Below are 62,901 nucleotides of genomic sequence, written 5' to 3' on the forward strand. Positions count from 1 at the left end.
ATATAAAGTAAGCACTGTACACTTTTGTCAGGGATCCCTCCCCACTCTGAACTTTGGATACAGATGTGGGGACCCGCATGAAAGAACGCCTAAGCTTATTTCTACCAGCTTAGGTTAAAACTTCCCGAAGGCACAAATTCTCCCTTGTACCTTGGATTAGGTAAACGCTGCCACCACCAAGTGATTTAACAAAGAATCAGGAAAAGGACCACTTGGAGTCCTATTTCCCCAAAATATCCCCCCAAGCCCTACACCCCCTTTCCTGAGGAGGCTTGAGAATAAACAAGATGAGCACAGACCAGCCTTGGTTTTTTTTAGGACACTAAAAAAACCAGTCAGATTCTTAAAAAAAACAGAACTTTTTTTAGAAAGAAAAAAGGTAAAAGAAGCACCTCTGTGAAATTAGAATGGGAGATAATCTCACAGGACAGTTAGATTCAAAACACAGAGAATTTCCCTCTAGGCAAAACCTTAAAGTTACAAAAAGAAAAACTAGGAATACACCTTCCTCTCAGCACAGAGAAAATCACAAGCCAAAACAAAAGATAATCTAATGCATTTCCTTGCTAAATACTTACTAAGGAGTTGGAGTGTTTACTTTCTTGTTCTGTCTCCGGCAAAAGCCACATGGAACAGACAAAACCTCTTCCTCCCCCACCCCCCGGATTTGAAAGTATCTTGTCCCCTTATTGGTCCTTTTGGTCAGGTGCCAGCCAGGTTACTTGAGCTTCTTAACCCTTTACAGGTAAGAGGTTTTTGTGCCTCTGGCCAGGAGGAATTTTATAGTACTGTATACAGACAGGTGGTTACCCTTCCCTTTATTTTTATGACAACTTTGTATTCTGTGTTGTAATAAAAATCAATATATTTGAAAATGTAGAAAAAAAGCCAAAAATGTTTAATAAATATCAATTGGTATTCTATTGTTTAACAGTGTGATTAATCACAATGAATTTTTTTAATCGCGGTTAATTTTTTTGAGTTACTCGCGTGAGTTAACTGCAGTTAACCAACAGCCCTAATATAAACACAATATCAGCAGAATCTTGTGGGGATAGATAACTGACTTTGTGTACATTACAAACAATGGAAAAATTAAACCCTGCTTTAACTCCATTGAACTACACCAGGGATAAATTTGGACCACTATATTGTAAACATCACAGGCTAAATATTGCTCTCAGTCAATGGAGTTGCACAGATGTAATTGAGGGCAGAATTTGGGTCCTGTAGTCACTGTAGGATAGCTGTTTCACACAGAAGGCTATTTAATCTATCAACTTTGCTAAGTGATACCGTTCCTATTCCTAAAGGTTTTCCATTTAATAAAACAGAATAAACCAATATCAGATTAGTAACAGTCTTGACAAAGATCATCAATGGGTGTCCTAGCTAGCACAATTTGTTTCCAAATTTCCGTTTTATGTCCTAGTCATACTCCTGTAACACATCTAAACTACTCTTAATGCTTCCCCTTTAAAATGCATAATACTGGCCAAGCTGTTGGCCTAGTGGCATTATCACTCTGGCAGGAAAGCTCTGTTTGATTTCTGACCTCTTCTTTCCTTGTGCCTAGGACTGAGGCAGAAGAAGCAGTGAGGTCAACCCGGAGGAGGAGTGCCTTGTATCATACAAAAGCGACTCTTGACTCATTGTGGAGTAGCATTGATGTAATTCAGAGTATGTTTCTTTGTTTCAGAATCCTCCTCTGCTGAGATATAGTGCTAAAGGGATGTGACCAAGAGAAGTTAACATTTAAGAAAGGGGAGTGGAAGTTCCCCAAGGCTCCATGACAGGTCTGAAGGATTCCGCCAGGAGAAAAACAACAGATCTGATCTCTACTTAAATCAATGCAGGAATAGGAATCAAAAAAGACTCAAAGGAGAAAATAAACTAAGCCCTTGGTAATAGACCAGCAGGAATAACTGGCCAGGTGATAGTACTGCTGAAAAGGATCTGGGGGTTATAGTAGATCACAAATTGAACCTGAATCATAGTGATGCAGTTCCAAAGAAGGCTAATATCATTTTGGGGTATATTAACAGGAGTGTTGTATGTAAGACACAGGAGATAAGTGTCCCACTTTACATGGCACTGGTGTGAGGCCTCAACTGGAGAACCATGTCCAGTTCTGGGTTACACACTTTAGGAAAGATGTGGCCAAATTGGAGAGAGAACAACAAAAATGATAAAAGGTTTAGAAAACCTGGTCTATGAGGAAAGATTTAAAAAAAACTAGGCATGTTTAGTCTTGAGAAAGAAGATTGAGGGGGACCTGATAACAAATATATTAAAGGCTGTTATAAAGGGGACTGTGATCAATTGTTTTCCATGTGCACTGAAGGTAGGACAAATAGTAATGGGCTTAATCCGCAGCAAGGGAGATTTAAATTAGGTATTAGGAAAAACCTTCTAACTATAAGTGTAGTTAAGCTTCCCAAGGGAGATTGTGGAATCCCCATCATTGGAGATTTTTAAGAACAGGCTGGACAAATAGGGATGATCTGATTTACTGGGTCCTGCCTCAGCATAGGGGGATGGACTTGATGACTTCTCAAGGTCCCTTCCAGCCCTTCATTTCTAGGATTCTGTGATTGTTCGGATTTACAGTCAATCTAACATAGACTGCAGTTCAGAAATTAGATCAGAATGGCCTAAAATAAAAGCAGCTTGCTAAATTTAAGTGCTTTGGAATCTGAACCTGAACACTAGCCTTACCCTCAATTTCACATTGAGCCTAAACCTGTGCCTAAATCTAGTTTGAGTCTGAACAGCACTTCCTCAAACTATGGCTAAGCACTAATTCAATATATAGATCTTGAATGTGTTAGCTGCCTTGTTTCAAAAGTTACATAGTTATAAGTTATAATACAAATAACTGACAGTGATATAAGAGATCAGGTTGGACAGAAAGGGAAGAAAAATTTGTCTCCCTTTCTTTAATTTAATTTAATGCATCACTAATTTATGCAATGGGTCCCCTGATACTACAGTGATGGGTGCTTTACTAATGCATGACATTAAACAGAAGTTATTGTAATGTCATCAACTAAGTTTATCCAGACATTGTACAAATGAGTAGGGTACAAAATACTTAACAGATTTTTAAATGGTTTTGTGATGTTGAAGGGGACTGCTATTGATTAAAATGGATCAAAACCAAGTATTGCAAGTCTTACTTATTAGAACAGTTTCCTTAAAATCCCAGATAATAAGGGTATTTGTTTTTATTACCTTCCTGTCTAGAGATAAGGATGGATTAAACAATTTGGGCACACTGCCCATTGCAACCAGTTATAACCACCCTTTTTCACTGTACTCTTAGTCACAAAGATTTTCATTAACTTTAATAGCTTTTGGTTCAGTCCCAATTGCAGAAAATAAGAGTGAAATTACACAGCTATTCAAGTATTTTGTTTTAAATGCTGTCTATTGATAACAAAATAAGTAGTAAAAGCAGCACAAGTCCAAACTCATCAGTATACACATCATTTCCAGTTAACATCTTGTGCTGATTACATTGGAGTTTACAAAATTAAAAACAAGAAGGTTGAAGTTATGTTCAGTTTGAAATAAAGAAATGGAATAGGAAAACAGAAGCTAACATTTGTAACATTTTTAACACTGGTCTGAGTGTTGAACAATGCACTCCAACCAACAATGCACTCCAATGCACTCCATTTTTAAATGCAATGATCCATTGGTAATTATGTCCTGCTAGGTCTGTATCTAAGTAAATGCATTCCCCTGAATGTTAAACCTGCTGGAACAACCAAGTACAGTAAATGTCATTGAGGTACATGGAAATTGCGTTAAAGCTAGAGATGGCCTGAGAAGGTGTTTGAGCCAGATAGAAGCAGAGATGAGCGTGAAAATTACAGATGCAGGCATAAATATACTGACACATGAAGAGAAGGGAGTTACCTTACAAGTGGCGAACCAGTGTTAACAAGGCCAATTCAGTCAGGGTGGATGTGGTCCGCTCCCAATAATTGATGAGTAGGTGTCAATACTCAGAAGTCACCTACTACAGGACAGGCCCAACAAGGAAAATAAGAGAACTCCACTGGCCATCACGTACAGCCCCCAGCTAAAACCTCTCCAGCACATCATCAATGATCTACAATCTATCCTGGAAAACAATCCCTCACTCTCATAGACCTTGGGAGGCAGGCCAGTCCTCGCTTACAGACAGCCCCCCAATCTGAAACAAATACTCACCAGCAACTTCACATGACACCAAAGAAACACTAACCCGGGAACCAATCGTGTAACAAACCCCATTGCCTACTCTGTTCCCATATGTACATTGGCCAAACCGGACAGTCTCTATGTCAAAGAATAAATGGGCACAAATCAGACAAATCAGATAGTAACATACAAAAGCCAGTAGGAGAACACTTCAATCTCCCTGGACATTCAATAACAGATTTAAAAGTAGCCATCCTTCAACAAAAAACCTTCAAAAACAGACTTCAAAGAGAAACTGCAGAGCTACAATTCATTTGCAAATTTAACACCATTAATTTGGGCTTGAATAGGGACTGGGAGTGGCTGGCTGGAAGGGCAGAAGGACAGTTTGGTTTGCTTTATTTTGAATCTTGGTTTATAAATTAATAAAGAAAAAGCCCTAAGCAAAGGAACTAGAACCGTGCACTTGTTTGGAGCATCATTTCACCTTCCCAGCTGGTGGATCAGCCCATCATTTTACATGTTAGAGCACATACACAGTGATCAGGGAGATGACAGGTAAAGGTCTTTGTAATTCCAGGTTTGTTTGTTTCTCTATATAAACTGTTCCCAGCCTAGTATTTATTAGTTCTATTATTTTTTAAGTGAAATTTAGTCAAGTGTTGTATGTGATGAATCACAAGAGGCCTTTCAGGAGTGAGATGAACAAGGTGGGGAAGATGGCTAATTAGTACTTCAAAAGGTCAATTCAAGCTTCAGGGGTGCATTAAAGAATGAGCACAGACAGCTCTGAAAGGACAGCTCTGCATCTAATATTTGGATCAAGAGATAATGCCAAAGGCACATACAAACACAAATGGGATTTAAATTTGGACGCTCAATTAAGCCTCACTGATTAGACAAAGACCATTAAAACACATCCTCTTGTGCTGTAATTTAGTAGAACCAATGGATTATTATTGACGTTTTGATGCAGCTTTAACATATCTCTCAGAAGGAGTACAGATACAATGCAGGATCTGCTTCCATTTAAAAGTGTTCCTGTGAGTGAAACAGAAAACGTGCTGGGTATGATAAAGCTCTTACTATCAGCTGATATAATAGTGCAGCCTTTCAACAAATGAAAAACGTTGCAAAAGTTCCTAACCATGTGGCACTTGTCATCCATAGATGACAAATGCCTTCATAAAGGTTGGCAAGTGTCATTAATCCTGGTTTACAAAAGGAAAAACTGAGAGAAAACATGAGTGGCTTTTCCAAGGTCACACAATGTGTGTAGAGTGAGGTCTAGAGCCCTGGTCTCCTGATGGCATGCTCTAACTGCCTCCCCATTTACCTTTTTCCTCTCAAAACTGTCTCTTTTCAGTTACTTGAATATAAATCTGTTCTCAAAAACCAGAACAAAAGAAAAGGCAAATTGTATGATATCCCTGTCCCATTCACCACTTCCCCACCCTCAACAAATGGAGATATGACATACCCACCAATACATTCAACCATTGTTATAAACACTATCTGTAGCTGGAGATGTGCCCAAACCAGAACATGTGATTAAAATTCCCTTAAAATTTTGGGGCAAGTTCAGATGCAGACCTTGACTTCACAACTTGGCCCTATTTTTATCTAAATCATCTCAATTCATCCAGTTTTATTATTCATTTGTATTATCATCACACCTAGGAGCCCCAGTCATGGACCAGGAATGCTTTATTTGGGAAGATTAACCATGGCCATGCATCAGCTAATACTGCCAGTTCTTATATCCATCCTTGAAGTTGGTTGTTCTTTAAAAGTCCTTGTGGAGGAACTAAAAAGTTAAAACTGATTGATGTTTTTTGTCACTAGTACATGCCTGAGAGACTTCCAGCCAGTGGTCAAAAGGATCTGCCTGTAAAAAGGACCAATGCTGGACTTGAAGTGAGCATGTGAGAGGAAACCTATTTTAAAGCAGAGGCACAGAACTGTAGTCAGTATTGATATTTTAGTGGGCATCTTCCAGGCATCAGAGCACTTGCTCTCCATACTATGTCGGACTTGACTGAAAGCCATTCTATGTGGTCGAAGAAGGCAGTCTTGCTCCTGCCCTTTAATTCTGGGATCATAATGTGTTCCTATTAGGGCTGTCAAGTGATTAAAAAAATTAATCGTGATTAATCGTGCTGTTAAACAGTAATAGAATACCATTTATTTAAATATTTTGGATGTTTTCTACATTTTCAAATATGTTGATTTCAATTACAACACAAAGTACAGTGCTCACTTTATATTTATTTTTTATTACAAATATTTGCACTGTAAAAAACAAAAGAAATGGTATTTTTCAATTCATCTAATACAAGTACTGTATTGTAATCTCTTTATTATGGAAGTTGAACTTACAAATGTAGAATTATGTACAAAAAAATAACTGCATTCAAAATAAAACAATGTAAAACTGCAGAGCCTCCAAGTCCACTCTGTCCTTCTTGTTCAGCCAATCACTTAGACCAACAAGTTTGTTTACATTTGTAGGAAATAATGCTGCCTACTTCTTGTTTACAATGTCACATGAAAGTGAGAACAGGCATTCACATGCCACTGTTGTAGCTGGCGTCACAAGATATTTACATGCCAGATGTGCTAAAGAATCATATGTCCCTTCATGCTTCAACCACCATTCCAGGGGACACATGTCCATGCTAATGATGGGTTCTGCTCAATAATGATCCAAAGCAGTGCAGACCGATGCATGTTCACTTTCACCATCTGAGTCAGATGCCACCAGAAGAAAGGCTGATTTTCTTTTTTGGTGGTTCAGGTTTTGTAGTTTCCTCATTAGCGTGTTGCTCTTTTAAGACTTCTGAAAACATGCTCCACACTTCATCCCTCTCAGATTTTGGAAGGCACTTCAGATCCTTAACTCTTGGGTCAAGTGCTGTAGCTATCTTTAGAAATCTCACATTGGTACCTTCTTTGCGTTTTATGAAATCTGCAGTGAAAGTGTTCTTAAAATGAACAACATGTGCTGGGTCATCATCTGAGCCTGCTATAACACAAAATATATGGCAGAATGCAGGTAAAACAGAGCAGGAGGGATATAATTCTTCCCCAAGGAGTTTAGTAAAAAATTTAATTAACACATTTTTTTAACAAGCGTCATCAGCACGGAAGCATGTCCTCTGGAATGGTGGCCAAAGCATGAAGGGGCATATGAATGTTTAGCATATCTGGCACATAAATACCAGCTACAAAAGTGCCATGCAAATGCCTGTTCTCACTTTCTGGTGACATTGTAAATAAGAAGAGAGCAGTATTATTTTCCGTAAATGTAAACAAACTCATTTATCTTACCGATTGGCTGAACAAGAAGTAGGACTAAGTGCATTTGTAGGCTCTAAAGTTTTACATTGTTTCATTTTTAAGTGCAGTTAGGTAACCAAAAAAGGTCTACTTTTGTAAGTTGCACTTTCACTATGAAGAGATTGCACTACGATACTTGTATGAGGTGAATTAAAAATATTATTTCTTTTGTTTATATTATTATTTTTATTACAAATATTTGCATTGTAAAAATGATAAAGAAGGTCTTGTCTATTTGCTGGATCAGAAAGAAGGCCCTGAGTAAGTTTAAACACAGGCTTTTATCCCAAAACCTTTGTTTGTCTGTTGGTATCTCTGGAATAACAGCCTGAACAAGTATATGCATGCCTCATCAGAAGAAGAAAGGCAAGCAGCAGGATACGGACCCTGGACTTCAGGAAAGCAGACTTCGACTCCCTCAGGGAACGGATGGCCAGGATCCTCTGGGGGACTAACTTGAAGGGGAAAGGAGTCCAGGAGAGCTGGCTGTATTTCAAGGAATCCCTGTTGAGGTTACAGGGACAAACCATCCCAATGAGTCGAAAGAATAGTAAATATGGCAGGCGACCAGCTTGGCTTAATAGTGAAATCCTAGCGGATCTTAAACATAAAAAAGAAGCTTACAAGAAGTGTAAGGTTGGACATATGACCAGGGAAGAGAATAAAAATATTGCTCGGGCACGTAGGAATGAAATCAGGAGGGCCAAATCGCACCTGGAGCTGCAGCTAGCGAGAGATGTCAAGAGTAACAAGAAGGGTTTCTTCAGGTATGTTGGCAACAAGAAGAAAGCCAAGGAAAGTGTGGCCCCTTACTGAATGAGGGAGGCAACCTAGTGACAGAGGATGTGGAAAAAGCTAATTTACTCAATGCTTTTTTTGCCTCTGTCTTCACTAACAAGGTCAGCTCCCAGACTGCTGCGCTGGGCATCACAAAATGGGGAAGAGATGGCCAGCCCTCTGTGGAGATAGAGGTGGTTAGGGACTATTTAGAAAAGCTGGACGTGCACAAGTCCATGGGGCTGGACGAGTTGCATCCGAGAGTGCTGAAGGAATTGGCAGTTGTGATTGCAGAGCCATTGGCCATTATCTTTGAAAACTCGTGGCGAACCGGGGAAGTCCCGGATGACTGGAAAAAGGCTAATGTAGTGCCAATCTTTAAAAAAGGGAAGAAGGAGGATCCTGGGAACTACAGGCCAGTCAGCCTCACCTCAGTCCCTGGAAAAATCATGGAGCAGGTCCTCAAAGAATCAATCCTGAAGCACTTGCATGAGAGGAAGGTGATCAGGAACAGCCAGCATGGATTCACCAAGGGAAGGTCATGCCTGACTAATCTAATCGTCTTTTATGATGAGATTACTGGTTCTGTGGATGAAGGGAAAGCAGTGGATGTATTGTTTCTTGACTTTAGCAAAGCTTTTGACACGGTCTCCCACAGTATTCTTGTCAGCAAGTTAAGGAAGTATGGGCTGGATGAATGCACTATAAGGTGGGTAGAAAGCTGGCTAGATTGTCGGGCTCAACGGGTAGTGATCAATGGCTTCATGTCAAGTTGGCAGCCGGTATCAAGTGGAGTGCCCCAAGGGTCGGTCCTGGGGCCGGTTTTGTTCAATATCTTCATAAATGATCTGGAGGATGGTGTGGATTGCACTCTCAGCAAATTTGCGGATGATACTAAACTGGGAGGAGTGGTAGATACGCTGGAGGGGAGGGATAGGATACAGAAGGACCTAGACAAATTGGAGGATTGGGCCAAAAGAAATCTGATGAGGTTCAATAAGGATAAGTGCAGGGTCCTGCACTTAGGATGGAAGAATCCAATGCACCGCTACAGACTAGGGACTGAATGGCTAGGCAGCAGTTCTGCGGAAAAGGACCTAGGGGTGACAGTGAATGAGAAGCTGGATATGAGTCAGCAGTGTGCCCTTGTTGCCAAGAAGGCCAATGGCATTTTGGGATGTATAAGTAGGGGCATAGCGAGCAGATCGAGGGACGTGATCGTTCCCCTCTATTCGACATTGGTGAGGCCTCATCTGGAGTACTGTGTCCAGTTTTGGGCCCCACACTACAAGAAGGATGTGGATAAATTGGAGAGAGTCCAGCGAAGGGCAACAAAAATGATTAGGGGTCTAGAACACATGACTTATGAGGAGAGGCTGAGGGAGCTGGGATTGTTTAGCCTGCACAAGAGAAGAATGAGGGGGGATTTGATAGCTGCTTTCAACTACCTGAAAGGGGGTTCCAAAGAGGATGGCTCTAGACTGTTCTCAATGGTAGCAGATGACAGAACGAGGAGTAATGGTCTCAAGTTGCAGTGGGGGAGGTTTAGATTGGATATTAGGAAAAACTTTTTCACTAAGAGGGTGGTGAAACACTGGAATGCGTTACCTAGGGAGGTGGTAGAATCTCCTTCCTTAGAGGTTTTTAAGGTCAAGCTTGACAAAGCCCTGGCTGGGATGGTTTAACTGGGAATTGGTCCTGCTTCGAGCAGGGGGTTGGACTAGATGACCTTCTGGGGTCCCTTCCAACCCTGATATTCTATGATTCTATGATTCTAAGTGTTCAAAATCTAAGTGATTCACCTTAATCACCTCCCACTGTTTTTTGGGTCCTGGAGGAGCTGTGATAACTGACCTCCTGGAATTGTTAGCAATCCACAGTGACAGAAATTTAATACAATATGATCCCCTGAGACATTGCCTTTGATTGCAATAACTGTCACAGCACTAAGCCACAAAATTCAGATCTGGATTATGTACCTCCTCCAAAAACACTGTAGAGGGTGTGATGTTGCACTCCATATGTTTTATGGAAATATGCTTATGAGTGAGAATATGATGTAACTGGAATATGCTTTATGCAAAAGGTCTCTTGTAAGGTATCATAACAAAGGTTATAACCTACAGAATATATTCCTCCTATTGGTATGCATGTATCATTCTTGTATCTGAAGCTAGAAATACGAAGTATAACTCTGAGGTCCTATTGTAATTCTGCAAGGTGTGGGCCATTAATGGTGGTTTAGAATCTTGATGGCTCCCATTGAGTAGGACAATTGGTTGTAAATTGTTTATTTACCTGAAAACATTCCTACGTATGTGTGGGCCAACCCAGGAAGAATGGAGACTAGGGGTCTTATAGTGACCTGTGACCATGTCACATGATACTGGAATCCATCTTAATCCTTGTACTTTTCCATTGATGAGGCAGGGGTGGGGACAAGCACAGACAAAAGATTCCTGCCTTGTGCAAAAGCTATAAAAGGGGGTGTAGCAGGACAAAAGAGGCTGCCAGTCATGAGAAAACCCCTGCTTACTACCCGAGATGTCTGCTCGAACTAACAAGGACCATACCGGGGAAAGGATTGGGTCCAGATTAGGAAGGAGTCTAGTCTGTGAAAGAAGCTTATTGGAACATCTCTGAGGGTGAGCCCCCACCCAGTAACCTAGGAAAATTAAATGCTCCTCTGAGAGGCAATACTTCCCCACTCACAAGCACAGAGTCTGAGTGTAGAAAGGTTTCAGAGTAACAGCCGTCTTAGTCTGTATTTGCAAAAAGAAAAGGAGTACTTGTGGCACCTTAGAGACTAACCAATTTATTTGAACATAAGCTTTCGTGAGCTACAGCTCACTTCGTCGGATGCATACTGTGGAAAATACCTTTTGGTACGATGTCCATCTGTTTGCATTTGGAAAGGAAGATGATGTCTGTCTGTATCTGCACAAGTTTTTTCATGCAGTTGATAGATTTCCACTCCATACGGCTAAATTTCCACAGTATGCATCTGATGAAGTGAGCTGTAGCTCACAAAAGCTTATGTTCAAATAAATTGGTTAGTCTCTAAGGTGCCACAAGTACTCCTTTTCTTTTTGCAAATACAGACTAACACAGCTGTTACTCTGAAATAAAACTCTTGTGTTGCTAACCTGTCAGTGTCTTGTTCACTATAATAAAAGGAACTGAATTCACTTACATCTTTCAGATGCTGCAGATAGTAAACAATGAAATAACTCTGTGAAGTATCAAAATTATTTTGGTACTGTTTTTCAGCATATTCCAGGCTTTATACTGTGGGAATGCCTGTTATATTTGTGTTCTTTGTCTTGATTCTGAGGACCAGAATCTGCTGTCTGTTATATCAGTGTAAATCCAGAGTAATTCTAGTGGTAAATTAAATTACTCTGGATTTACACCCATGTAATTGGTCAGAATTTGGCCCCATTTTTATTCTTTTAACAGTGTGGCTGGCTCATCAGAAAGTAACTTAGTGCTATTACTACTAAGGTATTATCCATATCTAAATGTGAGTCAAGCTATAGAGTCAGCATGAGCTATAATAAGAGAGAAAAAAACAAGGGCCTGTTTTTTCTCCCACACTGCTGTAAATCAGAAGTAACTCCATTGAAATTAATGGGATTACACCAATGTAAAATGTAAGTGAGAGAAGAATCAGGCCCCCAAGTCTATAAGAAGATCCGAGGCTTGGAGATGCAGGTGGAAACAATGGTTGAGTTTCTAAGGGGATTGGGGCAGATGATGGAGTGAAGGCCAAAGGAGGCTGAAGGGAAAAGTTAAGACTTGCAGATGCAAGCTGGACTGAAGAACTCTGAGGGGAAACTGTTGGATAAGGAAAGTGGCCAGTGGAAGCATGTGACTACGAGAACCAGGCAGAGGAAAAGACCAGCTAGTAAAGGAGAAATAGAGCTCAGGAACAGGTTTGCTGAGTTGGAAAATGAAGAATGGACACAGCAGGCAGTAACTGAAGGTGGGAGGGCAAGGAAAAAGAAAAGAGCAGCTAGTCTTATAAGAAGAGAAGAGCCAATGGAGATACCCAGAGTTCAGAACCCCAGGAGAATACAGGATGACTCAGAAGATTGCAAGAGAGAACAAAAGCCAAGAGGACTTGCAGGCAGATAAAACAGGAGGAAGGCAAGAGAATAACACCTTCACCAGGAAAAACAGGTCTATGTGATTAGTGACTCCCTACTAAGAAAAACAGACAGGCTTGTCACCAGAGCTGATCCAGAGAACAGAAAGGTGTGTGTGCTGTCTTCCACGAGCTAAGATACAGAATGTGGACCTGAGGCTGAAGAGGATCCTAATGGGAGCAGGAAAGAATCCACTGATTGTCCTTCATGTGAGAACAAATGATACAGCTAGATTCTCATTAGAACATATCAAGGGAGACTATGCCAGGCTGAGAACACACTTAAGGAAATGGAGGCTCAGTGGGATTCTCACTAGTGCCTAGAGGAAGAGAACAAAAGCAAGACAAGATGATCATCAACAGATGGCTCAGGCAATGGTGCTATAAGAAAGGCTTTGGGATGTTTGACCACTGGAAGGCATTCATGGACAGTGGACTGTTATCATGGGATGGACTCCACCTGAGAAGAGAAACAGACTTCTGGGCTGGAGGTTAGCACAACTAATTAAAGGAGCTTTAAACAAAGAACTCAGGGGAAACGGGAAATGCTCATGTAATCCATACCTGATTTTAACATTGAGAAGGAGCTAAATCAAGTAAGAAAGGATACAGCAATGGGTAGGATAATGGACATTAAGAGGAAAGATCCTGCCAATAACAGTGAAGATAACGATCAGGTAGGCAATACTGGCAGAATGACTACCCAATTGGGCGAGGAATGTAGGCAAGGCCAAGGAGCAACAATTAAGATGTTTGTACAGGAATGAAAGGAGCCTGGGTAACAAAAAGGAGGAACTAATAGTACTGATGCAAGAAGTGAAACCAGGTATAATAGGGATAACAGAAATAGTAGAGTAATAGTCATGACTGGAGTACAGATATTGAAGGGTATGTGATAGTCAGGAAAGACAGAAATACAGGCAAAGATAGTGGAGTGGTATTGTATATTAACCATGAGGTAGATTGTAAAGAAATTATAACGGGTGGACTGGATAAGACAGTCTGTTTGGGTCAAAATCACTTTGGAAAAGAAAGGTACTAGAGGTTCCTGTGGATAGTCCTTGGAGTATGCTATAGACCCCCAGCATCCAATCTGGGTATGGATAGAGACCTCTTTAATATTTTTAATTAAATAAATTCTACTGGGAATTGTGTGATTATAGGATACTTTAACTTCCCACATACAGATTGGAGGACAAGTGCTACTAATAATAGTAGGGCCCAGATTTTCCGGGATGTGATAGCTGACAGATTTCTTCACCAAATACTTGCTGAACCAACAACAGGTGATGCCATTTTAGATTTGGTATTGATGAGTAGTGAGTGTAATGTTGTACCCCATAATGTTTTATGGAAATATGCTTATTAAAGGTGCTTAGGAAATATGCTTATGAAATATGACATAACTGGAATATATTTTATGCTAGACATGCCATGTAACATATCGCTGCAAAGGTTATGATCTACTGGATATATTCATCCTATTTGTATGCATGTATCATTTTTGTATTCAAAGTTATGAATATGGGCTATGTACTAGTTCAATTTTAAGTAGCCTCACTGAAGCAGTTGGGTCAGCTTCCTGAGAAAAGCAGTTGGTCAGCTTCTCAGTAAGTGCCCAATCAAGAAACACTTAAGCTAACAATGAACTTGGAGACGCCAATCCACATCTGAGCTTTCCCGGGAACGTGGCCTGGCTGGTAAGGAACTCAGTCAAGCATGGACATGTGACTTGCCCATGTGACTCCAAAACTCCATCTTGGAGCTGGATTCTGCATAGGAGACAGGAGGGGGTCTCCACCCACAAGAGAAAGTCTATTTAAGCCCCTAGGAGACCCCTCCATTTTGTTTTCAGCTGGCTCAAGAGGTAGCCTCTCCACCCCCAACGGATACCTGAAAGAAACTGGAACAAAGGACAGTAACCACAGGAGTGTGAATGATTGCTGGACCCAGACTAGAAGGAGACTAGTCTGTAAAAGAAGCTTACTGGAATGTCTCTGAGGGTGAGATTTCATCTGTAATCGCTTTCTTACTGTATTAGACATGGACTTGAGTGTTTTATTTTATTTTGCTTGGTAATTCACTTTGTTCTGTCTGTTATTACTTGGAACCACTTAAGTCCTACTTTTTGTATTTAATAAAACCACTTTTTACTTATTTAACCCACAGTATGCATTAACACCTGGGGGGGAGGGGGCAAACAGTTGTGCATACCTCTCTATCAGTGTTATAGAGGACAGAAAATTTATGAGTTTACCCTGTATAAGCTTTACACAGGGTAAAACGGATTTATTTGGGATTTGGACCCCATTGGGAGCTGGGCATCTGAGTGTTGGAGACAGGCACACTTTTTAAGCTGTTTTCAGTTAAGCATGCAGCTTGTGTGGGATGTGGTTCAGACCTGGGGCTGTGGTTGTAGCAGGCAAGCATGTCTGGCACAACCAGGCAGGGTTCTGAAGTCCCAAGCTGCCAAGGAAAACAGGCTCAGAGGCAGTCTTGGCACATCAGATGGCAGTCCCAAGTGGGTTTCTGTGATCCAACCTGTCACAGTGAGGACCTCATAGAAGAACTGTAAAGGACAACCGTGGTTTGAGTGATCATGAGCTAATTCAGTTTAAACTAAATGGAAGGATAAATAAAAACAGATCTGCATTCTTCCTGTTTATATTGGTATTTGATGTTTCCAGCTCTCATGCCCACACCTCTGAAAATCTCTGCCAATGCAAACCCAGTTTATTTGTTGGCAAAGGCCGTATTTGAATATCTTCCTTTTCCGAAGGCTGTAATGCCTGTCTCTTAGCCAGCAATATGAACCAAGTAAGACTCTCATGATTGCCTCTGACGGTGTAATTCAATTGTCAGATGCGCATGTGCAACACCCACTGGAGTTAATAGGAACTGCAGCCATATCTCTGAAGGCAGAATGTGGCCCCCCAGGAAACAACTGTCTTCCTTGCTTCCAGAGGTCCCAAAATCTTATTCATTTCATTGGCAATGGGACTCATATGATGATTCCCTCCCTCCCCGCATAAAGACTGAAGCACAAAGATGGACAAAAGAAAAACTTGGAACTATTCAATACAAGGAAATATATAAACATACTTTCACAATATTCATTAACTAAATAGGCCAAGTTTGTTCTACACTGAATATACCTTCCCAGTTAAGACACACATGTATTAAAAGGGGATACTAATTTACATTTGATGGCAAAAAGAAGTATCAGCTCTATTTCTGAGTGATCCGTGTTTACTATAATTCATACAAATAACTATAACGATGCTTCGGTTGAATGTTGTTAGAGCTCCCTCAATTGCTTTACGGAAGAACTACAAGAAAACATGTTCCATTATCTTTGCATCATCATCAAATGGGGAAATCTGAACCACTCCTTCCTGTGAGGTAAGGATCGAGAGGATTTCTTGAGACAATCTTTCATGCTTATTTTCTGCACATGTATCTGCGATCTTCTTCCAACCTTCCAAGGTACAGACCGTATCATTTAAAATAACTTGTTCCAGTGCATCTGATGAAGAAAAAAATATCATGTAGTGGCACAGTATTTGCCCTCAATCAGTTTCTGCTTTGCTCATATTAAAACAAAGAACAAAAAGAGGCATGATCTTAGGGGATAATATGACTACAGATCAATAATTCTTTTTCCAGTTGGATAAATTCTAAGGGTAAGGACCAAATAAAGAGATAACTGATCAAAAATCCAATAGAAGTGTTTACTTTATTTATAAAGATTAAAAGCTACATCCTCCCACAGCACTCAAAATCATGTCTGAAACCCCATGACCAGCAGAAAAACTGGAGAATGTGTAGCCCAATTCTGCCTTTTATTTTTATATAAAGTTAATGGATGTTTTGCTATTGACTTCAGTGGGAGTAGGATAAGGCCATCAGTTGGGAGTAATCATCACTGCAAGTGGAAAAACCAAATGCGCCAAGTTGCCAAATTACATGGCCAAGAAAGGTCCTTAACTCTAGAAGAAAATACAGGAATTTGCAGCAGACCCTACCAAAAGTGCTAATTTGAACACAGGACTGAGCAAGGCAGGCTGTAGCACATGGCAAAAGTAACTTTTTTGATCTCAAAGAGAGTACCATAAATACTGAGATTGCAGAATTGGACCCATTGTAAACAGAAGGTGCTTAGTTATTTTAATCACTCTCCAGTATAGATTAAGGATAACAGGAGCATCAACGACACAATAATTTATGGATTTGCAGTTTGTTTTTTGGAAAGTATCAATGGAAAGGGAAAAGGGAAAAGATTAACTATGTGTTTTTAAATTAGCTGAATTATATTTGTTAACACAATTAAATGATTGTGACCTCAATAACTTTGTTTTTATTCATTTTATTGCCATTTACAATGGAATTGCTTTGTAACTTCCCAGATACTGCAATGAAAATAGAGAAATGTGACATTTACATAACTTCACTATAAATGTCTGTTAATTATATCTTATTGTACTTACTCTTCTCACCCATGTTTATGTCCTCTAACAGTTGTAAACCATGCTCTTTGTGATCAGTATCAATGAGTGAGAGGATCGTAGCCCCAGTGGATAATAATGCTGGTTTCTCATTCCACTCTTGAGTTAGACAATGAATTAGCTCAATACTAGGACAGTTTTTCAGTAGGAATAAGTAATCATCTGAAAACAATCATCCAGGTCATTATACAGTTGTGGGTGTTCACACAAACACACAAGCATGATAACTCCAATTCTGATCTCACTGACCACGGTAAATCAGGTGAAAGTTCAAATAAGTTAGTGTAAAACTAGTATATGTGAGATCAGAATTTGGTCTCATTTATCTGGAAGAAAAGATAAACAGCACAATAATTAAATTCACAGATGATACTAACTAGGGAAGTGTTGCAAATATCAAAGAGGATAGAAATAATAAGAGAGACCTTGAAGTTGTTAGAAATATGGGCAAGAAATAAATTCAGACTGGAAAATGCAACCTAACAGAACAGAGGAATAATAATCTGAAGAAAGATATTAAATGGGAGAGAGTTACTTGGAAAGCAGCACTGTTGAAAAGGGGCCTAGGGAACTGCAGAGTGCAAAAGTGATATGAACTTGCATTGCTATATTGCCACAGAGAGAAGCTAATGTGATTTTAGTTTGCTTACACAGAGGTGTCACATCCCAGAACAGTGAAGTGACAGCCCCTCTCTCTATATAGCACTGGTGAGACAGCACCTATATTAGAATGCTGCAACAGTTATAGGCACCACAGCAGCAGATGCATGTTGACATAACGGAGAGAAATCATTTAAAGAAAAATGACTGAGTGGATGGAGGAAATGGCATGAAGAAAAAATAAGATCCAAGTAGCACAATCCTGCAGCATGCTAAACATCTTCAGTATCTACTGCCTTTCCTGCATGACTGGGACCTAAATATGCATAGTTTGGCTAAATGACTGGACAGGATATGAATACTGTTGACAAGTATCTGAGGTTGTAAACACGGAGGGTGAAATTCTGGCCTCATTAAAGTCAATGATAAAATTTCCAGGACAAAGAAAAAATATTTACAGTGAGGCCTAATAGCCTAATTTTGATGGATCTATGATTCTGCTTAATCTGCATATCTGTTTTTTTTTGAGAATTCACACTGACCAGTCCCGGGTACTATAAACATTAACTGCTGATGGTATGGTATCTGAGCAAATACATAATGTGTTCTGAAGTAAGAAGAGTTGACCAGATGGGATTTTTACATTTCTCTATTCAAGGTCTTGGGACAAGCTCAAAAGAACAACCAAGAGAGTTTAAATAGATAATTTTGCTATTTATTGAGGAACAGAACGTGCCCCAGATTCTTGTCTGTGTTAGGGCTGCTATTTTGCTGCTCTACTGTCTACACCAGTCCTAAAGCCACCTAGCCACCTGCAAGAGGATCACCCCAGTGCAATGGATGCTTTGTTGCTGTAGAACTGGCCTAACTGCTCATATACTATCCCCATTCATGACTGTCAGTGTAAGGGATATACCTGGGGAAAGGGGGCATGACCAGGTCTTCCCTGCAGTTCAGCAATCCTTGACTGCCATGATGGCAGCATGGGGCTATTGCCAGCTAGTGTAAATTAGAACAGCATATAGGCTGCTTTAACTCACTCCAGGGAACCAGCCCAGTACAGCCAGTTTAGGAATGGGGGGAGCACAAAGGTGCCATAAAGCCACCTTTGCACCCCTTTCCCCCCCACAAGTTGTGTTGTATACCCCTTCTGTGCAGCTGAGAATCAGGATCTATGCATCCAGTATGTGATGTAGTCTTTATGCTGCCTACTTCTTCAGCTAACATAATCAGACTAATCAACAGGACAAGATAATTTGAGGGTGCATCTGCATCTTGTTTACAAGGTGATAACTCTGAAGCTGAACGATCCACACTTCCAATACAAAGAAAAACCAATTTTAACTTTCAAATGATGTAATCACTAATACAGAAAATAAATAGATGCCTCAATTTATTTTAGGCCAGTAGCTTAACTTTTTAATTCTGTGGAACAACTTACAAAAGAGATCACCTCTGCTGAACCACATCCCTTTCTATAACCCACTCCTTCACCTTTCCTGCAGCATTCACTATCTTTTCTGAATGTGCCCATAGAACATATTTTCAGGATCAGTGCTCTGCAATATTACACCCTCTTTAGGGACATAAATATGGAACAATATGCCACTGCCTGTCAACATCCATGAATGATACTCAACTCAAAAATAAATAGTGAACAGGATTTTATCAGTATTAGCCACAATAAATGGGTTTGTTCAAGACAAAAAAAAGAGGTGGACCAAATATACATGCATGCCTGATGCTGAAGGAAATCCTGTTTTAATGTAATACGCTGGCAAAATTATTGACAAGATTAGCATCATCTTGAGGTTTCGACAATTTTCAATTTGAATTTGTGCAACCAACATTTAAAAATCTATCAACATTTTCATTAGTTTGCATTCACAAATCAGCATTCTTTGATCTTTCAGAACATATCTTCACTTCGTCCATCGTCTTTGTTTTTCCCACCCATTGCAATGTACAGAGGATGAATGTTCCGCTGTACAGCCATGTTGACAAAAAACAATTTTTGTGAAAGCTACACTGGAAAGTCATACTATAGGACTGTCCCATGTATTTTTCAAAAACATAATATCTGGATTACACAGGGGCAAAGTGATTTTTGAAAAAGTCTCTAGGCCAGATCCATAGCTGGTGTAAATCAACATAGTTTCATCTATAATCAGTGGAGCTATGCTGATTTACACTGGCTGAGAATCTGGAGTATAAACTTATATATTTTGAGCTATCAGTTAGAAATAAAAGCATTAAATTAAGTGCTGCATAATCCATAGATGCATCTTTTTTGTAAAGGTAAAAAACAGCAAGTGTACATCTAAATAGACATGCAACTCCATGCGCTTTCAATACAAAGCTATAAGGAAATGTGATTGCATGAGAGCAGAAACATATGGATCGAAATCCTGATTCCCCTGGCAAAACCCTTATTGACTTCACTGGGGCAAGGATTTCACCCCAGTGGGTATTGGACATGATTGTCTAGTTGTGTGTTCAACTGTGCTTTCCATCATAACTGATCAAGTGTCTTCACTTCCAAATATAGGCCCTAATCCTGCTAAAATTTAGGCACATGCTTAGTTTTACTCGTTCTGTGTGTCTAAGTGCCTGCAGAATCAGGACTTCAGTCAATATATTTGGATGCAGAATTAATCCAATTATGGTTTGACAAAAGAGAAAAGTACTTACTTCTAAAATGTAGTTATCTAAAATACAGAGCTGTAGTAATACCCAGGTTCCTAGCATGAGAGTGGTGAGGGGGTTTTCTATAGTTTAACTGCTCAATATTGGCGCCAGCACAGAACTTCCAAATTGGAAATGTACATAATCTGGAAACATCAGATGCATATATTTTCATAGAGTCATAGACTTTAAGGTCAGAAGGGACCATTATGATCGTCTAGTCTGACCTCCTGCACAACGCAGGCCACAGAATCTTACTCACCCACTCCTGTAATAAACCCCTAACCTATGTCTGAGCTACTGAAGTCCTCAATTCAAGGTGCAGAGAATCCTCCAGCAAGTGACCCCTGCCCCACACTGCAGAGGAAGGCAAAAAAACCCCAGGGCCTCTGCCAATCTGCCCTGGAGGAAAATTCCTTCCCAACCCCAAATATGGCTATCAGCTAAAAACCCCGAGCATGTGGGCAAAACTCACCAGCCAGACACCCAGGAAAGAATTCTCTGTAGTCACTCAGATCCCATCCCATCACAGGCCATTGGTCATATTTACCGCTAATAGTCAAAGATCAATTAATTGCCAAAGTTAGGCTATTCCATCATACCATCCCCTCCATAAACTTATCAAGCTTAGTCTTGAAGCCAGATATGTCTTTTGCCCCCACTGCTTCCCTTGGAAGGCTCTTCCAGAACTTCACTCCTCTAATGGTTAGAAACCCTTTGTCTAATTTCAAGTCTAAACTTCCTGATGGCCAGTTTATATCCATTAGTACCAATGTTGACACAAGAACAGAGCTTAAATAATTCCTCTCCCTCCCTAGTATTTAACCCTCTGATATATTTATAGAGAGCAATCATATCTCCCCTCAGCCTTCTTTTGGTTAGGCTAAACAAGCCAAGCTCTTTGAGTCTCCTTTCATTAGACAGATTTTCCATTCCTCGGATCATTCTAGTAGCCCTTCTCTGTACCTGTTCCACTTTGAACTCATCCTCCTCCACTAGAGGAGGTTTTGGAATTAATTGAGACATTTAACAGTAACAAGTCACCGGGACCAGATGGCATTCACCCAAGAGTTGCGAAAGAACTCAAATGTGAAATTGCGGAACTATTAACTATGGTTTGTAACCTGTCCTTTAAATCAGCTATTGTACCCAATGACTGGAAGATAGCTAATGTAACACCAATATTTAAGAAGGGCTCTAGAGGTGATCCTGGCAATTACAGACCGGTAAGTCTAACGTCAGTACCAGGCAAATTAGCTGAAACAATAGTAAAGAATAAAATTGTCAGACAATAGAAGAACATAAATTGTTGCACAAAAGTCAACATGGTTTCTGTAAAGGGAGATCATGTCTTACTAATCCATTAGAGTTCTTTGAGGGGGTCAACAAACATGTGGACAAGAGGGATCCAGTGGACATAGTATACTTAGATTTCCAGAAAGCCTTTGACAAGGTCCCTCACCAAAGGCTCTTATGTAAGTTAAGTTGTCATGGGATGAGAGGGAAGATCCTTTCATGGACTGAGAACTGGTTAAAAGACAGGGAACAAAGGGTAGGAATAAATGGTAAATTTTCAGAATGGAGAGGGGTAACTAGTGGTGTTCCCCAAGGGTCAGTCCTAGGACCAATCCTATTCAACTTATTCATAAATGATCTGGAGAAAGGGGTAAACAGTGAGGTGGCAAAGTTTGCAGATGATACTAAACTGCTCAAGATAGTTAAGGCCAAAGCAGACTGTGAAGAACTTCAAAAGAATCTCACAAAACTAAGTGATTGGGCAACAAAATGGCAAATGAAATTTAATGTGGATAAATGTAAAGTAATGCACATTGGAAAAAATAACCCCAATTATACATACAATATGATGGGGGTTAATTTAACTACAATTAATCAGGAGAAAGATCTTGGAGTCATCGTGGATAGTTCTCTGAAGATGTCCACGCAGTGTGCAGCGGCAGTCAAAAAAGCAAATGGGATGTTAAGAATAATTTTAAAAGGCATAGAGAATAAGATGGAGAATATCTTATTGCCCTTATATAAATCCATGGTATGCCCACATCTTGAATACTGCGTACAGATGTTGTCCCCTCATCTCAAAAAAGATATACTGGCATTAGAAAAGGTTCAGAAAAGGGCAACTAAAATGATTAGGGGTTTGGAACAGGTCCTGTATGAGGAGAGATTAAAGAGACTAGGACTTTTCAGCTTGGAAAAGAGGAGACTAAAGGGGGATATGACAGAGGTATATAAAATCATGAGTGGTGTGGAAAAAGTGAATAAGGAAAAGTTATTTACTTGTTCCCATAATATAAGAACTAGGGGTCACCAAATGAAATTAATGGGGAGCAGGTTTAAAACAAATAAAAGGAAGTTCTTCTCCACTCAGCGCACAGTCAACCTGTGGAACTCCTTGCCTGAGGAGGTTATGAAAGCTAGGACTATAACAGGGTTTAAAAGAGAACTGGATAAATTCATGGAGATTAAGTCCATTAATGGCTATTAGCCAGGATAGGTAAGGAATGGTGTCCCTCGCCTCTGTTTGTCAGAGGGTGGAGGTGGATGGCAGGAGAGAGGTCACTTGATAATTACCTGTTAGGTTCACCCCCTCTGGGGCACCTGGCATTGGCTACTGTCAGTGGACAGGATACTGGGCTAGATGGACCTTTGGTCTGACCATTGTTATGTTCTTAAATATGGGAGACCAGAACTGCACACAGGGAAGAAAGGTAAGCAGCAGGATACGGACCCTGGACTTCAGGAAAGCAGACTTCGACTCCCTCAGGGAACGGATGGCCAGGATCCCCTGGGGGACTAACTTGAAGGGGAAAGGAGTCCAGGAGAGCTGGCTGTATTTCAAGGAATCCCTGTTGAGGTTACAGGGACAAACCATCCCAATGAGTCGAAAGAATAGTAAATATGGCAGGCGACCAGCTTGGCTTAATGGTGAAATCCTAGTGGATCTTAAACATAAAAAAGAAGCTTACAAGAAGTGGAAGGTTGGACATATGACCAGGGAAGAGTATAAAAATATTGCTCGGGCATGTAGGAATGATATCAGGAGGGCCAAATCGCACCTGGAGCTGCAGCTAGCAAGAGATGTCAAGAGTAACAAGAAGGGTTTCTTCAGGTATGTTGGCAACAAGAAGAAAGCCAAGGAAAGTGTGGCCCCTTACTGAATGAGGGAGGCAACCTAGTGACAGAGGATGTGGAAAAAGCTAATGTACTCAATGCTTTTTTTGCCTCTGTCTTCACTAACAAGGTCAGCTCCCAGACTGCTGCGCTGGGCATCACAAAATGGGGAAGAGATGGCCAGCCCTCTGTGGAGATAGAGGTGGTTAGGGACTATTTAGAAAAGCTGGACGTGCACAAGTCCATGGGGCCGGACGAGTTGCATCCGAGAGTGCTGAAGGAATTGGTGGCTGTGATTGCAGAGCCATTAGCCATTATCTTTGAAAACTCGTGGCGAACGGGGGAAGTCCCGGATGACTGGAAAAAGGCTAATGTAGTGCCAATCTTTAAAAAAGGGAAGAAGGAGGATCCAGGAAACTATAGGCCAGTCAGCCTCACCTCAGTCCCTGGAAAAATTATGGAGCAGGTCCTCAAAGAATCAATCCTGAAGCACTTGCATGAGAGGAAAGTGATCAGGAACAGCCAGCATGGATTCACCAAGGGAAGGTCATGCCTGACTAATCTAATTGCCTTTTATGATGAGATTACTGGTTCTGTGGATGAAGGGAAAGCAGTGGATGTATTGTATCTTGATTTTAGCAAAGCTTTTGACACGGTTTCCCACAGTATTCTTGTCAGCAAGTTAAGGAAGTATGGGCTGGATGAATGCACTATAAGGTGGGTAGAAAGCTGGCTAGATTGTCGGGCTCAACGGGAAGTGATCAATGGCTCCATGTCTAGTTGGCAGCCGGTATCAAGTGGAGTGCCCCAAGGGTCGGTCCTGGGGCCGGTTTTGTTCAATATCTTCATAAATGATCTGGAGGATGGTGTGGATTGCACTCTCAGCAAATTTGCGGATGATACTAAACTGGGAGGAGTGGTAGATACGCTGGAGGGGAGGGATAGGATACAGAAGGACCTAGACAAATTGGAGGATTGGGCCAAAAGAAATCTGATGAGGTTCAATAAGGATAAGTGCAGGGTCCTGCACTTAGGATGGAAGAATCCAATGCACCGCTACAGACTAGGGACCGAATGGCTAGGCAGCAGTTCTGCGGAAAAGGACCTAGGGGTGACAGTGAATGAGAAGCTGGATATGAGTCAGCAGTGTGCCCTTGTTGCCAAGAAGGCCAATGGCATTTTGGGATGTATAAGTAGGGGCATAGCGAGCAGATCGAGGGACGTGATCGTTCCCCTCTATTCGACATTGGTGAGGCCTCATCTGGAGTACTGTGTCCAGTTTTGGGCCCCACACTACAAGAAGGATGTGGATAAATTGGAGAGAGTCCAGCGAAGGGCAACAAAAATGATTAGGGGTCTAGAACACATGACTTATGAGGAGAGGCTGAGGGAGCTGGGATTGTTTAGCCTGCACAAGAGAAGAATGAGGGGGGATTTGATAGCTGCTTTCAACTACCTGAAAGGGGGTTCCAAAGAGGATGGCTCTAGACTGTTCTCAATGGTAGCAGATGACAGAACGAGGAGTAATGGTCTCAAGTTGCAGTGGGGGAGGTTTAGATTGGATATTAGGAAAAACTTTTTCACTAAGAGGGTGGTGAAACACTGGAATGCGTTACCTAGGGAGGTGGTAGAATCTCCTTCCTTAGAGGTTTTTAAGGTCAGGCTTGACAAAGCCCTGGCTGGGATGATTTAACTGGGAATTGGTCCTGCTTCGAGCAGGGGGTTGGACTAGATGACCTTCTGGGGTCCCTTCCAACCCTGATATTCTATGATTCTATTCCAAATTAGGTCTCACCAGTGCCTTGTACAATGGTACTACCACCTCCTTACTCTACTGGAAATACCTCGCCTGATGCATCCCAAGACCGCATTAGCTTTTTTCACGGCCATATCACATTGGCGGCTCACAGTCATCCTGTGATCAACCAATACTCCAAGGTCCTTCTCCTCCTCTGTTACTTCCAACTGATGAGTCCCCAGCTTATAACAAAAATTCTTGTTATTAATCCCTAAATGCATGAAGAAGCCTCGCCTCAGATGGGTAGTGGTTGTGGGTAGATCTATTAGACCTAACTAAAACTTAAAAGAATAATTATTACAGCTAAATTATTTTCTCTTCTCCAAAGATACAAGCTGCAACAGACCCCCCTACTCACAGGGACTCTAACATCAGGGATGTTGCTATAAAAATATACACCATTATCTATTTATAAAAGATACTGAAATGCTACAAAATGTGTGTTCATAAATTATTAAATTAAATATTTATATACAAATAAATTAAACATATATACAAACATACATAAAAAGTTGGGAAGGATGGCAAGAGAACGCAAGAAATAAAATACTTTATGAGAAATGTGAATAATAACTAGCAGAGAAATCCAAAAATAAATTAAAGGGGTTAGTGAATTAAAACACTCCTAGTTTGGCCAATATTCCTTAGGCTTTAAAAGACCTTGAACTTGCAGGTCTGCTATGCAATGACAATGCCATATGCAGTCAGACAGCTTTTAAACATGATGCTTTTGGAGACAACAGAATCTAATGTACTGGTGTCAAAAGAAATAAACGATGGATACTTTAAGGATTTAGCCCATCAGATAAAAACCTCAGGACATTTTCATGTCAAACTAGACAGAGGAACTCATTCACAACATTCTATGTCAAGTTTGGAGAGAAGGGCTGTCAAGGTTCCTTCCCCACTCTGAATTCTCGGGTACAGATGTGGGGACCTGCATGAAAGACCCCCTAAGCTTATTCTTACCAGCTTAGGTTAAAAACTTCCCCAAGGTACAAACTTTGCCTTGTCCTTGAACACCACCAAGCGTTTTAAACAAAGAACAGGAAAAGAGACCACTTGGAGACGTCTTCCCCCAAAATATCCCCCCCAAGCCCTACACCCACTTTCCTGGGGAAGGCTCGATAATAATCCTCACCAATTGGTACAGGTGAACACAGACCCAAACCCTTGGATCTTAAGAACAATGAAAAATCAATCCAGTTCTTAAAAGAAGAATTTTAATTAAAGAAAAGGTAAAAGAATCACCTCTGTAAAATCAGGATGGTAAATACCTTACAGGGTAATCAGATTCAAAACAGAGAGAATCCCTCTAGGCAAAACCTTCAGTTACAAAAAGACACAAAAACAGGAATACACATTCCCTCCAGCACAGCTTATTTTACAAGCCATTAAACAAAAGAAAATCTAACACATTTTCTAGCTAGATTACTTACTAACTTTACAGGAGTTGTAAGGCTTGCATTCCTGATCTGTTCCCAGCAGAATCATCACACAGACAGCCCAAATCCTTTGCCCCCCCACCTCCAGATTTGAAAGAATCTTGTCCCCTCACTGGCCATTTTAGGTCAGGTGCCAGCAGGGTTACCTTAGCTTCTTAACCCTTTACAGGTGAAAGGATTTTGCCTCTGGCCAGGAGGGATTTTATAGCACTGTATACAGAAAGGTGGTTACCCTTCCCTTTATATTTATGACAAGGGCTTTGCCAAGACAGAGGCTGGGAATGATTAACTATCAGAATCTGCTTTATAGACATATTCTCAGAGGGCCTGATTCTACACTTCAGTGCAGTTTATGTACCGAGTGTAAAATGGTGCCATTATGATTTGCCAGGGTTTTATAACCACTTTGCACAGGTGCAAATGACGCTAAGAACTCATTAGGCAATTACCTCAGTTTCCATTATCATATTTAAAGAATTTCTCTGCAGCCTCTAGTTATCAGATTAATGAATCTATGATTAAACTACAGATGGGTCAAACTAGCCTCTTAGATTTTGAAACTTTAGGCTATGGAGTCCTCTACCAATCTCACACTAGTCTCTATGGCAGATCAGTCGGGAGCTACTGAAGCATGGTTCTCTGAAGAAATTCCCTATTTCCAACTGAACTAGTCACTTTAGTTGCTTTTAGGGTAACATATCTAGTTATTTATATTATTTACATATGCAGTGGCATCTTAAGAGCCAAATACTGCTTCCATTATACTCAATGAGAACAGAATTGGATTTTTACTGTGAATTTAAAATGTACAATTTAAAAATTTAGTCCAAAATGTTACCATGATAAGATTTAATTTTTAACCCTGAGATAAACATTTGATAGAAAAATGATGAAAGACAATCTAATAAATGCCCTGTTATTTACCGAAAGTGAGGTGTTTGAATTGCTGTATATAATCCATTGCTCCACAAATTTGGCCCTGTTTACACAAGCACAGAGCAGCTTTCTTGTGCACGCCACACTGACTGTAGGCAATCTGAGCCAAAGCCAAACACTTGGACTTGTTGAATGGTTCCACCTCCCCATAGTCATAAATCACATCCCCTGCTGCCTCACAAAACGTCAGCCTGAAGAAAACAAGGTAATAAAACAAACCAGATAGTCATTTGTGTGTTTTCATAACTCTGGAGCACTTCAGAATCAGTTACACTGGAACTGGATTGTGTGTGAAAATACCAGACTGACTGCTCCCCTTCAGCTCTTGTGCCCCTCTGCCCTTGTCCCCAACTCTGCTTTTGAGTTAGGTTGTTTCCTCCTTCCCCTTCCACGTGCTTGGGCCACAGCAGACAGAGATCTAGGAGCACGGAACAGACAGCCTCTTCATCAGTGCCTGTGCCATGTTAGCCATTGGTGGTTGGAACAGGCAACTGCAGCCCCTGCAGCTCTCCTGTATATGTGTGATTCCAGTTGGGGTGCAAGAACGTGTATGGGGAAGGGAAATGTGTGTTCTGCCCACTTTGTGACACCTGGTAAGTCAGGCAAAGAGTCTGCTGCTGAGTTGGGAACCTACTCAGGGCATTCGTGGGGTAGACACATAAGAACCTCAGAGGATAATCAGTGCAGCTGGCATAAAGGAACTGTGTGAGGCTATAGCAAGTTCAGTGCAGACAAAATGTCTGGAGATTTCAGATATTTATAACTTGGCCAAATTTGGATGGACTGCCTCAGAGGCAGGAAAAAACACCTCCCTGACTCCAATGCTACTCTAACAAATTTCAAGTTCCTACTCCAATGCATGGAGTCTCCAGAACTCTTCAAAGAAAGAATTTTTTTTAACATTGGCAAAACAACCTACTTTTCTCTAATATCATTCTCAGAAATGGTTTTGTTTAAACTTTGCGAAGAAATTCAGACTGAGGAAGACATCTGGCATGGAAAATTTCAGCCTGAACAGGTAAAGCTTTGCAAAGTACAAGAAACTGAAAATGGGGGCTTATGATGGAAAGTGTTAGGCACCCTTAACTTTGGTATTGCTACCAGCTCTGCCTATAATTCAAGTAATTTTAGAATTTTTTAATATTTCTACAGTCCTATTCTAAAGTCATAATAAAGCACTTCAGAGTGTGCGTCAGGCTGAGACATCTTTACTAACCTTATAGTTTTGACAAAAGGATGTAGACCTCCTGTCCTCCTCCACATACGAGGCCTGGCTTGACATTTCAACATAATTTCCAGTGTCCTATTGATTTAGCAATTACTATAATTCTAGTGATATAATATGCTATAATGGCTCTTTTGGAAAGATTACCGCATGAGGTAGGAAAAGCCATAAAGAGACATGCCCCATATGTCAGAATTCTAATTAGATTAATGCCATGCTGAACAGTGGAAATCTCCCAAACTGTTCTTGTGCGATTTCCACTCTTTTAAAATGCATCTGAAATGGATCTGGAAAACAGGTTCCTTCCAGTTTAGGATTTGATCCAAAAGCAAAATTGCAGAGGCACTATTAGTTCTGCAAATTTGAATTTGAATACTTCAATCCCCACAAATGAAAATACAGGGGGTGGAAGATAGCTTTGAGTTTCCAGTTCAGGTCTGTCTCTTGAAGTAATTGTATTAAATACTGTATAGATACTGCTGTTATTATAGAAACAGTCACATATAAGAGTAAAAACAAAACTTCTAGCTTTTCCAATAACTGAAGGTTTTTAATTTTTAAAAAATGGTACCAGAACAAAAAACAGTCTCACGATCTGATTTTCATATAACTTTTTACTAGAGTATAGGAGAAAAGGGGCCTGAAACAAAATTTTGGTCTGCAGCGATCTAACAAAGGCTGATATCTTAAATGAAATGTTGCATTCTGCAAAAATAGCTTTTCATGCTCTTCATTTTTCTTGGTTTATGCCACGGTGAATTTAATAAATAGCACTGAAGAACTGTATCTGCGAGATTGCCATTTTGTGATATTGTGTTTGCATGGTTCTAATTCACAAGAAAAGGAGAGTGATCTTTTTTAACAGGCAAGGCCTGATCACTTAGAAAAAGCATGAATGCAACTTTTACAGGGGAAGGGTACATACCCATATGAATCCAAGTACACTACAGGCCTACTTACCTTTGCTGTGTGACCCAGTGCATAACTAGATTTAACTGTTTTTCAAACAATGCACATTTGATTGCTTCCAGAGTCATGGCTGCACACAGAGGGTGTCTAACTGCAGCACTTGAGCTTATGAGGGCCTCAAAATATCTCAGCAAAGGGAGAATCCTCCCTTTAACAGCACCAAGAGCTAGAAGGAGGAAAAGGAAAGTCACTGAGCAAAATATTTTGGAAAATAGCATTTATATTTTTCCAGTAGTTGGGGTGGTTTTTTTTGCTTTGCTGATGTCCCCAGAATCTCCTGGACAAATCTGAACTAAAGGCTCAATCCTGCAAGATGCTGAGCCCCCACTGCTGCCATGCTAGTCAATGAGAATTGAGGCTGCTCAGTACAGAAGATGGTGGGCACATCACATGATTGGACATTATCTGTGGACACCTAAAGGCAAATTTTCATAGCAAAATGTGTGGATTTAAACCACTGAGGCTACATAGAGTTGCCTAGTGAAATGCCTGCATATCACTTTGAAAATGAACCTCCTAATGGTAAGGCTACAGACAGTTCACTATAAAACTTTCTGCATAGGATGTCGGTTTTATAGTTAAGAGTAAAGGCAACTTTAACCCAGTTTCCTTGCTTTGATCCTTCTTTTATTATTGATATATTATTACTTACTATTTGTATTGCAATAGCACCAATCATAATTGTGCCCTGTTGTGCTGTGCACTGTAAACCCCACAGGAAGACTCAGTCTGTATTCCCAAAGATTTATATCTAAGGCCCCAATCCTGAAAACATGTATGCATACACTTATCTCTGCTCACATGAGTAGTGCCATTGAAGTCAATGGAACATAATTTTCAGCAAGTGAGTAAATTTTTGCCAGATCGGGCCCTAACATAAAGCTTACTGTCTAATTTGTAATTCAGATTCTGAATATTAATTTAACATAGTTCTTTTGTACTTCTTTACTTTTGGTCTTTAACAATTGCCTATAAAGTGAAAAGAGGAAGAAGAAGAAAAAAATAATAATAAAATAAAATTCAGTGGTATTCTCAGCATTCCCTCCAGCACCTGCAGGCGAAAGACCAAGCTGCAACTGCTTCATCACTGACACCAGTGATGCTCACTGCATGTTGTGTCCTCAAATTCAAAGGAAGACAGAGTATGGAGGACTAAAAACAACCAAGGAACATGTCTGTATTTATCTCAGGCATGTAAACAGCATTACTGATCCTTACTGGACTGATAACGATCCGTATTTCACACCCTAATTATAAGCTGAATGGAACACTGTCAGGTGATTCAAACAACTTTTCTAGCTAATGCATAGGGCATGAAGGGCCAGATTTTCAAAGTTATATGAGCACGGTTGTGCACACCTATTTGCATACACTTAATTTATAAGTGGAAATAAGACAGTTTAAGTACAAGTATAGACAACTTCAAACTGGACCTTAAGGTCACTACTGAGCTGCACCACATAGGGAGGCAAAGTTGGTTTTATGCCTCCCCAGATTCTCAGCCTGACCAATGACTGAAATGGCCACCAGCGTAACTTAGCAAAACGTAGATAAGCCATTAGACTTCTCTACGTTTTGCTAGCTGCGGTGGGCTGTGGCCAAGAATTGAATGGAACTCTTTGTGTTCAGAGCTGCCCCGTCACCCAGAGCCTGCCACCCCCCTGAAACACAGGAGGAAGAGCAGGTGGCAAAGTCAGCCATGCTACCTTTATGCCACTCAAAGATTCCTTTGTGCAAGGAGAATCCAGTTGTGTGGCATCTTTGCATTGCCTGAGTGCAAAGTGACCAGACACGGCACCAAGAATCTGGACCCTTAGTCTACCCAACAATAAGAGACCTGTGGCACAGCTGCAGCTGGCCCAGGTCAGCTGACTTGAGCTCATGCTGCAGGGTTATAAAATTGCAACGTAGATGTTCAGGCTCAGACTGGAGCCCAGGCTCTGAGACCTGTGAAGAGAGTGAGTCTCAGAGGCTGGTCTCCAACCTGAGCATAAACATCTACACTATTATTATTAGCCATGCAGCCTGAGCCCCATGAGCCCAAGTCAGCTAACCTGGGCTCTGATACCTTGTGCCATGGGTTTTTTATCGCAGCATACCTTAGGTTATTTTTATATTTACTCTGAAGTGTTAAATGTAAAATCCAAACGCACAAGTAATTCACTTTTGTCCCTTCAAGGCTCCTTTCAATGTGAGTAATAGAGCCAGATTCTCAGCAGGCGTAAGTCAGTGTCGCACTATTTGAATCAACAGTGATGTCAATTTTTACCAGCTTAGAATGTGACCAACAGTATTTCCATCTAAATTCCATACCCTTAAATTTCATCATGGTTTCTTCATTGCGGAGAATTCCTCTAGGACAGTTTGCAGCATAAACTGCTGCAGCCTCATACTGACCATATGAAAACAATTCATTGAATCTAGGACAGATGAAGGAAAAGACAATGTAATATAGCACTGACACAAAAACAAAAAAGAAATGATCGGTTGATGATGTGGTGAACTAGCCAAGGAAGGAATTCCAGAAAGCCTAGAATCAAATGTCAAAGACATGGGCAATACCACGGCTTTAATACAAAGAATATATTAAAATATCTAGTACTTCTGTATGAAAGCAAATCTGGTGACAGCAAGTGGCAGTATTGAATGTCTCTCAGTTCCCCAAATTACCTTTATCCTCATCTTCATCTTTTGGTACACATCATCAGTATAGGCACTACACACTGGATCATAGAATGCTGACCACACTGCCTAGCAACTTATACAGTGTCCACAGTGGTGTTCAGGAACTGGATCATCAATGGAAAGCGGACCAAAAGAAAGGAGGCCTGACAAGGCATTTAAATGAGGAAATCAGGTTGCAAAGCACACAACACCAGCTGCGCAAGAGGGTAACCCAGAAAGTTGTCTACATCTGCATTAACTATTCAATGGTGAGATTCTGCCCATATTATGTTCTGCATGGGCTCCTAGGGGAGGGAGGGTGCAAGAAGCTTCCCCTTTGTGCTAAGAATGGCTGTTGGATAGTGTCATCCCTGATCCCCCTCAGTGCTGCTATCAGGCAGGGAGGACAGGGGAAGCTGATGCCGTGGTTTCCACACTGGCTTTTATCGCCAGCTGGGCATGGAGGACAGAGTGCACTGCACTTGCTCAAAGGGTGGCCAAGTTGCTGCTAAGGCATGTGGTCCCAGCCAGAATTCCTCCTCAGGGGTCCATCAACGACATGGTCTCTCTGCATCCCCTTCCAGTGTACCGGAGGGCAGTAGGAGTGAAATCTTGTCCCAAATTATTCCGTTAAGGGGAACCATATCTAGACTGGGAGTCCAGTTATCTGAACTCAGAGCCTATAATAATGATAGCCTATGATTAAGCCCCTGAAATGTCCCTACTAAAACTGGCTATGCCTCTATTATCATTCACCTCCTGACTGTGTCAATTAGATTTTCTCCTGAAAGACTGATTTGCTGCACTGCTGTTGGGTTAACAAATATTGATCTCCAGAAAGAAGCTGTTGCAGTTAGATTTCAATGTTATATTTAAGATGCTGATTTGGGAGGCACTGGTATGGTGGAATATGGCCTTTCAGCTCACGGATCAAACTGAGGTCAAATCCAGTCTAGACTGGTAGTACCTGGAAGCTGTTACCATTTCATGGTTATTCAGTGGACAGTGTAAAATGAGTTTATGATCTCATTCCAGTTCTTAGTTGCAAGAGTTTTAAAGATATTTAGGCACCTAAAGATGAAGACAGGCGCTCAGTGGGATTTTTAAAAGCACCTAACTCTCAACAGGCACCTAGTGCTTTTGAAAATCGTACTTGGTACCTATTGGTATCTTTAGGAAAAAATCTAGACCAAAGTAATCTCCTCAGAGGTGTTCATATCACCAACAAACAAACCCACCTCCACTGCTGGTACCTTTGTTGGCAGTTTCAGCAAACAGGCAAAGGATGGAATGGACTGTAAAGTTAAAACTACCCTTTACTCCCCAAAAGTGATCTTCCAGGACAGGGCTGACTCACATGAGTAGAGCAGTGTGGAGAAGCTGCTTTTGCTACATCTGGTCTGTGGATAACCAAATGTTGTTTAGATATTTTTTAGGTCAGGCTTGACAAAGCCCTGGCTGGGATGATTTAGTTGGGGATTGGTCCTGCTTTGAGCAGGGGGTTGGACTAGATGACCTCCTGAGGTCCCTTCCAACCCTGATATTCTATGTAGGTCCGCAGGGCTGTCAGGCTAGCAAGCACATTTTACAAACACCAGACATTCACAAAAAGAAGAAAAGAGTGCTCTTTTTACAAAATCCTAATTTGCCCTGGAGGGACTGCATTAAACATGATATGTTATCCAAACTCTGTAATGCTCTAAACTGCTTACACAGAGTATAAGAGTTGCATTCTATTTACCTTTCAATATATTCAAGCAAATCTTCAGCCTCTTTACTCTTGCTGGGGTCATGTTCAAATATATGAGAGATGCTAAAGGCAGCAGCAGCTGAAAGTTAGACACATCAATGGGAGGTAAATGTGTTATTATTTCAATAGACAAAATCAGCATTAACATTGCAAGAGTACAAGAAGAGAATAGATTTTGATCCATAGAAATGTGTCTTTCAAGAAAGATGGGTTTACAGTTTTAGCCAGGCTATTTTGCATTAGCAAGCAGGAAAGGGACCTTCTATAAACTAATGCATGTTTCAAGCGTTGAAAAGACGGAAGAAGTCTCCCACAAGTGGAAATGTAATTAGGAAATGATTTCAATGAGGGCAGGTAAATTCTAGGACAAAGTTTCCCTGTCTATGTCCCCAGACACATACTCTTAGCATGCCAGAGATTAGGAATAAGAGGTGACACCCTAACGACCAAATTCTACTCATTGAAACATTCTACAGTTCCACCTGAAACCAATGCAGCTGCACAGAATGTCATCAGGGTAGAGTTTGGCCCTTAGCTCTGGGACAAGAGTGGAGACCACACTTTAAACTCCAACTAGCAGCAAACAACATACATAGGGACAAATTCTGATTTCAGTTACACCCATGTAAGTCCACTGAATTCAGTGCATAGATTTACAGGGATATAAATGGGAGCAGAATTTGACCCACAATCTAAAAGCCCATTAGAAGGAGCAGAGTGGAGGAACATAAGAGGTATCTCCCTTGATCTGTCTAACAATACAAGTTGAGAGCAACAAGTAAGATTCAATTTGATGCCAAGCGCATCACTGCACTCTACTCATGCAGCACCTGAGAGGATCTTGACAGTGTTTGGAGTGTGCTTAAATGCTCATAAAAAGGCTGATCATGTCAGAAGGCCTAAGGCAACCGACTGGAAAACATTTTAAAGATCCTTCACCATCACTACATCACTTGCCTAAATAACCTGGATGATTTGAAGTACGAGTAGCAGGAGACCTCTGTGACTCTGGAAAAAAACCTGAGGGATTTGGGTAGCACATGAGAGGTGGAGACTGTATAAACCACCTCAGGACACCTCAACTTCATCTTAACTGTAGTAAAACATCATAGACCAAATTCACCCCTGTATAACTCTGGCGAATATTTTCTATACCTTTATCAGATTTCTGGGCAAAAATCTTATTTTCCTAAAAGCTAGACACATGCAGCATCATGCATAGGGGAAATGGATGACCCAAGATCATTAGGGATGGGACTTTCAAAGGGACCTAAAGGAATTAGGGGCCCAACTTCCACTGACTCTAAATGGGATTTGGACACCTAATTTTTTCAGGCCCCTTTGAAAATCTCAACCCACATTTAAAAAAATAAAATAAAAATGTATAGGCCAGATTCTCAACTGGTATCAATGGAGCCATGCAATCTTATATCAATGGAAATAGACTAATTTACATGAGCTGAGAATCTGGTCCCATATTTTCCATGCTTCATAATATTGTCTGCCTATTTTTACTGGTTTTACCTTTTACAACTTCCTTCTTTTCCATGACTTGAGAGAGGAGTTCTTGCAAGGAGGTGCTCTTGTCAGATTTTGCCCAGGCAGACACAGCATTTGCAACCAATGTAATTCTATTATAACTATAAACAGTTTAAGAGGGAATCGAACATTTCATTAGGATCAGTGTAACTTCTCAGTAGTTTCCTATGAAGGATCAAGTTCATGCTAACCCTTAACTTCAAGGTTCTATAAAGCTCGACCTCTGCCCACATCTCTTCTCATTCTAATCCCTCCTTCCCTCCCTTCCACCCAAACCTTCCTCCCCAACTGCTTCCCTTTTATCCTTCTCCTACTCTCATCTTTGTGCTTTCCTCTTTGCTGCGCATTACAGATGGGAGTCTTTGTCTGTCCTAATGTAAATGGTACTGCTTCCTTTGAAACCCTTTGAAAATGCACTTCTTCCAAGCATCATTAATCCACCAAACATAGGAAGGCTGTCATATTTATGTCATTAAAAGCCTTATTCTGATTTGTATTGAATGCATCTTCAAATCACCAGCATACTATGAGCTAGATTTCCAGATCGCAGCAAGCTGCACTCAATTTATCTAAGGCACCTTTCATCTCTCACAATCTAAGAACTGATGGAGGGGGGGGGGAGAAGGGGACAAAATTGCCCCTAGTGTAACTTAAAGCAGTCTAAGGGCTACTCTAGATTATACCAGTTAGAGTGGTCCCCTCAGTGCCACTTTGCCAACAGGGGATCTTCATCACCTGTCATCCAAGTATTCCCCCTACATCAGGGAAATCTCTGGCTGCACACTTGAGGCAGCTCTTTATCTCTTTTGTGCTGCTGGAGCAATAGACAGAACAGGGAGCCAGGACCTAACCCTAAATGACCACACTGCATGCTTTGTCAGTTGACTATAAGCTCTTAGGGGCAAGGAATTTTGCAAAGTACTGAGCACAATTAATACTGATATTGTTAATACCTCTATAACAATTAATAACATACCAAAGCTAAATCCATGTGACAGACAGAACACTGTAGAGAACATCCCTAACATAAAAAAAATATGTTGTAGGATGAACACTTGTACCTCAGTCTGAGTTTCTCATTCACTGCCTCTGCCTTATCTCGTAGTTCCAATGAGTGCTTGAGTTCCTGCTCTAGGCCAGCCTTGTTCTCCAGAGGGATGTATTTTGATATCATGTCAGCTTTCAGTTCCCGCACTCTCCCTTCCAGCTGAGCAAGGTGTCTAGAAAGAGCATCTAAGCTGAGAGATTCTTCTACAGTCAGACCTGTTGAAGAAGGAAATGTGTTTAATGAGCTCTTAATTGTGACAAACACATGTGGATACAGAAACTGTGGGACATGTAATTTGCTAGGGTTCTCTAATCTGAAAATCAAAACTGAACTTTGCAGCTCAGACATAATCCAAGTCTTCCTTTACTTTAGAGCCCATCTCTATTAATAAGTGAAAACGAATAATGTATAGAAGGTGATAAAAGTTTAGGGTTCAATAATATTCCAGAGCCGTAATTGAATCTGTTAGTTTTTGGTGTAATGTTCCAGCAGTGAGGACTTAGAAACAAATGTACAAATGCTGTGTTATATACTATAATGCACATCTAGTTATTTAGATTCCATTTGCTGAGTACTGACCAAACATTACTGGCCAGATTGTGACCACCTTCTGAGCAATGTGAGAGAAAGATACTATCTCCCCTGGCACTGCCACACACAAGCTGGTCACAATCAACCCTTGTTCGCAGTGGGGGAATTCAGCTCTGCTCTACAACCCCTTCGTGCTGGCCTGGCTGCACTGACTCCGAGTGGGATGTTCCCCATCCTAAGAAAACCCCCTGGTGCAAGAGGGTCTGTGCAGCAGCCCCAGAGATGGCTCTGCAACCCCTTGCAGAACGCCCTGCCATAACGAACATCCTAATGTAGGCCAGGGACAGACACAGGAATAGAAGGGGGGGGGGGCAGGGAAGGGGAGAGAAAAAGTGGTTGAGGCTTTCCTGTGCTCTAATGATTCTGCACTCCTGCAATTGCCAGTAGGGTCCATTGCAGCAGTAACAAGTTAGAACAGACCTCAGGGATGCCCCAGGTTGCACAAATGGGTTTAACTGGTCCCCAGCTGCTCCAGAACCAAGGAGATACAAGTTCTGTAACAGTCAGCATGCTCCCCAGGACTACCAAAGAGCTCTGGAAGGCATTATGCTCCCTGAAGCATGAATCCTTCCAGAGCTTCCACTGGGCCAGCGAGGTTCCATATCAGCCAAACATGGGCTAGTGCCTTACAGGATCACTGCAGCCTTTTGTGTATGTGGCTTCTCTTTAGTTAAGAGTAAAGCTTTAATCCAAAAGAAATGCTCAGGCTGCCTAACAAAATATTGGTCTTTACCTGGTATAGGCTTAGCAGGGTTTCTCTTTTTTCTTGGAGTCAAAGCTTCTGTAGAGGGCACTTTATTAATATTTCTTATTTTCAATATCAGATTTTGAATTCTAGCAGAATTTCTCTCAATAACTTTTACCCTGGAATAAAGAAAAGATTCTCCATTTTCTTTTCTACATTTTAGAATCCTAGATCATCAGGGCAAGCAGATGCTATACTAAGTTTGTCACGACACTATTCTGTCATTCTGTTACTTGTGTTCCCTAACATGCCATATTAATTGTATTTGATTCTGTTTGTGGCTAGGCAGCATTTCTCAAATGCAGCCACCAGGGGCTTTTCTTGCAACTGTGATGGGGTGGGGGTGAGTGGCAAAATAGCAGCCTGTCCCCGTCCTTGTTGCTCCTGGATGCCCCACCTTAGTGTTGATTGCTGGGGCTGTCAGCAGAAAGGCTCTGCCCCCCTCTGGAGACACCTGGGGCACAACCCTGGAGGATCAGGCAGCCAGTGAATTCCCCACCTTCCCAGGGCAGTGGGGCTCAGGCTTTGGGCTTCAGTCCTGGGGTGGCAGGGCAGAAGGTTCTGACTGAGGGACTTTGGGCTCCAGCCCTGGGCTCTGGCTATGAGGCGGCAGACCCCAGGCTCCAGAGCTTCAGACTCCAGCCCCCTACTGCCTCTCCCAGCTCCCCATCCAGGGCTTAATTTGTCCCCTGGCTTGGCAGGGCTGAGTATGTCTACTGTGAAAAGTGATATTCACGTTTGTTAATAGTCTGTTCTGAAAAGTGATTTCTAGCTAGCAATCAATAAATAATGTTTTGGACATGTCTATGTGCATATTTATTTGTTTTTCCTAAAGCTAATTAAGTATTTTAGGGAAAAGTGTGAGAGTGGCTGCCAGCAAGAGTTGGTGGCCGTACTCTAAGGTCACCAAAAAAGTTGTCCTGAGAACCCCTGGACTAGAGGCATAGATTCATAGATATTTAGGTCAGAAGGGACCATTATGATCATCTAGTCTGAGCTCCTGCACAACGCAGGCCACAGAATTTCACCCACCACGCCTGCAAAAAACCTCTCATCTATGTCTGAGCTATTGAAGTCCTCAAATCGTGGTTTAAAGACTTCAAGGAGCAGAGAATCCTCCAGCAAGTGACCCGTGCCCCATGCTACAGAGGAAGGCGAACAACCTCCAGGGCCTGTTCCAATCTGCCCTGGAGGAAAATCCTTCCCGACCCCAAATATGGCGATCAGCTAAACCCTGAGCATATGGGCATGCACCTTCTGATAATCTTATCACATACATACAACTATATGACACCAGTAAAGTACAGGACAGTAAAGAAAGCCACATAGCAGACTGAGGGAAAGTGAATAATTCTTCCTCTGTTTTATACTTCTCATATTAAACAAAGTATCCTAATATAATACATTTTGACAATGAACCTTCACTTGGAAGTTATACTGTCTTTATTTTACAAATGGGGAAACTATATGTGTTTAACTCAAGAGCCTGATCCTGCAGTACTTATGGGGGCCAAATCTCCACAAGAATTGCAGAATCAGGCCTGGAAATACAAAAGTGAAACTATTCTTTTAACAATTACACAGCCATTTTGGAACTTCTACCTAATGAATAATAAAAGAATAAAACTAATTTTTAAAAATCACAACTGTGATAAACTAGCTACATTTTAAATTATTTACACACCAGAGTTAGTATCACACATGTTGCTTTACACAATATATTAGAGGTGGTCTTACTTGTCTTCAAGTTGGATTGTTCTTTTTCTATAACATATTAGAGTTGTAGGCTCAAATGCTAGAACTTTCAATTTTCCATGAAGATAAAATGCATTCCTTTGGCCCTTTTTTATCGCTTCAATAAATGCATCATACTCCTGTTTGATTGAAGTCAGAATGTTCTTGTACACAGTAACATGCTCTATTATCTGTGAAGACATGTTTTTCCATCTACAATGCGATATACTGACGTGGTTAATAGAACACCCCTCCTGACTCCCAGCAAATCTCCAAACAACACAACAGTCAGAGTAAATAGAAACAACTGGACACAGTGCACACTTCAAACTGCAGCACTGTGCTAATGCATCAGAAGCAGAACATAAAACTGACAAAGTCTGTTTTCATTGCCCAAGCTGATGAAAGTGCACAAACTATAAAGTGGTGACAAATGAACTCCACACTTCTTTCAGTTTAAATAATCTCAGATATTATTGAAGTTAAGGGATAATTTTCAGGACATGTGAACACTAGTCTTTATGCAGCTAGAAGAACCACTTTTCAGCAACATGAGATGCTTTCCTCAATAGGTACTTAAGCCTGATGCCTTCAGAGCACTTATAGTTCTGGAAAGGTTAAGGAGGAAAGGACCAGGCTATGCCAATGTTTTTTTTAAATAGTATAAAGCATTAGCTCAAACTCACAATTTGGGGGAGGGGGGGGGTTAATCCTGCAGCCCTTACTCATGCATGCAAAGGATGCAAAAACTGATTTTACATGCATGTAAAATTAGGTATGCAGAAGTCCCAGTTTTGATTCCTGTACATTACACCTCTCTTGGCAGCTGAAAAAAGCAAAGCACAATACAGAGAGAATCCCTTAGGACACAGTGGAAGGCTTTCAGGATCCTCAACCTTATTAAAGAGCAGCATTGATGGGCTCCAAAAGGTGTTATATCCAGTCCTCCTCAGCTAGAAGAGTCCCCATAACTGTGAGCATGACATATGAGAGATATGAAAGTGGAGAAAAAATGGGAGAGCTCCTCACTGACAGAGCAGAGGACTCTTCAAGAAACAAGTTTCAGAGTGGTAGCTGTGTTAGCCTGTATCAGCGAAAACAAACAGGAGTGCTTATGGCACCTTAGAGACTAACTAATTTATTTGGGAATAAGCTTTTGTGCGCTAAAACCTACTTCATCAGATGCATGGAGTGAAAAATACAGTAAGCAGTGTGTATATATATATACACATACACACACACACATATACACTGCACATGGAACAGATGGGAGTGGCCTTACCAAGTGGGGGGGTTAGTGCTCACGAGACCAATCTAATTAAGGTGGAAGATAGAAAACAAGTTAGTTCTGTTTACATGAGAAAATGGAATTAGGAGTTTATCACCAGACCTTTATTTCTCAGACATTTACTGTACGTTATTAAGATCTTTCAGTTTGAAAGTTTGCAAGGGGGGAAAAATATCAACCCTTCTGAGACTTTACGTCTCAGGTTCTGTCTGCAATTAAAATGGCCAAGTTCAAGAAGGGAGTATATAATGGAATCAACAAACTAATTTTCAGTGTAGCCAATCAGCTGGGTGCCACTATAGATTTTGATTTATAAAGTCAAATGGATATTTACAGGAATAAAGCAGAGGCCAAGATTTTTCCTGTGAATACTGAGTCAATTTATGTAGTATTAATGGACATCAGATCAACTGGTTTAATGCATTTTAAATACCTTTAAAATGGAATATAGCCATAGAATATCAGGGTTGGAAGGGACCTCCAATCCCCTGCTCAAAGCAGGAAGAATCCCCAACTTCCTGTTGGGGATTGGTCAATGGGGAGTATCAGCTGGTTTTAAATTGCCAGCTCACTGAGTAGCTCCCTCACAGAGCAGTCAAACTCCATTTACTTGAGGGGAGAACTATTCAATACAAAAACATCAAAGTAAAAAGCCTTCAGAAATAAGGAATGGAACCTCTGATGAAGAAATGTTAAAAAGTAGAAGCGTTTGTGTGAAGCTTTGAGGAAATTCATTATCTTGCCACATCTTGACATAAGGGACAACGTTCAGGGCAAAAGAAGGAGCATACCTGTGCTGGTATTTAAAGACTTTCTATGAGTGTCATTGCCCCAAATTGTTCTAATGGTAGGTTATTCCAATTCTAATGTATTTTATAATGGCTGTGCAGTGAAGTGACTTGGTGGTCTCACTCTAGTTCCTAGATGTCTACATCACAAAACCACCAACAAAAGGAGAGCATTTGTTATGGCTCTCCGATAAAAGGCCAGACGTTATAGCCTGATCCTGGGCTCCAGTCAGAGTACTCAATGCAACTAGAGGGACGGAAGCGCAAAGTCGCATTAATCCTAAAACAAGTAAGCAACAGTCTGATCTCCCACCAAAAGTTAGAGCTGCTTTAACTTACACCAGCTGTCAACAGTCCCAAGGGGCAGTTATGGCAGCCAGAGATCACAGACACCCCCTAGCCAGGGTGGATTTGATTTAAATCACTCGTCAGGAAGACTCAATTTGATCATGGATTTCTACATAGAAGTGCATTCTCATTGGTTGTTATAACCTTAATACATATTCTTCATAACTCAGAGATTGATGTAGGTTTCATTTTTAGAAGGTACACACTATACATTTGAAAGTGATTTTGAAAACTTTTCAGATTAGTTTTACAGCTACATCAGAAGAGGAATGATTGTTTGGTTATTTCATTTACCAAAAATAACTGAAGCAGATATTTATGAAGTCATTGGGAGGTGAACTATCCCCAATTCAACAGGTTAATCATTAATATTTGGAGGATTTTCTTGCCATGCTGTATTAGGAGGAGAACATCACCAGACAGACATTTAAATTGTTTTATTTAACTAAAAACATTATGTATTCTGGATTTTTTTCTTCAACGCCAAACATATTTTAACAAAACAAGCATATTAATTTTTTAATTTAGTTAGACATTCAAGTTTTTTCAAATCAAGTTTGTTTTTGTTTAAAATTGTTTTTAACTAAAACAGTTAGATGAATTAAAAAAAAATCAAACTATGTCAGCCAGGTCAACATGAGAAACTTAAAATATTGGCTTTTGCAGCTAACTCATTCATCGTCATCTTCATTTTCCTGTTTGTTCATAATCTGGAAAAGAAAAAACAAGCTTTCCTGCTTTTTCAGGTCCTAAACGATTTCTCAATTTGGAATGAATTAGTCCAAAAAGGAAGAAAATAATATTTCTACACCGGCAGAAGCTACTACAGTTAAAAGTGAGATCATCACTTCAACAATCTCTGAATCCAAGTGCTTGAAGTGACCTCCACCAGTTCACTGGAGAGACTTTCTTTAAAACATCAAACTTATATTTCTTGAATGCTTCACCTTTAGCTCTGAAGTTTATTACAGTTGGCATCATGGAGGGATGATTGCTGGATGTCCATGTCGTAGCCAACTACTCTTCTTCAGCAGTTAAGGTTTGACCCTAGTACCAAGTATTGAGAATATTTCCAAGAAAATGAGCTGGAGATAGTGCTGGTCCCATTTGTTTTTTTAATGCCTGTAATTTAAACTCTGTCATTGCACTTTTTTCTTTTTCAGATCTCACTCAGTTCCTTCCAAATTTCAATGGCAGCAGCAATAAAACAGTTATTTCCCTGCATTTTGTTCAAGGCTACAGAAACAGGTTTCAGGGTACTCAGCATGTGTTCAACATTTCTCTTAAGCCCAATGTTGAGAACTTTGGCTGTGACAGTGCCATCTATGTTTTCATGATTTTGTTCACAAACGGTCATCAGTTCTTGATATACAGCTCAAGACAGTCCACTACTGAGTTCCATCGCATGTCTTGTGGGAGTTAGCTTGGTTCCTCCCACTTTTTTCAAAGCAGCCGCTGCAAAATGGTGGTTAGGGAAGTATTTTGCAATTTCAACAACATTAGCCTTTATTTCTGGAACACTGAAATCTTTGGCTAGGAGGCGCATCAAATGAGCACTGCAACCATATGTTATTAGCTTGGGACTCTCTTCACTCTCCTCTAAATCATTTCTTCTCATTTTGGATACATTTGCAGCATTGTCTGTGACCAAGCTGCATACTAGACATTTGAATTTTTTTTTTCAGTTTGTTATAGCTTTTACTTCTACTTCTTGTAAGTATGCTGCTGTGTGTGCGTATTTCCTGAAGACGTTCCCTTCTTCTCGTCACACAAGTACATACAACAGGATTATTGTGGACTTTGCTCCCCCATCAAGACTCAGGTTAACAATTCTACCCTCTAGACCTTTTGCACACTGCTCGATTTCTTTCATACACTTTACCCAGCAATTTGCCTGCGACATCTGCTCGTTGGTTGGACTGTATCCTGGCCAGAATGACTGAACCATGCTAATGAAGTGTGGGTTCTCAATCATACGGCAAGGAGAATTTGTTGCATATACAAACCGAGCAATTTTTCCATCAATTACCTCTTTTCGTAATCTGCTGGTTCTTATCACAAAGATATCTATGGTTGTTTCTGGATTATGGAGATTTTTTTTTGCTACAGGTGATATACTGTGGCTATGTGACATACATGATGTGACTGAAACATTATCATTGGCAGATAACTCTGAAACTATAGAACATAATGGTGATCTTGAAGGTAGATAATCTGCAGAATCCTGTATGTTGAGGATGGATTCTCCTAAAAAAATAAGACAATGCAGTTATTATTACCATACTGCTCATTTTGTATTATTAATTTCATTCACTGACACTAAGTACTAATTTAAAGGTGAAATTGTAAAAGGAAGATCTGCCTATTTCAGCTATTTTTATCACATTTATTTTTTATCACAACTGCATCTAAAATGATAGTACCAGAGAGTAACTAACAACTATATTTTTTGCTCAAACATGAGAATTCAAGAATAGTCCAGAAGGAGGACAGGCAGTCCTTAAGAAAGTAGCATGAAATAAAAAAGTTTACCAACCTGAAGATCCTGCATGTTCAGACATGTTCCTTTCATAATCTTCAACGCAACTTCCTCTTGAGAAGGAACACTTTTCATGATGTTGTTTCATTTGAGCAACTAGGCCTTGCACTTCTTTGTTGCACTGTTTGCATTTTGCATACCTGCCTGTCTTACCCACAGGCAGAGGAACTTCATTAAAATATTCCCAAACTGGGTCTTTTACGGCCTGCTGCCATGATAGGCTTTCCCTTCTAGTGAGAGAACAGAATTGGTAGATCTCAAATCAACGAAGGCTATACTCAGAAAGACCTCAAGACTTCTGGAATATGCTGCTCAAAAAGTTTCACTTTTGTTTCTACTGCCTGTCCCTCCCTTCTCACATTTATCTCCAGACTTCTTCTCCTTGTGCAGATCTATTCCACCCCCAACAATCTTCTATTCATAGAACTTTCTGAAACTTTGCACTTTTAGAGAGAGGTAAGGGATTGACTCTGTGTACACAAATATGCAGAGGGACAATAGGGTTGAGGTCTGTTATTTGTCACCTCCATATATTATTTATTTATTTTAAAACATTTTTGCTGTTAACTAATATGTTATCTCTGGAGACACAAATCAAGAACGGCAAAACTAAGCATCTCTGATGGTATCATATAGACTGAGCACTAAGTCCCATTGGGTAGATAGAAAGATTACCTAAATAATCTATACAAAAGCCCATGGAGGCCCATAAGATTGGGTCCCTAATCCATGAACTATTGGAACTTACTTACAAAACTTTTCTTAAACATTACATGAATATATTGTCTCATACTATAGAATTAGAATTTATAATCCCTATTTCATGATGAGATATCTTTGAGCTACAGTGTATCTTAATCAAAACTATCTTTAGATGATTTTTGAGGAAAAAAATCTGATTTAAATATAAAAAATTGGATTTTTATTTTTTAAGTCATTGATTTTTATCCACCCTGATATTTGGGGACTTGCTGTAGATATATTTTCTTTTAATCTTCAGTCTATATAACTGACATTTTTCAAACTAGTAAATTCATTGTATAGCTCTCTAGAAGTGTGATTGGATGATAATTGATTCAATTTGGAATGACATAAGACAAGTTTTATGAAATGTCAAAAAGCAGGGTGGATACATATCACTGATTTTTTTTTAAAAAATCAGATTTTTTAAATCAATTTGATTTAAATCAAATCCACCCTGATTTCATTGTATCTTTTCTATTCACAGTGAAGAAATGAACCGAGGGATGATGCTGAAATTGGAAAACCTGGTCCAGTTACATTGTGCTTGCAGACAGCTGCACAGTCTTTCTTACAGGAAAATTCACAGAACACACTGGAAGCCTGTGAAGTCATCCACATACCCCATGCGGCCAATTCAGCTGCACCCACAGCTTTGGCAGACACATTCATCAGTGCTGTGCTCTCACAATATAGGCTTTTAGCTACAAAGAAGGTAATGAACAAGTTCCAACAACTACTTTATCCCTGTCTGAAAGTACAAAAAAAGCAATTTTTGAGCATTTTCATTATACAAATAGAAACTTTGTTACTGATGAATTTACTGTGTATAAGACGGTTACTCAACTGTATAGAAAATTTACTTTAGATTTACAAGACATATTATGTATGTATGTAGATGTATTGCAGCTCTCTCCCAAACATTCTTTTCAAGTTTTTTAAATCCAAATGTTGCAACACCAAAAATCTGAAAGAAAAACTGATTATAAACAAAAGTGAAAATGATTTTCATGATTCAAAATGAGTGAGATACAAAAAACAGTAAAAATGCTGCGAAGTGATTTTTAAATATTCACTATTTTAAGTTCTTTCAGTAATTTGTTTGTAATGGTAGGCAAAGAAATTTGTTTACAATTTACCATTTTTGTTTTCATTGGCCCTTTTAGAATTTTTTTTTTTAAATCATTGATTTTTATCCACCCTTCCCTAGCCCCATCTTCTTCCCTCAGTGATACCCCTTGGGCCAATGGCAAGGAAGGATGTGGTATAGAAGACACTGTAAAGACTGTATAGCATAGAGAAATCATACAATGTAATCCATGCATAATTGTAGTCTATGCTGGTTTTAGCGCAGCTCTGAAATACCAGAGCAGCACAAAATCGCCCTAACATGGGGGAGAATCTGGCCTTGTATGCCCATGGAGACAGTGCTACCCTTTCACCCCTAAACCCGGTATTTCCAGGTCAGAGATGAAGTACATTGGTGAGGAAGCTTATACTGCTGCTTCCAGTGCTGTACCTGTCTTACGGATGAAGACACTTATTCAGTCTTCAGGGCTGTCAAGCCAACCTCTTGTGAGCACTAAGGCCCAGCTTCTCAAAGGTATTTAGAATCCTAACATCTATTAATTTCATCGACTAGGCCAAATACCTTTGAGGATTTGAATCTAAAGTCTCATTTTAAAAAAAGACACACATCACTTCCTGTTTATCAGTGCATCTAAGATTGACAGCCCTTTCCACTGCTTGTTTACAAAGAAAATATTTTCCTATAGTGCTTTGTTACCTTGTCAAAAACATTTCTGTATATAATGTAATACTCCTCAGCTGGTCCTTGTTCTGTACAACCCACTTTTTCAATCTCTGTAATGATGTATCTTTGTATACTGTCCAAAAATTTCTTATCACTGTCAGGAACAATGGGAGGGAGAACTGAATGTCTGCTCACTCCAATATTATGGGTGGACATGGTTGAAAAGCAACACTTTCATTTCTTATAGAAAATTTAAGCCCGGTTCCCTCTTTTCTTCAACAGAAGTAAATGCTTCAGTGTAAACCTAAACAAAACATGAGACTGTTAAAATAATGTAGTATAAATGAGACACCAACTCATATTCATGTGTCAAGAGGTGCTATTCTTCATCTACTATAGCACTTTATTAATGCTTATCAAATGTTTCGTTATTAAAAAAGACAAAATTTTCTTACCATTTGCACATAAACTATTGCATCTTGTGAACATCTGTTCTAGGTTTCTTTCCTATGTGATCTGTAACCATTTCCCTATCATCACTGCCAAATCTAGCCATTTTTCACTAATCAGAGGGGTGGTTGGAAGTCATCTCTGTTGTGCTACAAAAGACCCTGAGTCTGCAAGTTGCTCCACACTGGCGGCTCTCCAGACCCATGGAGCCCCAGTGTCTTCTGAGACTGCACCTGGCAACATGTGTCTGTCCAACTAGAAAAGGAGTACTTGTGGCACCTTAGAGACTAACCAATTTATTAGAGCATAAGCTTTCGTGAGCTACAGCTCACTTCATCAGATGCATATCGTGGAAACTGCAGCAGACTTTATATATACACAGAGAATATGAAACAATACCTCCTCCCACCCCACTGTCCTGCTGGTAATAGCTTATCTAAAGTGATCATCAGGTGGGCCATTTCCAGCACACCTGGATGGAGGTTGAGGGTGGAGGGTGAGAAAACCTGGATTTGTGCTGGAAATGGCCCACCTGATGATCACTTTAGATAAGCTATTACCAGCAGGACAGTGGGGTGGGAGGAGGTATTGTTTCATATTCTCTGTGTATATATAAAGTCTGCTGCAGTTTCCACGATATGCATCTGATGAAGTGAGCTGTAGCTCACGAAAGCTTATGCTCTAATAAATTGGTTAGTCTCTAAGGTGCCACAAGTACTCCTTTTCTTTTTGCGAATACAGACTAACACGGCTGTTACTCTGAAACCTGTCCAACTAGAGTAGTCTGCATGGTTGATATCTACATGTGGAGTGGTGGAAGGAAAGAGGGAACTGGAGAAAATAAGCATTTTCTGAATTTATACATTAATTTTACTTGACCAAACAAATCAAGTGAAGCAATGAGTAAAAGAACACATTATCCAAGTACTCTGCAAGAGAGCTGCTAAGTCAACTAGTCCAATCCCCTGCATCTATTTCCGAACGCCTCTATGTAGTTTCCCAGAAGTGCCGCACTAGCCGAACTGACTGTGCTCTAGGCCAGCCATGTTTTCCTGCTACTCTCGTTGAGGGCCCCAGGTTTGCTCGACCGCAGCAACCCCACTTCTGTTTTGCTGACGGGCAGTGCCCGCATCACCCCACAACCCGACCTCGCTGCTCCTTACTGCTTTACCCCCAGCCCCTGCACAGGAGCAGGGCTCAGTGGGGCGCAGCTAAGGGCTCCCCGGCACGGGCCCGCCGCCGTGGAAACCAAAGGGGAGCCCGCGACCAACGCTGGCGGGGAGGAGTCGGGCCCACGCCAGGTTTTTGGGCCAGGGCCGAATCGCAGCACGAGCCGACCCACTCTCCGGCTGGTCCGCTACAGCGGGACGCACCACGCCGCTGCAGACGCCACTCAGGCCGCGGCGGCACTTCAGCCGGCTCACACCCCGACCAGCCGCAGCGCCCGTTACCGGTCACTGCGCTCTAATGGAGCGTGGGGGAGGGAGGAGTTCAGTCAGGTGCATTGTGGAAAATGAAAAGGAGTACTTGTGGCACCTTAGAGACTAAGGTGCCACAAGTACTCCTTTTCTTTTTGCGAATACAGACTAACACGGCTGTTCCTCTGAAACCTGTCATTGTGGAAAATGTAGTTTCGTCCCCTCTTACGCACCCAACTTTTGACTACAACTTCCATCAGCCCGTTCATACGACCCCCTTCATGCCAACATGGAAAGCACAATCCCCAGGCGGTCCTGGTGTGTCTTGTACCGGCGGTGCATGCTGGGAGTTGTAGTCTCGCCCCAACGCATGCGCGGAGCGGCGCGCCGGCCTGGAGTCCCCTCCTCTCCCTAGGCTGGAAACCCCGTGCGGGCCGAACAGGGCTCTCTTTCCGGCATCCGCCATTCCGCGAGCAGGTCGGTGGTGAGTGTTCGCTTCTCCCCCACCTATTCCGCTCCCCTTACCGCGTGCTCCTCTCACCGCACTCTCTCTGCCCGCAGGTGCCGGCCGCGCCATGCAGATCTTCGTGAAGACCCTGACCGGGAAAACCATCACCCTCGAGGTGAGTGCGCCAGGGGCCGCACCCTCCCCTAGCAGTAGGCGCCCTATGCGTGGGGCGGTATGCACCCTTGCTCCGCATCTATAGGCGCCCGGTGCAGGGGTCGGAGGGACCATGCGCCCTCCCCATGTGTAGGCGCCCTGTGTGGGGATGGGGGCCCCTGGGCGCACACGGCCAGTGTCTGTCTGTAGGGGACGCGGATACTGGGGGGGGCAGAGGGCCGAGTTCTCCCCACCGAACGCTGCCACGCGCGGCCCGGGCGCCTCTCGCCGCTGCCAGCCAGGGCTCGGCACAGTCCTCGGGCAAGGGTGGCTTTGTTTTTTCAAACCTCTTGTGAGGCGGCCTCTCTTTTGGGACAGTTCGAAGCAGGATGCACAAAGAGGCGCAGAATGGGAAAGCCCACCAGGACCCCCTAAATATCTCCCGCGGGGAGGGGGCGTTATATATAATCCGCCTCCTCTATAGTTGGTGAGTAAAGAGTACTGTTGAAATGGAAACATTCAAGATCCAGCCAATGCATAAAAATGACTTCACTGTTTAAGACACTAAGCCTGCCCTTGATTACGTGTTTTTGTAATTCTGTAATCCCACTTCCCTGTTCTGCCAAATGCTTCCCTTTGCTTTCTGAAAGACCTACACAAATAGGAGACATTGATTAGGCACAGTGTCAAATGTATAAACTAAATGCACTGAAAATATAATAAAGCCCCATTAATTTACAAACTTGTAAGGCGTTCATAGAATCATAGAATATCAGGGTTGGAAGGGACCTCAGGAGGTCATCTAGTCCAACCCCCTGCTCAAAAGCAGGACCCATCCCCAATTAAATCATCCCAGCCAAGGCTTTGTCAAGCCTGACCTTAAAAACTTCTAAGGAAGGAGATTCCACCACCTCCCTAGGCATTTTTATCTGTTGCTTGAAAGACTTAAAATTTGAGTCCACAATTTGAATTTGGTGTCTGTTTTTGTACGTCACTGTGCAAATGACAATATTACTGCAAAGAAATAAGATTGGTTTGATGCCTCTTAGAAAATCTGGCTTGTAGCTTTCACTGAAAAAATTTCATAGACCTGTATAGCTAATATAATTCTATTTCAGAGTTTTAACAGTGGTTTTCCACTTTTTTTAATAATAGGTTGAGCCTTCTGATACTATAGAAAATGTGAAGGCCAAGATCCAGGATAAGGAAGGTAAGTTCAATACTCTTTGGACTCCTGTGTTCCCTACTCTGATCATTCTCCTTTAGATAAAGAGTAACTTACCTCAAATATCATTTCCCAAAAATCGGAGAGTATTTTCTATGACAGAGGTGGGCAAACTACGGCCTGTGGGACTGTCCTGCCCGGCCCCTGAGCTCCTGGCTAAGGAGGCTAGTCCCCAGCCCCTCCCCTACTGTTCTCCCTCCCCCACAGCCTCAGTGTGCCACGCCACCAGCGCTCTGAGCCACTGCTCCTGTTGGGCGGTGGGGCTGCGAGCTCCTGCTGCTCCGAGCAGCATGGGGATGAGGGGCAAGGGGTCCCGGGGGCAGACAGGGAGCAGGGGCTGGTTGGATGGGGCAGAGGTTTGGGGGGGCGACAGTCAAGAGATGGGGAACAGGGGGGCGATGGATAACTGTGGGAGCCTCGGGGGGGGGGACTGTCGGGGGGCAGGGGTGTGGATAGGGAGCGGGGGAGGGGGGTTGGATGGGGGTGTGGTCCCAGGGGATGTGGATGTGGAGCAGTGGGGGTTGGATAGGCATAGGAATTCTGGGGGGCCATCTGGGGGCAGGGCAGTCAGGGGGTAGGATGGGGGTGAGGTCCTGGGGGGTGGTTAGGGGCAGGGGGCCTGGGAGGGGGCAGTCGGGGGACAAGGAGCGGGGGGGTTGGATAGTTCGGAGCCGGCGGGGGCCAGGCTGTTTGGAGAGGCACAGCCTTCCCTACCCAGCCTTCCATACAGTTTCGCAACGCCAATGTTGGGCCAAAAAGTTTGCCCACCCCTGTTCTATGATCACTAGTATCAAAATTAAATTTCACTTACAGAAAAGTTTTGTAAGTGTATCTTCATGTCCTGCTGTCTATGTTCTGTAAATTTTATTTCTGTAGTGAGCATTGCTTTTGACTCTACTCTTATAGGAAATTTGAGTAGATTTTTTTATTTAATCTTGATTCACTTTTCCTTAGGAATTCCTCCTGATCAACAACGACTTATTTTTGCTGGCAAGCAGTTGGAAGATGGACGCACACTGTCTGACTACAATATTCAAAAGGTGCGTATCTTTCAGAGACTGCATATGGTATAATTATGGCCCTACCAAATTCATGGTCCATTTTGATCAATTTCAGTCACAGAATTTTTTAAATCGTAAATTTCATGATTTCAGCTATTTGAATCAGAAATGTCACAGTGTTGTAATTGCAGTGGTCCTGACCCAAAAAGGAGTAGTTGGGGTGGGGAGTCACAAGGCTATTGTGGGGGTGGGGTTTGCTGTATTGCCACCCTTACTTCTGTGCTGCTGGCGGCAATGCTGCCTTCACTGCTGGGCAGCTGGAGAGCGGTGGCTGCTGGCCAGGAGCCCAGCTCTGAAGTCGGAGCTGCTGCCTGCAGAGGTGGGCACTCAGTCAGCCTCCACCACTCTCCGGCCGCCCTGCTCTGAAGGCAGCAGTGCATTTTGGATCAGGACCCTCAATTTGAGAAATGCTAGTTTCCCCCATACAATCGGTGTAGTATGGGTGTAAAAGCACACACAAGACCAGATTTTGTGTTCAATGACACATTTTTCATGGCCATGAATTTGGTAGGGCCCTAAGTATAATGGAGAATTGCAGAAGCTCCAAGGGTGTGCAACCCTACTGTGACGGGTTTGGTCACAAAGACCCCCTTTGGACTGTCACCTGACATGCTGAAACTACCTCTGAGCCTGTTTTCTTTGTCAGCTTGGGACTCCAGAACCCTGTCTTTTTGACCCAGACACGCTAGCCTGCTGCAACACAGACCCAGGGTCTGAACCATGCCCCCAAAGCTTCAGACTTAACTGAAAACAGCTCAGCAAGTACTCCTGTCTCCAGCACCCAGACACCAAGTTCCCAATGGGATCCAAATCCCCAAATAAATCTGTTTTACTCTGTATAAAGCTTATACGGAGTAAACGCAAATTGTCCGCCCTCTGTAACACTGATAGAGATGCACAGCTGTTTGCTTCCCCCAGGTACTAATTACTTACTCAGGGTTACATGATAAAAAAAAGTGATTTTATTAAGTATAGGGTTTAAGTGGTTTCAAGTAATAACAGACAGAACAAAGTAAGTTTCCAAGTAAAATAAAACAAAATATGCATGTCTTTCTTAATACATAAAGAAAGTGAATACAGGTAAGTCTCACCTTCAGAGATGTTCCAATAAGCTTCTTTCATAGAATATCAGGGTTGGAAGGGACTTCAGGAGGTGCAACCCCCTGCTCAAAGCAGGACCAATCCCCAGTTTCTGCCCCAGAACCCTAAATGGCCCCCTCAAGGATTGAATTCACAACCCTGGGTTTAGCCGGCCAATGCTCAAACCACTGAGCTATCCCTCCCCGCTTCTTTCACAGACTAGACTCCTCCTTAGTCTGGGCCCAATCCTTTTCCCCTAGTACAGTTCTTGTTAGTTCCAACTCAGGCGGTAACTAGGGAATTTCTCATGACTGCAGCCCCCTTTGTTCTGTTCCACCCCCTTTTATGGCTTTGGCACAAGGTGGGAATCTTTTGTCTTTCTGGGTTTTCACCCCTCCTCCTAAATGGAAAAGCACCAGGTTTAAGATGGATTCCAGTACCAGGTGACATGGTCACATGTCTTGTGAGACTCCAAGCCTCCATTCTTTCCGGCCTGACTCACAGGAACACAGGAAGGCTTACAAGTAAACAGAGCCATTTACAGCCAATTGTCAAGATTCTAAACCACCATTAATGGCCCACACTTTGCCATAGGACCTCGGAGTTAACTTCATATTTCTAGTTTTAGATACAAGAATAATACTGAGTAGATTATAAGCTTTGTAATGATACCTTACAAGATACCTTTTGTATAAAGCATATTCCAGTTACAATATACTCACGCTCCAAGCATATTTTCATAAAGCATATGGAGTGCAACATCACACCTATTTCCTGAGAGCATGGTAAGACTGCAATGATGTGGTGAAGAACCATGGCATATGGGCCAACTGCTGGTATAGGAAGGGGAAGCTTATGAGTGCAAAGATGAGCACAGTATTCTCCCAGAGAAGCTGGAGGACGTTAGTTAAGCTTAGTAACTTGATCTAAACACAGAAGTATGGGCATATTGTAACAGATCTATGGCAGCATTTCCAGATGAGTGTATTGACAATTGTTTTTTTGGGAATTAAGTCACTGAATAAGTGAAACAAAACACTGCAATCATCTAGTCTCTTATGAGAGCATGTGCAAGAGGACTTCTGCAGCTTGTTCAACTGCAAACTCATTGCTCACTTGACACTGCTCAGAATTTCTCTATACTAAGCACTAGTACTTAGTGATTGGACTTGAGATGTGCTGGTAATACAGATCACTGTATGTGTAGTGTAAAAAAAAAAAAAAAGAAAAGTCTCTGCTTGAAGGCTGCTACTGTTTACTAGCCTGCATGTTTTGGAATCAAGTTGTCTCATTTGGCCCATGGAACCATCTTGCCTGGCTCCTGAGCCCCCAGCCCCTCCCCCGCTGTCCCCCCTCCCCCGCAGCCTCACCTCACCATGCGGCCAGCACCCTGGGTGGCATGACTGGCTCCGGCTGGGACATGCGGCTGCAAGCTCCTTCCACTCTGATTTCATGGTATGGGGGCGGGGAGCGGCGGGGTTGGATAAGGGGCAGGAGGTCCCAGGGGGCAGACAGGGAGCAGGGGGTGGTTGGATGGGGCAGAGGTTGGGTGGGGGGAGGCGGTCAGGGAGCAGGGGCTGTTGGATAGTGGGGGGCTGTCAGGGAGCGGGGGTGTGGCTGGGGGTCAGGGCAGTTGGGGACAGGGAGCAGGGGGGGTTGGGGTCCTGGGGGGGGGCAGTTAGGAGTGTGGGGTCCCAGAAGGGAGCAGTTAGGGGACAAGGAGAAGGGGGGGTTGCATGAGTTGGGGGTTCTGGGGGGGGGTGGGAAGTGGGAGGGGGACAGGCTGTTTGGGGAGGCACAGCCTTCCCTACCCAGCCCTCCATATAGTTTTGCAACCCCAATGTGGCCCTCGGGCCAAAAAGTTTGCCCACCCCTATACTATATTATCTTTGTTTTTCTAACAGGAATCAACTCTTCACCTTGTGCTGAGACTTCGTGGTGGTGCTAAGAAAAGAAAGAAGAAGTCTTACACTACCCCCAAGAAGAACAAGCATAAGAGAAAGAAGGTTAAGCTTGCTGTACTTAAATATTACAAGGTAAGAGTAACTAAAAGAATTGAGTAAACTTGACTCCTTGATAGAAGGGGGAGTTTGAGCTATAGCATCACCAGTAATAAGCATGTAGGTATTTAGTACATCCCTTGATGTTTGTTTATTGAATCCATAAGCTCTAGTTTCCAGGTGATTTTCTTTACATCTGCACATTTGAGTAACTGGAGAAAACGCAGAACTTGTAAGAGCAATAAACTTCCTCAAAGCTTTTTTTGGGGCTGCTTTATGAACCTGTTCCTATTCGCAAACATAAATTTTGTAAATATGAAGAGAAAATGGCCAGTGTAATCAAATGCTTCTAATTTTGGTCAGAAAAGTTTGAGTTTGTAAACTTGCAGCCTCACCTGGAAGTTGATTGCACTGGTGAAAACTGATGCCTGGAATGGTAAATCATATGTCTACAACAGACTTAGTTGTAATCTCTCTAATTAATAAACCATTCTTCCGTGGCTTCCCATTGAGGGATTAGTGGCACTTTTGAGGCAAGGTGTGTCTAGAAAGATACAACATTACTTATGGAGCCTTTCCTTTTACAGGTGGATGAGAATGGTAAAATCAGTCGCCTGCGCCGAGAGTGCCCCTCTGAGGAATGTGGGGCTGGAGTCTTCATGGCCAGTCACTTTGACAGACATTACTGTGGCAAGTGCTGCCTGACATACTGCTTCAACAAACCAGAAGACAAGTAAATGTATCTGTGTTAATAAAAAAAACCCTCAGATTTTGCAGCGCTGTACATTTATTTTCCTTCTGGTGACCTACCTCATCCCTCCTTCTTCAGGAGCACTATTTCAGGAGATATATTCCCTCAAATCAGTGTACTGAGGTCCTGTTGGGTTGTGCCCACCCCTTGCTAAAGGACCCTCCCCCAGGGGCCTTAGGGGAGGATCCACAAGGTCCAGAAACTCAAATAATTATGGGGGACAATGTTAAAGGGTCAAACAAAGGGAATCCGAAGGGGACACCAAGCAGAGAACCCTGGACAGTGCCCACTGCTTTTCAAAGGTGTCAAGGGAGCCAGCTGACACTGCCCAGAGGAACTTTGCCCAGATACGTGAAAGGAGGGAGGACTGGAAATAGGCCCCACAGTCACAAAGAACTCCCCCAGACAACATCCTCTCCCTGGTATTATAGGTGGCCACTTTGGCCATCGCCAGGAAGAGGTCAACGAGGAGGTCCCGTGACTTTGTGGGGCCATGGCTAGGGTGTGAGTATAGGAAAAGGTGAGGGGAAAAGTGCAGCCAAAAACGTAAAAGGATGTTCAGGAGGAGTGGGAACAGAGGCTGCAACCTGGTGCACTCCAGGTACACTGCACCAGAGTCTCCCTCACTCCGCAATAGGGGCAGGCGTCCGGGATGAGGGTGAACCGCACCAAGTACATGCCTGTGCTCACGGCTCCGTGGACAAGCCCCCAACTAATATCCCCGGCGGGCCTTGGGACTAGGATGGAATACAGGCTGGCCCACCAGGGTTCCTCACCCTTAGCAGGTGTCAGTGGGTCCCACCATTTCATATCAGGGCAGGACACGAGAGTTAGGAAATGGAGGATGTGAAGCATGAGCATGTACAAGTGTTTCCTTCGTGTGGTCCGGAAGTGAACCGGCTGCAAATTGTTCCGCTGGCTCGCGGTGTACGGGTGGGATGGGAGGGTGGATGACTGGGCAGGGGAGCCCAGGGGTGCAGGATGGGCGAGGAGTACCATCTGCAGCTGGTCGAGGTAAACCTGAGCAGTGGGCAGTAAGGCTGCAATCACCTCCTGAAGTATGCACCAGTAGTATGAAGGGTGGAGAACCCCATGTGCTGAGCAAGCGTCAGGGGATCCAGGTCGTAGTCCAGGAACCGTCTTGCTCTGACTCTGTTGAGATGGAGGAGGGGTAAAATAGGTGTAAGCAGTAGAGAGAAGAGTCAGGAACTCAGTTTTAATCTCAGCTGTATTGAGGCTGTCATCTTGGGCATCCTCTGAACTGCCCCCTCTATTTCCCACCTTTAAAATGGGGATAATACCTACTTTGCTGGAACTAAGTTTGGGGAACAGCATTAATTTGTATAGTGTTTAATAAGGAAAGTACTATAACTGAATTTAAGTTGCCTCCTTACTGGGGCCCTGTTTCTGGGATGTTACCTTGCAGTGAGTGTAAAATGACCAGTTTTTCATAGCCCATGTATAAATTAACATCCTGTTTTAATGATTACTTTCTGCTGCTTCTCAGCTTAATGAAATCATTATAACACTGCAGTTCTCAGTGCTGCAGAGGAATGATTACTTCTAAAAATAAACTGTAAGACTTCATAGAATTACTATTGACCATAACAGCTTTATTACAAAACCTACCTTTAAGGCTATTTTAGAGTTTGATAGCCTTTTGGATTGAGTAGTTCAGTCCTAGCACTGTACAAGTAAAATAAAGGGGAGTGTTTCTACAAAATACTCAGCAGGGATTGTGCTTATCTAATGGAAAAGGCTTGATTGCCAGAATTCCTCTTTTGCTAGCAACAGTGAGGAAGCCCTGAATAGCCTCCCAGGCCCCTGTGAGATACTCACACATGGGGAAGCGGGCCAATAAGGGAGTTGAGGATAACATTTAAAAAGGAACTAATAGTTAAAATTGGAAGTTAAGGATGGTCTAAATGTTTAGGATTAAAATGAATAATGGGTGGCAATCTAAGGCTTGCTTTTTGTTTGGGGCAGATAAGCTAAAGGAGATATGATCTAGTGGCATTCTACAAAAATGTTATTTGGAATCAAGTTGTACTGCATTAGCCTGTAACTGCATGATAATTGCTACCATGTGTTCCCTTCCTCTTTGGTTATAAGCTTATTACCTTCAATTTAACTGATGCTTCTGGCTCGTGCTGTCTCCTGGATGCAGTGAAGAGAAGCTCTATTCATTGTGTAAAAGCATCAGTAAAGAACTTTTAAAACAATCCATCTTCCATGTAAAGAATATCTTTCTTCTTTGTAGTTATGAGCTGCAGATCTAAGAATGAGTTACTTGCCCTGATTAGGTTCAGTTCACACCATGCAGAACTGAGGTGCGCATTGTGCTGTACAATTGGGATGGGTAGAACTCTACATTGTTAACTTTCATTGGCGTTGATGCTACTTCACATAAGCTTGGGCTTGCCCTAATTATGCACATTATCATCACTACTGTCTTTGCAGGATGGCAGATGTGTGTAAGTGTCAAAGTTTAAGATGGATTCAGCTTTGCATTTCAGAGCTAAATTCTGTCCCCATGGTAGACAATGAATGAGGTTACATGTTTTCTGTATAGATTATTTAGGTTAATCTTTCTATCTACCCCATGGGACTCAGTGCTCAATCTAGATCAGTGCTACTCAAGCTATCTGATGTGGGGGACCGGCAATTTTTTTTTTCCAATGTGCACGAAGACCGGCAGCTGATGGCTCGTGGACCGGCACCGGTCCATGGAGCACCACTTTGAGTAGCATTGGTCTAGATACCGTCAAAGATGCTTAGTTTTGCAGTTCTCAAACTGGATTTGTGTCTCCAGAGATAACATGCTTGTTAACCGCAAACATGTTTTTAAATAAATAAATAATATATAGAGGTGAGAAATAACAGACCTCAACCCTATTGTCCCTCTGCAGATTTGTGTCCACAGAGTCAATCCCTTACCTCTCTCTAAAAGTGCAAAGTTTCAAAAAGTTCAATGAATAGAAGATTGTTGGGGGCGGAATAGATCTGGACAACGAGAAGAAATCTGGAGATAAATATGAGAAGGGAGGGATGGGCAATAGAAACAAAAGTGAAATTGTTTGAGCAGCATATTCCAGAAGTCTTGAGGTCTTTCTGAGTGTAGCCTTCGTTGATTTGAGATCTACCAATACCATTCTCTCACTAAAAGGGAAAGCCTATCATGGCAGCAGGCCATAAAAGAGACCCAGTTTGGGAATATTTTAATGAAGTTCCTCTGCCTGTGGGTAAGACAGGCAGGTATGCAAAATATAAACAGTGCAACAAAGAAATGCAAGGCCCAGTTGCCCGAATGAAACAGCATCATGAGAAGTGTTCCTTCTCAGGAGGAAGCTGCATTGAAGATTATGAAAGGAACATGTCTGAACATGCAGGATCTTCAGGTTGGTAAACTTTTTTATTTCATGCTACTTTCTTAAGGACTGCCTGTCTTCCTTCTGGACTATTCTTGAATTCTCATGTTTGAGCAAAAAATATAGTTGTTAGTTACTCTCTGGTACTATCATTTTAGATTCAGTTGTGATAACAAATAAATAGCTGAAATAGGCAGATCTTCCTTTTACAATTTTGTGACAGACTTATGTTACCAACCTGCCTGAGGCGTCAGGTGATCAGGCTGAGGCCGCTGGATGGTTAGGGGAGGAGATGAAGGAGCATACCAAGTGACTAAGTTTAAAACTTTATTAATAAAATAAAGTAAAACAACAGCAAAGAGTGCTGGGGGTTCCCCACATCACTCAGAGGAAGGAAGAAAGCGTTAGTGCCCCAAGCCCTAACCCACTTTCATACTCACATCATGTATGTCACATAGCCACAGTATATCACCTGTAGCAAAAAGGAAAAAAAATCTCCATCATGCAGAAACAACCATCTATAAGTTTTTGATAAGAACCAGCAGATTACAAAAAGAGGTAATTGAAGAAAAGATTGCCCGGTTTGTTTATGCAACAAACTCTCCTTGCAGTATGATTGAGAACCCACACTTCATTAGCATGGTTCAGTCATTTTGACCAGGATACAGTCCAATCAACAGAGCAGATGTCTCAGGCAAATTGCTGGATAAAGTGTATAAAAGAGAAATGGAGCAGTGTGCAAAATGTCTAGAGGGTAGAATTGTTAACCTGAGTCTTGATGGGTGGAGCAATGTCCACAATGATCCTGTTGTATGTACTTGTGTGACAAGAGAAGAAGGGAATGTCTTCCTTACAGAAACAACTGATACATCAGGAAATGCACACATAGCAGAATACTTACAAGAAGTAGCAGTAAAAGCTATAACAAACTGGGGAAAAAATTCAAATGTCTAGTACGCAGCTTGGTCACAGACAATGCTGCAAATGTATCCAAGATGAGAAGAAATGATTTAGAAGAGAGTGAAGGGAGTCCCAAGCTAATAACATATGGTTGCAGTGCTCATTTGATGCACCTCCTAGCCAAAGACTTCAATGTTCCAGAAATAAAGGCTAATGTTGAAATTGCAAAATACTTCCCTAACACCACTTTGCAGCAGCTGCTCTGAAAAAAGGAACCAAGGTTCCTCCCTTGTGGGAGGAACCAAGCTAACTCTCCCACAAGACATGCGATGGAACGCAGTAGTGAACTGTTTTGAGCACTATATCAAGAACTGGCCTAATCTGATGACAATTTGTGAACAAAATCATGAAAAAATAGATGGCACTGTCACAGCCAAAGTTGGGCTGAGAAAATGTTGAACACATGCTGAGTACCCTGAAGCCTATTTCTGTAGCCTTGAACAAAATGCAGGGAAATAGTTGTTTTATTGCTGATGCTGTTGAAATTTGGAAGGAACTGAGTGAGATCTGAAAAAGAGAAATATGCAATGACAGAGTTAAATGACAGGCATTAAAAAAACAAATGGGACAAGCACTATCTCCAGTTCATTTTCTTGCAAATATTCTTAATACTGTACTTGGTACCAGGGTCAGACCTTAACTGCTGAATGAAGAGGAGTTGGCTATTACATGGACATCCAGCAATCATCCCTCCATAATGCCAACTATAATAAACTTCAGAGCTAAGGGTGAACCATTCAAGAAATATGTTTGCTGCTGATGTTTTAAAGAAAGTCATACCAGTGAATTGGTGGAAGTCACTTAAGCAGTTGGATTCAGAGACTGTTGAAGTGATAATCTCACTTTTAACAGCAGTAACTTCTTCTGCTGGTATGGAAAGAATATTTTCTTCATTTGGTACCTGAAAAAGCAGGAAAGCTTGTTTTTTCTTTTCCAGATTATGAACAAACAGGAAAATGAAGATGACAATGAATGAGTTAGCTGCAGAAGCCAATATTTTACGTTTCTCATGTTGACATGGCTGCCATAGTTGATTTAATTTTTGTTTTTTTTAATATTTCATAACTATTTTAGTTAAAAACAATTTAAACAAAAATAAACTTGATTTTAAAAAACTTGAATGTCTAAATTCAAAAATTCATGCTTGTTTTGTTCAAATATGTTTGCCGTTGAAGAAAAAAATCCAGAATACATAATGTTGTTGTTTTAGTTAAATAAAACAATTTAAATGTCTGTCTGGTGATGTTCTTTTCCTAATACAGCAGGGCAAGAAAATCCTCCAAATATTAATGATTAACCTGTTGAATTAGAGAGAGTTCACCTCCCAATGACTTCATAAATATCTGTTTCAATTACATCTGGTAAATGAAATAACCAAACCATCATTCATTTTCTGATACAGCTGTAAACCTAATCTGAAAAGTTTTCAAAATAAATCACTTTAAAAATGTATAGTGTGTACCTTCTAAAACTGAAACCTACATCTATCTCTGAGTTGTGAAGAATATGTATTAAGGTCACAACCAACAAGAATGAATTTTTATGTAGAAATCCATGATTAAATTGAGTCTTCTTGACTAGTGATTTAAATCAAATCCACCCTGCCTATTGCACTGTCCCCTCCCATTTAGGAGCAACTCTACCTGGGGCCCAGGATGCAGCTGTGAGGGCTGCAGAGGAAAAATACGGAAGGAGGTCTTCCACTCCTGCTGCTCACCAACCCTACATGTGAGGAGGAAAGAGTTTAACTTAAAATATGGTGATAGCTAATTAGGTCAATTTTATAGAAGTCTATCTTTAGAAATAGATTTTATACAGTCAATTGTGTATGTCCCCACTAAATGCATCATGTCAGTGGAGTGTGTCCTCAATACCATGGCTAGCATCAACTCACGGAGCGGTGCACTGTGGGTAGCTATCCCACAGTTCCTGCAGTTTCTGCTGCCCATTGGAATTCTGGGTGCCTGATGTGGCAAAAACATTGTTTTGGGTACATGTTGTCAGTCTCCCCTCCCCCCATGAAAGCAACAGCAGACAATAGTTTTGTGCCTTTTTCCCTGGGTTAACCATGCAGATGCCATAGCATGGAGCCCGCTCAACTCACTGCTGCTGTTGTGAGCATTGTGAACACCTGCAGTATGTGCAGAACCTGGCTAAGAGATGCCAGGACGAGGACGATTGTGATGAGGATGTGGACACACATGTTCCTGAAAGCATGGGCTGTGGCAATTGGGACATCATGGCGGCAGTGGGGCTGGTTGATACAGTGGAATGCAGATTCTGGACCCGGCCAACAAGCACAGACTGGTGGGACTGCATAGTGTTGCAGGTATGGGATGCTTCACAGTGGCTGCAAAACTTTAGCATGTGTAAGGGCACTTTCCTTGAACTTGGTGAGTTGCTTTCCCCCACCCTGAAGCACAGGAATACCAAGATGAGAGCTGCCCTGACAGCTGAGAAGCAAGTGGCAATTGCCCTGTGAAAGCTTGCAACACCTGACTGCTACCTGTCAGTCGGGAATCAATTTGGAGTGGGAAAATCTACTGTGGGGACTGTTGTGATCTAAGTAGCCAATGCAATCACTGACGTTCTGCTATCAAGGGTAGTGACTCTGGGAAATGTGCGGTCACAGTGGATGGCTTTGCTGCAATGGGGTTCTCTAACTGTGGTGGGGCAATAGATGGAACACTTATCCCTATCTTGGCACCAGACC

General features: G+C 41.8%; 2 protein-coding genes across 13 annotated transcripts; one reads left to right on the plus strand and one right to left on the minus strand.

Annotated features, from left to right (window-relative positions):
* Positions 1 to 15,685: 15,685 nt before the first annotated feature.
* CLHC1 (clathrin heavy chain linker domain containing 1) lies at positions 15,686 to 49,426 on the minus strand. Of its 11 annotated transcripts, none has more exons than XM_073339295.2 (13): positions 48,888 to 49,184; positions 44,778 to 46,488; positions 44,271 to 44,488; positions 39,821 to 40,008; positions 38,072 to 38,202; positions 36,761 to 36,962; positions 35,685 to 35,800; positions 34,152 to 34,239; positions 32,060 to 32,166; positions 29,738 to 29,912; positions 27,541 to 27,743; positions 16,942 to 17,121; positions 15,686 to 15,980 (listed from the first exon to the last, which is right to left on the minus strand). In XM_073339295.2, the coding sequence occupies exons 2-13, from the start codon at positions 44,866 to 44,868 to the stop codon at positions 15,784 to 15,786; spliced, it is 1,896 nt and encodes a 631-aa protein (XP_073195396.1). In that variant the 5' UTR covers positions 44,869 to 46,488; positions 48,888 to 49,184; the 3' UTR covers positions 15,686 to 15,783. The 11 variants fall into 11 exon arrangements, with proteins under 11 accessions (XP_073195396.1, XP_073195395.1, XP_073195397.1 ...); XM_073339294.1 differs by lacking the exon at positions 48,888 to 49,184 and adding an exon at positions 47,308 to 47,381 and having other exon boundaries at positions 44,778 to 46,500; XM_073339296.2 differs by lacking the exon at positions 48,888 to 49,184 and adding an exon at positions 47,308 to 47,363.
* Positions 49,427 to 49,521: 95 nt separating this feature from the next.
* RPS27A (ribosomal protein S27a) lies at positions 49,522 to 55,882 on the plus strand. Of its 2 annotated transcripts, none has more exons than XM_073339305.2 (6): positions 49,522 to 49,626; positions 49,704 to 49,765; positions 50,899 to 50,953; positions 51,923 to 52,008; positions 55,014 to 55,145; positions 55,697 to 55,882. In XM_073339305.2, the coding sequence occupies exons 2-6, from the start codon at positions 49,718 to 49,720 to the stop codon at positions 55,844 to 55,846; spliced, it is 471 nt and encodes a 156-aa protein (XP_073195406.1). In that variant the 5' UTR covers positions 49,522 to 49,626; positions 49,704 to 49,717; the 3' UTR covers positions 55,847 to 55,882. The 2 variants fall into 2 exon arrangements, with proteins under 2 accessions (XP_073195406.1, XP_073195407.1); XM_073339306.2 differs by having other exon boundaries at positions 49,532 to 49,619.
* The last annotated feature ends 7,019 nt before the right edge of the window (positions 55,883 to 62,901 follow it).

Source organism: Lepidochelys kempii, chromosome 3, assembly GCF_965140285.1.
Source record: "Lepidochelys kempii isolate rLepKem1 chromosome 3, rLepKem1.hap1, whole genome shotgun sequence".
In the NCBI taxonomy this organism is placed as follows: domain Eukaryota; kingdom Metazoa; phylum Chordata; order Testudines; family Cheloniidae; genus Lepidochelys; species Lepidochelys kempii.

Bases quoted from the DNA above. Each gene is read 5' to 3' on its own strand.
- CLHC1 (XM_073339295.2), bottom strand. From the start codon at position 44,868: ATGAAACAACATCATGAAAAGTGTTCCTTCTCAAGAGGAAGTTGCGTT. The intron at 32,167-34,151 runs GTAAATAGAATG...CATCTGTCCTAG, and splicing joins TTGCTTGAATATATTGAAAG to ATTCAATGAATTGTTTTCAT. The intron at 29,913-32,059 runs GTATGGAATTTA...TCCTCCTTCTAG, and splicing joins AACCATGATGAAATTTAAGG to CTCTTGGTGCTGTTAAAGGG.
- RPS27A (XM_073339305.2), top strand. From the start codon at position 49,718: ATGCAGATCTTCGTGAAGACCCTGACCGGGAAAACCATCACCCTCGAG. The intron at 49,766-50,898 runs GTGAGTGCGCCA...TTTTAATAATAG, and splicing joins GGAAAACCATCACCCTCGAG to GTTGAGCCTTCTGATACTAT. The intron at 55,146-55,696 runs GTAAGAGTAACT...TTCCTTTTACAG, and splicing joins CTGTACTTAAATATTACAAG to GTGGATGAGAATGGTAAAAT.